At 38.6% G+C, this 72,089-nt stretch overlaps 1 protein-coding gene across 1 annotated transcript; it reads left to right on the forward strand.

Annotated features, from left to right (window-relative positions):
* The first annotated feature begins 3,523 nt into the window (after nt 1-3,523).
* Nucleotides 3,524-33,904, forward strand: LOC126144377 (protein enabled homolog). Its single transcript, XM_049915487.1, has 2 exons — nt 3,524-3,597; nt 33,120-33,904. The coding sequence occupies exons 1-2, from the start codon at nt 3,568-3,570 to the stop codon at nt 33,492-33,494; spliced, it is 405 nt and encodes a 134-aa protein (XP_049771444.1). The 5' UTR covers nt 3,524-3,567; the 3' UTR covers nt 33,495-33,904.
* The last annotated feature ends 38,185 nt before the right edge of the window (nt 33,905-72,089 follow it).

Raw genomic sequence — 72,089 nt, forward strand, 5'->3', positions numbered from 1 at the left:
AGAGACTGTGAAAGCAGGAGAACATATCCATATATTGACGGTGGGGAATGGTGTCATAGCATTACTGAAGTACATGCTCTTTCCATCAGTTTTCTTTTGGTTTTGACATTGGTGCTACTGAATATTTTGGCAAATGCTGCTTCTTTCTCTCTCTTCTTCAGGCAGGTTTTGGCACTGTCAGAGCTTAGCACATTTTGTCTCTTTGTATGACTACATCAACTTTTACCAGATTATATTGCCTTATTTTTGCAAAATATGGGCAACTTCAATGAATTTCATATATTATTCATGTCATTAGAAGCTGATCTCTTGGTGATATTAATCTCCTGCACCTAATTTTGTTTCAGGAATTTAAAAGAGTTGCTGCTCCATGCTGTGTGATAGTTTGACCAATTCATGCAGACTAATGTTGTGCATGCAATGTGGGCTACCTCACCACTATTGTCACATACAGAATGTCCGTATCAAGCAAGTGTCTTGATGCAATACCATTGCCACTTCAAACATCAAAAGAGTCTGATGTACATAGTCTTACTCTGAATCAAAGGAAGCTTGAGTCAATGCCCTCTGGCAAAGTAGGTGAATCAAATGTTACTATAAATTTGGCAGTTTACTTTATTGTAATTTCTTGTTTGGATTTCTCATTGATTTCCCATTGAATACAGACAGCAGAATTAAAGCTGTCCAAGATTCCCTCAGAGATATTATTTTTCACAACTAGAAAATGTAATATAAAAACCATTTCCAACATTGTGGTAATTTACTCATTTTTTTAAAATACTATTCCATCACCTTTTGCAAAAAGCTACAACAATATTAACAATATATAGATTGTGGCTGTGTATGCTACAAGTGGATGAAGTTAACTTAAAGTTTTGCAAAATTGTTGTCAATATTTAATGAAAGTACTTTATCATACAGTCACTGAAAATATTGTATTACACAAGACAGACTTTGAAACTATCCGTAAAGTTTTATCGTGAAAAATTGAGGAAAGTGAACGTTTAATATGGTGGCTCATTAACATTTAATTACTACATTGTCATGTGGTATTGTTCAAGAATTGTACTTGTATTTCTTTTTTGCAAATAATTTAAGGAGTAAAGATAACAACTTTCCAAACAGTTGATGCATATAGTTGTTAAAAGGCTAATAGACAAGACTAAGAACTTTGTTAGCTTTGCAGCTCAGGACTCACTGGGGTGATGGGCTGTGTCAGATGAAGTGGGCAAGGGAAAGAAGAAAACGATGTGTGAAAGTGAGGGCTGGAAAAAGGTGGCTGATGGCTGTGATAGAGAGACAGCAGGTGCATGAGATAAGATAGGAATGCTGCATGGGCACTGCGTTGAGTGACCTGGGAAAGCTCGTGCATTGCAAAATAATGTGGAGAAGTTGATTGGGAGGGGGAGACAGAACACAGGAAGGAGAGACTGCAGGGAAGAGGATATCGATGCAGCGTGAGTGAGTTTAGGTCAAGGGGCAGGGGTGGAATTGAGTGTGAGGAAGAGGGTTAGTAAAGATTGAGGCTGGAATATTCACATCAAAGGATGTGTTGCAGGACAGCTCCCATCTATGTATTTCAGAGAAGCTAAATTGGGGGAGAGAACCTAAACTGCACAGGTTATGAAAAAGTCACTGAAACTGAGCATGCTAGCATGCGCCTAGGAGTGTTTCCTACAACTGGGTGGTCAATTCTGCTCTCGGTTACCATTTGAGAGAGGTCACTTATTCAGATGGTGATTGGTGGTCATGATCATGTAAAATGCTGCACAGAAATTGCAACAGAGCTGGTATGAACATGGTTGCTTTCGGAGGTGGTCCTGTTGTGATGGGGTAGGAGAAACCTGTGACATTGACTGGAGTGGATATGCTGGGTGGCTGTATTGGACAGGTCTTGAAGCTGTGCTGTTCACAGGCATATGAACCATGTGCCAATAGGTTGGGAATGGGTTTGGTATAAGGATGGACTAGTGTATTGCAGACTGGGTAGATGGCAGAATACCACTTTGGGAGGGATGTGAAGGACTGTTGATACGATGTTTCTCATTTCCAGGCATGAAGATAAATAGCAGAAACCCTGGCAAAAGATATGGCTAAGTTGATTTAGTCCAGAATGATAATGGGTGATTCTTTGCAGCAGATTACTGTACTGAAGAAGGGGGGGGGGATGAAATGAAATATAATTTTTTTAACGTATGGTTATAGTGTAATGTAAGCTTTGGTGAAATGAATGAATGCTGAGAAGGGAGAGAAAAGTACTTGGAGAATTAAAATGGTAAGTCTGAGTTATGACTGTACACGGATACCTCAGTTGGAAAAATCATGTACATGAAAGTCAACCTTCTGGGATCAGATTCTGACCCAGTGCACGTTTCAGTGTGCCAGGAAGCTTGAATGAATGTAGCTTTTCTTGCATATTTGGGTATCAGTTGCACATTATTACAGACTGGATGCACTGTAACAGTCTACATTGATACTATTGAAAGTAAATAAATTGATTTTAAAGATATGTTAAGTGTGTAAAATTTATATTTTCATTAAGGTATCTATGAAGAAAAATCAGTTAAAAGAACTGATTTTCACAAATATAATTTTCAAACTTTGGGAAATGATATTTCTCTTACACTGCATCCCACCTTCCCCTACCTGAAGCAGGTATGTGAATTTCTACTGATTATAAATCTTTTACAGTTAGGAGTAGATTTTTTCAGCTGGAAAAGGAAGTGTTGACATCTAGAATAAATTTTTTTATGTGCCATTCTGAAGCCACCACCTCCTTTTGTGCGAAAAAAACTCCATAGAAGTTGCCAGTGAGAAGAAGCAGATCATTCAGTTCTGAGTCTGCAATTATTTAATCAGATTTTCAGGTACCTAGTATAACTGGCAAATGGTTCAGTACTTAAACCTACTTTAAAATACAAGACAGTTTGAGGGAGATAATAACAATCTGTTTCTATTAACATCACCATAATAAAGAAATGTGAATACTTCACAAGAAACTCAATTTGGTATCTACAAATATATTTAAGGAGAGTAATGATTTATACCAAATTCTATTCTGTTGTTAGCAGAAAAAAGTTCTGAATACATTTCTGATTTATTGTTATTATGTTGTGCTATGCCATTTCTTTTTTCAATACTGTTATAAAAAAATACTAAACATCTCTGCTCTCAAGATTTTTTGTCCTTATTCTCCATCCTCAACTTTGTAGTGGAATTTCTGAAATGATGTTTTCGTCAATCAGTGTTGTAATAGGGAATTACTTTCCTCAAAGACAATGGAAATCATTTTGAAATGTGAGCAGACTCAGTGGGAAGTTCCATATTTTTGCTCTACTGATGTCAACCAACCAGACTTGGTACTACTTGTCTGAAGAGTGCCAGTTATAAAATGAGTGTTAAGTGGCAGCACAAACAGACGTGTAAGTAGTGTGGCTGGCACTAAACGGTTAGTCAACCAATTTGTTAGAGCGCCAGAGCTTTAATAGCTTGCACTGGGTTTCCAAACTGTCAGTACTGTAAGAGAAGCCACTGCTGCAGCCACTTATTGTGTTTTTGTGTCATGTTATGGCTGGAGTAACTGCCAAACTTTTCATGGTATGTTGCTATTTGTTTAACTATTATTACAATAGATTACTGACACTTGAAATTATAATTATGAAGGAAGCAGCAGATGTTAAAATAATAATATGGGACAAAAAGAGATACAAGAAGTTAGACAATTTTTTTTAAACTATAAAAAATATATATTTTGCCTCTTTGTATCTAATTTTTATGCTGCAATTAAAAGATCTAGCATTAAATATGATTAAAGTAAGTTGTGGTTCCATATCAGTAACAGGCTAGAAGTGAAAAGTCTGCAAAGAAGAGATTTAATAAGGATATCAGCAGCTTACATAACAAACTCTCAAAAATAGTTATGCATGATTTTGATATTGCAGTGAACTTCTTTGATGGACAGTATTCTGTTGATTGTCACTACTATACTGCCATATTACTTTTTCTGTGGAGGCTCTAGAATTTATACAAATGTTTTAGAGAAGTACCTTTTGCTGTGTTAGGTTATTTAAACTTTTTTCCACATCTCATTGCAATTATAAAGTTTGATGAGTTCACATATGTTTTTCATTGGATAGTTCAAAGCAATCCTGTATTTGCTGCTAAATGAACTATCTCTAATTCCAAATAATATCAACCTTGAGGAAATTGAATTCAGCTCAGTTTTTTACAATTAACCTTCATAGCATATTGAAATTTATATTTATCAGATGTTTCAGCTATATATACAGTGATTCAGTATTTTTAACCACTTGAGACTGGCTATAATTTAACAAGTACTTCATCACACCAGCTGTTCAGTACAGCTTCAGCTAGTAAATAACTTATTGTAAGCATAATTCACCAGCTTCATGTTTTGTAACTGTGTTATGTCATTAACATATACAAGATACAAAAATGCCCAAAAATACTTCACTATGGGACGCCACAGCTGAGAGTCTTGTATGCTGATTTTACTGGTAGGTTTTTCCCTTCAATCTTATAACCTACTTTAGCTCAGTGTCTTCTGTCTTGGAGAAAATTTAGCACCATTCCTTTTACACCGTGAGCATCTAATCTGGATAAAAGGACTGACTGATTCACAGGATCAAAAGCCTTAGACATATCTATAAAAGTTCCAATAACTGTTGCTTTTATGCAGTCTGTGTAGCAGTTAGTGGAAAAAAAGTTGCTACTGCAGTTATTGTGGACTGTGCTTTTTGTAAAACCATGTTGCAAGTGGTTTAGTAGGTGGTATTTTTAGAAGAAAGATTCCATTTGCACTAGACTTTGTCTTTCAAGTAACTTGCCAAGTGCTCAAATCATTTAAATGGGCCTGTAATTAATTCTGTCAATGGTTGCTCCTTTTTATACACTGATTATATATCACCCAGCCATTAGATGTTGTTATTTTGAGTTTTGAGATTATTTTCATTATCTTACATACTGTTACACTTCTCATGAAAAATGAGTTACTCATGATAGTTAAGTTTATTACTAGTGCTGGTTCATAAGTTTCTTCTCTTTATGTTTTACTAAAATGCTCAGTGAACACCTCACTCACCAGCATTCCATTTTCTCTTAATGCTATATTATTGCAAGATGATACTCTTCTCACATTCATTGTTCACTATATTCCAGACTAGTTTACTGATATTACTGGATTCATTGTATGTCTAACATAACAATGTACTTTTAGGGTCTTCAGGGATCTCTGTATGTTTTACTGCTAGATTTGTGTTTTGTTAGCAAGTATTGCAGTTTGGTGTCGCTCAACAGTACATATAAGTATTTCATATTTTCCTATTATTTGTGAACTTCTGGATGAATTTTTAGATTATTTGTGTAGTCCAATTTCCTTAGTGTTTTACCACTTGATATGCCTGATCAAATTCTTTGGTTAAATATTTCACAGAAATGGCCCCAGTTTTCATTAACCTGCTACCAGACTATTCCATTGGTTTTCCTTCTAGAAATGAGTATGTCACTGTACAGAACTATTTTGTGGTTGGCATTAATCTCTGTGGCTAGAGCTCTATGGCTTTTAATATTCTCACCACTAATTCTTCTCTATTTAAATTCACAACAATATGGGCAATGCAAGTGTGTGAGTCAGGTGTTATTCTGATTGTTGACAAATTCATATGGATATGGTCATTATTATAGCTTAAAAAGTATGTGCTCACATCTCATATTCTATAAACTGTTTTTTGTTTGTTGAGAAGTTATTCAGGCGTTATTGTAAATGACAAAGGATTTCATATCCATGACTGTTTGGTGCTCCATACAGGCCAGCTATTATCAAGTTGTTTGTGTCTAGCTTTATTTGTACTACTGCTAATTAAAAGTCAATCTACACAGTGATTTCATCAACATAATTGATGTTTTTGCATTGAATGTTATTTCTAACATAAATGCCTGCAACACCACTCTTGTGTATCTTTCTACATACACCATACAGACTCACAGTTTTGTATTTATTTAACTTAAAACTATGAGTCTATTTCCTCTTGCATCCAAGTTTATCTGCAATATATAAACGTAGTTTACTACGTCTTAGAAATACATTGAATTGCTGTATTTTATCAGTGATGCAGTGGATAATTTTGGACATTATTTTACATTTTTTGTCTACTTTTGTTCCGTCGGCAGTTGTTTTACTTTGGTATATGTAAACTGAAGGCTGTTTTACAGCAAAAAAAGGAACATCACATTCACTCATGAACAAACTGTTTTCATCGATTAGGCAGTTCAGTTCGATTCTTTTTATAAACATGTATGAACATTCATGTTATCTGGAATTTACATCCTTGAGTCCAGACATTCTGATAAAGAAGGAGTGATTAATAGTTACTCTGATTTTGAGTATTGGTATCTATGTATTTCTAAATTCCTGACGGATGCCTACCAGCAACCATTTTAACATTTTTGATCCATAACGTATAACTCCACATTGAACCACAGACTGGAAAGCATAGTCTACAGGTAAATTATTTTTACACAAAGTACTATGGCAGCGAATTTCACCATTCATCCTACATTCACTCTTATCTATAATCATAAATAGGACTATGGTTTAAATATATTGGCATGTAAGTGTGTGAATCTCAAGGTCCCAGAAGAGGCTTATGAAACATGTTTAGTTATTTACTCAAATAATTTTCTTACTGAACTTTTCTATAGAATAATTTGTTTTGGCCTTAGCAATAATGACATAGGCGGTGAGAGAATGGGGTAGCTACCAGGTAGAAAGGGTCTGGGCAGCATTGAGTGATAAGGGGAATGCTTCTGTGTTTGATGAAAGTGGGAGCTGTGTCAGTCAAAGAGTAATAAGAGAATATTGCCCAGGAGTTTTGTTTGTGAATAAGGCCTGTGGACTAGTTGTGGGGGAGGAGGGCCAGGGAATGGTTGTCAGCATAGGTAAAGGTAAGGTAAAGTTCTGCATTCTGGCCCTAGTGGCGCCAATTGGGCCCAAACAATTGCCATGTCATCCTCTGCTAATGGCATCACAGGATGCAGCATGGTGAGGCATGTGGCCAACACTCCACTCTCCATGAAATGTATTCACTATTGCAAATAAGGACAACCATCAGCTGTAGAATGGAATGATGACAATGAAAATTTGTGCTGAACTGGGACTTGAAGGCGCATTTCCCACTTATCGCAAGCAGTCGCCTTACCATTTGACTATCCGTGCATGACTCACAGCCAGACCCAAACTTCCAAATGTCGTCAACCATGCGTCTACAATCTGTGCTCATACATCCATTATGTATATTCCTGAACAGGTCAGTTGTTGTGCTTGAAAGTCGCTTGTCCAGTATCGGCAGAGAATTACATTATTGCAGTGCCTGTGTTATTCTGATTACGATGCAAAGTTCCTTTGGACCACTTGCGATAAGCGGAAAATCTGGGTCCACGTCCCGGTCCGGCACAAATTTTCATTGTCGCCATTCCACTCTACAGCTGATGGTTGTCCTTATTCGCAATTGCAAATACATGTACGATGATGATTGAAGTAGATGAAATGAATTAAAATTTGTGCGGGACTCGAACCTGGGTCTTCTTGCTTGCCAGGGAGAAATGCTAACCATTACACTGCCACCGCACAATGATCAACATTACTGCATGAACTATCTAAGCTGAGTGCCCTCCCCAACACAAACTTCAATTCATTTTCCTTTATATATTGTCACTACTGGCAGGGCTCCCCGATATTGGCAAGCACCCCAGCATTAGACGCAATGGGTCATCTTTGTACCATTGGTGATCTTATAGTAATGGTTAGCATTTCTGCATATCAAGCAAGAAAACCCGGGTTCGAGTCCCGGCCGCAGCACAAATTTTAATTCACTTTGTCTGCTTCGATCATTAGATAATAAAAAGAGACTTAAAAGTCTCAGGGAAACATTTAATTATAACATGTAATGTATTTCGTAATGGATGTAGTCACCACAGTCCCTGTTTCTTTGGACATGTATGCATGTCCAAAGGAACTTTGCATCATAATCACAATAACACAGGCATTGCAACATCGTAATTCACCACTCCCCAAGTCATTATTGGGTTCCTTGACCTTGGAACCCCCACTAATTGGTTGAGTAGCTCCTCAGTTGGTCTCATGAGGCTGATTGCACCTTCCACCAAGGACCAGGAACTGAACCTGGTTCCCCCACACGGCAGTCAGCTGTGCTGACCACGCAGCTACAGAGGCGGTTGTCGTTGGTGCAGGTATTGAGAGAATTCATGGTAAGGCAGTTACATTGGTTGTGAATGCCTAGGCTGAAGGGAAAGGAACGTTTGATAGAAGAAGGGATGGCAGCTGTTAAAGTGTAGATATTGTAGTACTGAGGTTTGCGTGTAGGCTTCATTGAGGTCCACGTCAACATCAAGGAAGGTAGCTTTTGAGTCTCGAATAAGAGCAATAGCCCAATCTTAATTTAATATTATCTGCTTCTCTCTACTTCTAAAGGTGAATAACACAGCAACATCTATCTTTTAGGAAATACAGCTTGAGGCATTGACTGACTGCAAAGATTGTTCAGACCTGAATAAGGCGTCAATATTTAAACAAGTATATCTATATAACTACAATAAAAATATAAGCTTTAGCAGCATAAACACTTCTGTAATACAATTGTATTTATTCCTCTGGGGCTGACAGTCTCTGCTGATGCATCTATTGGAATAAATAATGTTTCGTTAGTCCAAGGTTCTGTTTCCTTTGGGGAAAATGTGTTCCAACTACGGACCAGTGATTACTCTCTATGTTCAAATCAAATGTGTGTGAAATCTTATGGGACTTAACTGCTAAGGTTATGAGTCCTTAAACTTATACACTACTTAACCTAAATTATCCTAAAGACAAACACACACATCCATGCCCGAGGGAGGACTCGAACCTCTGCCGGGACAAGCCGCACAGTCCATGACTGCACCGCCTTAGACCGCTCGGCTAATCCCGTGCGGCTACTCTCTATGCTAATAGATCCTATGACAAGTGTTTTTGTTACTATTCGAATCAGTCACTGCCAGGGCAGTATTTAGACAGGTGAAAAATGTGTAGCTGCACAGGGCGGCAAAATGTTGCCATGGAAATTTTTTTTAAGCATAGTTTTTTTAATGTTCATTGCATCAGCAGTCGGTCTTTCAATAATTTATTGGCAAAGTGTTGACAAAGTGCACCTGCCATTAAACTCTTTAGTCCACCTGTGTAACTTCTTCCTTGTATGAGAGCATTAAGGCTCTGCGAAACAGGGAGCGTGTAACCTGCAACTCTAGTGTTGCACCATACGGCATCATCCTGGTCAAAAAGGAGGCAGGCGCCTGCGCTAGATCGCCATTCAATGTGGTGTACAGCTGGCAAGATGGCCATTTTCAAGTCCGTGGCACGCAAGTGAGCGAAAGATGGTGGCAGAATCAGGAAGACTGATTGAGATGGTTCATGCAGATGTATTTTTGTACTATACACGGCACTGTGGTTATAAAAATGTGATGAAAAAGGCAGCAATAAGGAATAAAATTGATGCAATTGTACATTAAACAGGTGTTTTCTTTGTTTATGACGGCGACATCATTTGACTGATGTAGTACCAGATGAATATTGTAGTGTACACTACAGTTCAGCTGAAATAATGATGTGCTTGCACAAGCTAGTGGTGCCATTGTGGTACAGCTTAAGCTTCTAATATTGAGCTTTAACAACAGCACTGCAGTTCGGTATCGACTGTAGGTCTATAGGTCTTATTAAGCCTCGTCACTCTTGAGTGTGTATACCGAAGGCATTTTCCACCACACGACGGCCCCTGCATTTTTGTTTATTGAGAATTGCTTTTGAAGGCTCTTCAAGGGCCGCTGTTTTGGGGAAAAGGATCATCAGATACATTTGTCATTTAAACCCTTCATCACCTGTCAGCACATGAGGGACGGGCATGTTTGTGCCCGACAATGGTTTCTGAGGTAGAATACATTTTCCTCACGTGAATTCGCAGAAAAATGCAGAGTTTTAAAAACTTGTGCTGTCAAAGCGTCGATAATCCTGGGTTTGTAATCGCTATCTTTCATCTGAACCTATGGGCTTTTTCTAGTTTGTTTCAATTTTTTGAATTTTTTTCAGTTTAACGATCTTGTGTAACTTTGCAGTTGTTCGCGAGACATTTGAAAATAACTGAAGAAAAAGTTTTCGTAAGTCCACATTTTCTGGATAATCGAGAGTCCACTGCAGTTTGATTATATCAAATGGAACAGAACCAACTTCACTATGGCCAGTTAGTACGCAAGCTGATACCTAAATTTTGAGTCGAGAACCACGTGAACACTGTGTTGGGTGTGGTGGCAATGTAACTATGCAAGCAGTATAGCTGAAAACAAGGTTTTGTAACAAAAATAATTTGAGCCACTGTTTTCAGGACACTCCATTCTAACATACTTCACATCCATGCTGACAGTGCAGTTTGGAAATTGCCTCTGCTCTATCAGTCCCAACTAAATTTTCTTTCAGATTTCCTTTGCTGGTTGAGGTAAATACAGTGGTTGTAAAATGTTGTATAGTTCTCTACACACACATTTGTCTAAGATGGAGACAGCTTCCTCCCCCTGCGGAATTAAAAAGCAATGGTGTGGCGTGAATCACCAGTGGCCAAATATCTGGAACAAAATGTTCTATTTGTTAGTGATAAATGCGTCATATGAGGTAAAATAATTTGCATATGCCTTGATTGATAGGTGAGACTGTTTGAGCAAAGCGGAAGAGTCTATGAGATTCCCACAGCAAATTTTGTTTCAGCATAGAAGACTGACGATTGACGTTTAGCCCAAACTTGTTTGCACACTGTGTTGACAATATTTTTCAGCTTATATTTTATTTATATAGCTCCAAGTTTTATGATTATTATTAATTTTGAAAATATATAGTTACGGAAAATAGAATAATAGGTTTATACCATAAATAATGTTCTATCATAAATAATGTTGTACCATTCAGCGAACGAAGAATCAATTAACATCATAAATAATGCACTTGCCTCAAACAAATTGACTGGTCTTTCCTCTGAACCTAAGGACTTTCTGTAGTTCATTTCAATTTTTGAAATTTTCGGTTGAATGAGCTTGTGTGACGTTTCAAATTGTTCGCGGTACAGTCAAAAATAACTGAAAAATCCGTCTTCACAAGACCACAGTTCCTTGCAAAGATGGTGAAAATCCCCGTCATTTAGTGTTAATTTCATATTTCCACTTTCTTCGTTTCCTGAAAGCGAGTGCAAATAATGACAACAGTTGAGCGTCGGAGAATGGCAACTCGTGTTTAGCGGGCAGAAGCTGACTTGTCCACGACGAGCGCCATTCAACAAGTGGATCACTGCATCCCACAAACTCTGACCACAGCCAACTGCAGCCGTCAACAGAGCGATCCTAACACAATGGGCAGCCCGTTCACTGTTTTACACAGCCTTACTCTCCACGTAATAACGTAGCCTACGAGATATTACGTGCGGCATCGTGTTGAATTTCTTCACCCATTCAAGGTTATGTTTCCGTCATACACAACACAATGTTTCACTTAGTTCTCAGCTTTAAATTTCAGTATTAATTCCCAGTATTATAACTGGTCAAAGTGAAGCTGGTTCTATTGTGTTCGATATCATCGAAGTACGGTGGACTCTCGACTACCCGACTCGTGCCTATGGCCTCCACACTATTCGGCCTACTTAATTAATATCATAATAATACTTCACCATAATAATATAAGGATTTATTTACTGTACGTACTGTACTTTTACAAGGCTTCAGCAAGCAGCTGCCGGCTACAGTGCTGCGTGACCTTCCAGTATGTTTTATACATATTTTGTGATTGTAACACATCTGGAGTCATAATTATAATACTGAATAAATTACTGGGACTACTGTTCGAAACACAATACTTAGAAGCGCTCAAAACAACAATGAACACACATAGAGAGCAGCTGCCTTGGCAACCTGTGTTCTTTGCTGCAGTCACAGTGGCACTGACATCGTTTCACTTCATTCTTTCTGTATTAGTCTTTTGTTATATTCATATTTGTTGTTTATTAATACTGTTAATAATAGTAGTTACTTCCCTTGTAGAGTAAGTTTGTGATTATTGTAGTCAGGTTTTTAACATCTTCTTATTGTAGTAGCGGAACTTAGAAAAAGTAAATTTTACCATGAGTGAGAAGTGTGGGCTTTGCCGTAGGTTCGTGAGTAGTGGATTGCGGTGTGAGACTTGTTCGAAGTATTTTCACTGGGGGGAATGCAGTGGGGAAGCCAGTGGGCATTCTGGTGAGATCCTCTCCTGGAACTGCAGGTTATGTAGCAAGAGTAAATTGATAGAGGAGCAGGAGCATAAGATCTGTGCCCTTCAGGTGCAGTTGAAAAACGCACAAGAGGAGCTAGATAGGATGAGGAAGGAGAAGGGGGTTGGGGATTGGGAGCTGGCTGTTGGCAAGAGATCTGCTAGGAGAAGAAGATTTTCAGATAGTTTTACTATTGGTGTTTACAATAGATATGACCAACTGTCAGAGTCTAGTGGAGAGGAATCTCTAGTAGCTGTAGATGTAGGAAGTATGCAGCAGACCTCAGTAGTTACTGTGCCTAGAACAGTTGCAAAGTCGAAGAGGAAGAAGAAGGTTCTGCTGTTAGGTAGTTCTCATGGCAGAGGTGTAGGCCAGCAGTTGCAGGAAGTGCTGGGGAGTGAGTACCAGGTCACCCGCATTGTGAAGCCTAATGCAGGGTTGGCTCAGGTGACTGTTAACATAGGGGGGTTATGTAGGGATTTTACTAAAGAGGATCAGGTAGTGATTGTGGGTGGGGCTGGTAATAGTATTGATAGGGATGGGGAGTGTAACATAGATGGTGACCTGGAAAAGATATCCACTCAGACTGGCAACACGAATGTGCATTTCGTGGAACTGTTTCAGCGTCACGATCGGCCTCATCTTAATACAGCCGTCAGGTGTAATAACATGAGACTTGGGGGTGCGCTGATGACAGAAAGCATGGGTCACATTTTAGTGGTGTCGGTGGAGTCTATCAGCAGGACGGGTTTCACTAGACACGGCCTGCACCTCAACAGGTATGGGAAGGGGAGGTTGGCAAAGCTTATAGGTGACAGCATAGGTGGGGTTGGTGGGATCACTCATGGGAAAATTCCTGCAGTAGTGGGTGTTAGAGCTGCACCTGTTTTAGATTGAAGTCAGCTGATAGGTATTCCTGCTTAAGGGAAGTCTCTCTAACAAGGGAATCACTTTTGACAAAGCTTAGGTATCCGAGTAATGAGGGAATTAGTATATTTCATCAAAATATACAAGGTATTAGAGATAAAGTTAGTGAACTGCTTATAGATGTTGACTCTGAAATTATTGGTATATCTGAACACTTCTTAAGTAAGGAGATAATTCAGAGGCTTCCTTTACCAGGATACAGGTTGGCTGGCTGCTTTTCGAGGAGCTCTTTGCGGTGTCGGGGAGTAGCCATGTACGTGAAAAATGGCATCGCATTTGAGTCAATTGATGTTTCAAAGTACTGCACTGAAAAGGTGTTTGAATGTTGTGCAGGTGTGGTTAAATTTAACGGAGCTAAACTTGTAACTGTTGTTATTTATAGATCCCCAGACTCCGATTTCACAACATTTTTGCTAAAGCTAGAGGAGGTTCTTGGTTCACTTTATAGGAAATACAAAAAGTTAGTTATATGTGGTGACTTCAATATTAATTGTATAAGTGATTGTGCAAGGAAGAGGATGCTGGTAGTCCTCTTTAATTCATATAACCTTATGCAAACCGTATTCTTTCCAACGAGAGTGCAAGGGAACAGTAGAACAACCATAGACAACATTTTTGTTCATTCCTTATTACTAGAAGGGCGTTCTGTTAGCAAAAAGGTGAATGGCCTTTCAGATCATGATGCGCAAATTTTAACTTTAAAAGATTTTTATGCTGCAACACGTGTTAAATATAGTCATCAGCTGTTCAGGAAAGCTGATCCAGTTGCTGTAGAGACCTTTGTAAACCTTATAAAGGAACAAGAGTGGCAAGATGTTTATAGCGCTAATACAGTAGACGATAAATATAATGCTTTTCTCAAGACTTTTCTCATGCTCTTTGAAAGTTGCTTTCCATTAGAACGTTTAAAACAGGGTACTAGCACAAACAGGCAGCCTGGGTGGCTGACTAGAGGGATAAGAATATCTTGTAGAACAAAGTGGCAATTATATCAAAACGTTAGAAACAGTCAAAATCTAAATGCAGCAGCCCATTACAAACAGTATTGTAAGGTGCTTAAAAATGTTATTAGGAAGGCAAAAAGTATGTGGTATGCAGATAGAATAGCTAAGTCTCAGGATAAAATTAAAACCATATGGTCAGTCGTAAAGGAAGTTGCTGGTCTGCAGAGACAGGTCGAGGATATAGAATCAGTGCGTAGTGGGAATGTCCGTGTTACTGATAAGTCACATGTATGTACAGTATTTAATAATCACTCTCTGAATATAGCAGGTGAACTAAATAGAAACCTAGTCCCAACAGGGAATCATACAGCGCTCTTAGAAAAAAGTGTTCCGAGACTGTTACCTGAAATGCTCCTCCATGATACTGACAAGAGGGAGACTGAGTTAATAATTAAATCACTAAAGACCAAGAACTCTCATGGATATGACGGGGTATCTAGCAGAATACTGAAGTATTGTTCTATGTATGGTAGCCCAGTTTTCAGCCATATCTGTAACTTTTCCTTTAGGAGTGGTCGGTTTCCTGACCGATTAAAGTACTCGGTAGTGAAGCCACTTTATAAAAAGGGAGACATTGATAATGTTGACAATTTTAGACCTATTTCTATGCCATCGGTGTTTGCTAAAGTTATTGAGAAGGTTGTATATACAAGGTTACTGGAGCATTTAAATTCACATAATTTGCTGTCAAATGTTCAGTTTGGTTTTAGAAATGGTTTAACAACTGAAAATGCTATATTCTCTTTTCTCTGTGAGGTTTTGGACGGATTAAATAAACGGTTGCGAACGCTAGGTGTTTTCTTTGATTTAACGAAGGCTTTTGACTGTGTTGACCACAAAGTATTACTGCAGAAGTTGGACCATTATGGAGTAAGGGGAGTAGCTTACAATTGGTTCGCCTCTTACTTTAAGAACAGAAAGCAGAGGGTAATTCTCCGCAATATTGAGAGTGGTAGTGATGTTCAGTCCCAATGGGGCACTGTTAAGTGGGGCGTTCCCCAAGGGTCGGTGCTGGGGCCACTGCTGTTTCTTATTTATATAAATGATATGCCTTCTAGTATTACAGGTGATTCAAAAATATTTCTGTTTGCTGATGACACTAGCTTGATAGTGAAGGATCTTGTGTGTAATATTGAAACAGTAACAAATAATATAGTTCATGAAATAAGTTCGTGGCTTGTGGAAAATAATTTGATGCTAAATCACAGTAAGACTCAGTTTTTACAGTTTCCAACTCACAATTCAACAAGAACCGATATTTTGATCAGACAGAATGGGCATATTATAAGCGAGATGGAACAGTTCAAATTCCTCGGCGTTCGGATAGATAGTAAGCTGTTGTGGAAAGCCCATGTCCAGGATCTTGTTCAGAAGCTAAATGCTGCTTTATTTACCATTAGAACAGTATCTGAAATAAGTGACACTTCAACACGAAAAGTAGTCTACTTCGCATATTTTCATACACTTATGTTGTATGGTATTATTTTTTGGGGTAATTCTTCTGATTCAAAAAGGGTATTTTTGGCTCAAAAACGGGCTGTTCAAGCTATATGTGGTGTAAGTTCGAGAACCTCTTGTCGACCCCTATTCAAAAATCTGGGAATTCTGACATTGCCCTCACAGTATATATTTTCTTTAATGTCGTTTGTTGTTAGCAATATTAGCCTATTCCCAAGAGTTAGCAGCTTTCACTCAGTTAATACTAGGCAGAAATCAAATCTGCATGTAGAATGCACTTCCTTGACTCTTGTGCAGAAAGGAGTGCAGTATTCTGCTGCATCCATTTTCAATAAGCTACCACAAGAACTCAAAAATCTTAGCAGTAGCCCAAACTCTTTTAAGTCTAAACTGAAGAGTTTCCTCATGGCTCACTCCTTCTATTCTGTCGAGGAGCTCCTGGGAGAGCTAAAAAATTAAGCAAATTCCAGTGTTACATTGTTGATTGTCTTCATTTAAACTTATGACTTGTCACCTGAATATGTTTTTTTTATATTTCATTTTATCTGTTTCTAATATCGTGTTATAATTTCATGTATTGACTCGTTCCATGACCATGGAGACTTCTCCTCAATTTGGTCCCACGGAACAATAAATAAATAAATAAAAATAAATCGGTGGATTCTGCCAACCACCGACATCGTCCAAAGATGGCCGTTCTTTTCAAATCAGTGCGCCGCTACATGCGCGGTTGCAATGTAGCCGATCTCATTGCCCGAATGTGCAGATTTCGGACGACAATCGATGAAATTAAAATCAGTTGGTTTTCGGTCATAATGGCCAACATGACACAAAACATGGAATGTGGGAAACTGATAAGTTTAGTGAAAGGAATAGTTTGTGGTACCTGGAGGATGGAAAATATCATAAGCTTGTACTGAAATCGCAGGTTTATTGGAAAAACCAAGTAGGCAAAATCTTTACCGGAAATTTTAGGTGAAGATCATAACCTCTAAAATTAAATTGTTCAAGCGACAAGGATGGTTTATCTTATGATTAAAGTTACTGTTATGGATCTTTTTGGGTTGTGATAGGTGGACATTAGCCGTCCACAAATTATTGTTATTGCTCATTGGCATTTTTATCCTAGTAGGCTGTTTATTCTGTTCCATGAAGTGGTTTGCAAATGTGGTGCACGTATGTTTTTCCACTTTACACTGCTTTAGGTTTTAAAGTATCCCAGGCTTGTCTTTCACAAGTATGCTGAATGACAATCATTGATGGTTAACTGACATATATCTGCGCAACTTCAAATACATTCAGCGAAACAGATTTCTAGTCCTTCGCTAGAGGTGTGATTTGAGCTCTATTAAAAACTCTGATACTCAATACTGGTTCAAGTAAAGCTAGAATTTTGAAATTCGATATTTGACATCTTACCAATCATTAGGCCTATTCCACATTCTGAAAATGACAGTTTCAAAGTTTTTGTGGGATGTGTTGGATGCTATATACAATGCCGTTGCAGTAGCCACCAGAAATATCGCGGGAGGCGCACATCGGCACGTCACGTCACGGACGGTAGTTGCCGCAAGTAGAGTCCCGTCCACCAGAGGGCACGCGAGAATTCGGACGCGACCTCTGCCGGCGTAACAACAATAACAACTCCGGCAGCACGGGCCGTGCCCAGTCTGTCGACATCGGGCCTGCCTAGGACTCAGTCCCGGTCTATGCTAAGTGAAGTGCTACGTAAACGTGAACTGTGTTACTACAGCCGTAAATACTAATTTAAAAGCTAATATTTTCACTCTTGCGCCACAGATACTACGAAATTTTTAATTTATACTGTGTCGAATTTTGGAGCTATGCTCCGTGCAAGTGCCCTGAAAGACACTGTAATATAGTTGATACCGTAGTCTTTTATTGTAGCTACACTGAATCTGAAATAAAACTGCCTCCAGAAATCCTGTTACATCCTTTCTCAAATCCACTGCGCAAGTGTTCAAAGAGTGGTGAAGCTTTCAGTACTAGAATCTGATTATGTGAATATACTTACTGCCAGTATTGCGTTAATATATGAGGGTTGTTCAATAAGTAATACTTCACTTTTTTTCTCAGAATATATTTATTGCTAAGAGTCAGAATTTGGTGACAATATACATCAACATGACTTGTCCATGTCCTATTTTTCTACGTAGACTCCATCATGTTCTATGGCAGTATGTAACGTTGTGGAAGAGCAGGTATTACCTGCTGATAAAAACTCTTGTCCTGTAGGTGTACCTATGTTTTCACTGCATGACACTCTTGTCATCTTCAAAGTGTGTTCCCTGTAGGGAATCTTTAAGCGGATCAAAGAGATGGAAGTCCGAGGGTGCCAGGTCTGGACTGTAGGGTGTATGAGGCAATGATTTCCAATGGCTGTGACAGTACATCCCGAGCATGGCTGATCATGGAGCTCTGTTTCTGCATTTCCTGGGGCTGTAACTTTCTTTACCCATCGTGTAACTGCACTCCTGTCAACTGCAGCATCGCCATACACTGCACACAATGTTCATGGATTTCACCATGGTTTCTTTTTCTGCACCCTAGAATTCAATAACAGCATGCTGGTTATAACATGAGTCGAATGTAGGTGCCATTTTGACTCTGTACTATGGCTCTGCCATCTGCCAGAACGGTTCGAAACTTCAGAGGTTCACAGAACAAACATCAAATGTGAAGCACGAACAAGGACATTTGCCTATGTATATTAATGGAGTTTTAAAAAAAAATGTGGGGCATTACTTATTGAACCACTTTCGTACACTGTTTTTAGAAGAAAGTACATGGCTGTGACACCACAAATCTACTTTTCAGTAATTAAACAATACTTGCTTACACACAAATTTTATCCATTCATCATATAATAGAAACATCTACTTTCACCATGTAAATTAACCATTACGTGCTCATAACCTCATTGAGAAAACCTTTATACACTAAAGTCACCAATGTAGAATAATAAACCATACCCTGAACAACATGTTTGGGAGAGATCCTTAGTGTGATGTATCAATGAAACTATATATTTTCGTAATACATGGGTATTCAGTAAAACTCATCTGGTGATTCCAATAATTGATGACAGAGTGTACAGTACTTGAAACGTTCTTTTCGAGACAGATATAGCTCATCGGCATCTCATTAATAGCAAACGCCGCATTGCAGCACTTGTCTCCAAGCACAGAGGCGTCCCGGTATCCATCCCACCCAAGGAAGTTAAAATCTAACATACTTCATAAAAAGACTAGACTCTAACCTAAGCTAACCCAACCTGCTCCACTCAGCCAAAAGCTGACGAATGAAATCGGAAGCGCTGTGACCAAGCTGTCGTCCGATGTTATCGAGAGATCTCTGGCAACAGCATCTGACGACCGTTGTCGGTGCCATTATGAACGCAGCCTTTCTTGAGTTGCACATCAGAGGGCCAAAGTGTGTGCATTGTTAAGCTGTTATTTACAGCGGTCCTTTCTGTATTAATTTCAGTCCAAAATGGGTGATAAACGAAATAAAGTTGTAGTGATTATCGAAGTCAGAAAATGTTAATAAAATTAGGTTTTGTTGTAAAAAGGGTGTTTCTAATGGTACTGTTGTGGTCGAAAGAGGGAATTTATAAAATTCCGGCCTATCCGGCCTGTTTGTTGTCCAGCTTGATCATCCACCACACGACGGCAGATAGTCAGAATTCTACTGTATGTTCAGTTTCCAACACCCTACATCGCAGACACTTTTTTTTTCAGTTCATGCAAGCGGTATGGATGGACGATCTAGGTTCAGTGGTGCTGCATAGCGAAAGAAAGCCGAAAATACAGAGGAATAGTAAACTTTTACAGAAAATACTGCGACTAGACTCATATTTCAGTTGTAAAAGTGAAAGCGAACTGTGTGGCTCTAAGCGTTCAGGTGATGTTGTGGTTCAAAACAGTAACAGTGAACAGTGTATGTCTGAAAGTGTAAGTGAAATGAGAGTTTTAACTGGTAAACAGAATGTGGAAGTTACAACTTCCACAACTCCTAAAGGGTGTCAAGAATCTACACATTCTAAAGCAGCGGATTTTCCTGTTCCCAATAATGACCCATTTTATTGGTAAAACAATGATCAGCACTGGATTATTTGGTTAAAAATGCTATTAATCAAAACAAAAATACTGATTTTTCAATTTGCTCACAGCGACATGTCGACGGATCTCAGCGATTTTGCAACAAAAAATTGTTTCAGGCGGTTTTGATGAATGGGGTAATTATCAACTGTGAATATCTTGTACATTTTCCTGCGCAGTAATCATTGTTCTGTTTACGTTGTAAATTATCTGTTGATGCATCCCAGTTCGCAGTATCCGGTTTCAGTGATTGGAGTGATTGGAGACACGCTGGAATAGGTATAGCTGGACATTGTCGCACAGATGACAAAATGGTAGATATCAAAATAGATGACAGAGGGATAGAAAAACAATTAAAATCGCTCAAAAGAGGAAAGACCGCTGGACCTGATAAGGTACCAGTTCTATTTTGCACAGAGTACGTGAAGGAACTTGCCCCTGCCCCTTCTTGCAGCGGTGTACCGTAGGTCTGTAGAAGAGCGTAGCATTCCAAAAGATTGGAAAAGAGCACAGGTCATCCCCATTTTCAAGAAAGGACGTCAAACAGTTGTGCAGAACTATAGACCTATATCTCTAACATCGATCAGTTGTAGAATTTTGGAACATGTATTATGTTCGAGTATAATGACTTTAATCAGCATGGGTTTCGAGAAAGACGATCGTGTGAAACCCAGCTCGCGCTCTTCATCCACGAGACTCAGAGGGCCATAGACACGGGTTCCCAGATAGATGCCGTGTTTCTTGACTTCTGCAAGGCGTTTGATACAGTTCCCGACAGTCATTTAATGAACAAAGTAAGAGCATATGGACTATCAGACCAATTGTGTGATTGGATTGAAGAGTTCCTTGATAACAGAACACACCATGTCATTCTCAATGGAGAGAAGTCTTCCAAAGTAAGAGTGATTTCAGGTGTGCCACAGGGGAGTGATGTAGGACTGTTGCTATTCACAATATATATAAATGACCTTGTGGATAACATCAGAAGTTCACTGAGGCTTTTTGCGGATGATGCTGTAGTATATCAAGAGGTTGTAACAATGGAAAATTGTACTGAAATGCAGGAGGATGTGCAACGAATTGGCGCGTGGTGCAGGGAATGGAAATTGAATCTCAATGTAGACAAGTGTAATGTGCTGTGAATACATAGAAAGAAATATCCTTTATCATTTAGCTACAATATAGCAGGTCAGCAACTGGAAGCAGTTAATTCCATAAATTATCTGGGAGTAGGCATTAGGAGTGATTTCAAATGGAATGACCATACAAAATTAATTGTCGGTAAAGCAGATGCCAGATTGAGATTCATTGGAAGAATCCTAAGGAAATGCAATCCGAAAACAACGGAAGTAGGTTACAGTACATTTGTTCTCCCACTGCTTGAATACTGCTCACCGGTGTGGGATCTGTACCATGTAGGTTTGATAGAAGAGATAGAGAAGATACTACGGAGAGCAGCGCTCTTCGTTACAGGATCATTTAGTAATTTCGAAAGCGTTACGGAGATGACAGATAAACTCCAGTGGAAGACTCTGCAAGGAGATGCTCAGTAGCTCGGTACGGGCTTTTGTTGAAGTTTCAAGAACATACCTTCACCGAGGAGTCAAGCAGTATATTGCTCCCTCCTACACATATCTCCCAAAGAGACCATGAGGATAAAATCAGAGAGATTAGAGCCCACACAGAGGCATACCAACAATCTTTCTTTCCATGAACAATACGAGACTGGGATAGAAGGGAGAACCGAAAGAGGTACTCAAAGTACCCTCCGCCACACACTGTCAGGTGGCTTGTGGTGTATGGATGTAGATGTAGATGTAGACATGAACATTCTACCTCTACTGAGATTGCTTGTTAAAACTGAAAAACAGAGAAAATGAGCTGAATAGAATTGACAAATGGTTGCTCACCCAGCATGAACATAAAGTTATGTATTGTAGAACTGTGCTAAAAAGAGCCGTTTTTGTAGTTAATAAGCTAGCTTTTAGGGTCTAATATTTTGTGGAGACCAAGAGGCATTTGGTTCTGCAAAAAAAGAAAAATTTCATGATGTGTCTGGAATTAAGTGCGGAGTATGATTCTTTTCTGGCTGACTATACAGCAAGGTCTGGTAACGCTGGAAAAGGATTTACTTCATACTTGTCATCAACACCAAGATTTAATATGTCCTGTGGTGAGATTACCAACCCCAGAAATATGTAATGAATTTATTTCTCCTACATATTTTTTATTCATAGTACGTTCTACACCAGACAATCTCACAATGAACAATTAAGTACACTATGTGATCAAAAGTATCCAGACACCCCCAGAAACATATGTTTTTCATATTAGGTGCATTGTGCTGCCACCTACTGCCAGGTACTCCATATCAGCGACCTCAGTAGTCATTAGACATCACGATAGAGCAGAATGGGCTCCTATGTGGAACTCACGGACTTCGAAAATAGTCAGGTGGTTGGGTGTCACTTGTGTCATATGTCTGTATGCGAGATTTCCACACTCCTAAACATCCACTGTTTTGGACGTGATAGTGAAGTGAAAACGTGAAGGGACACATAAAACACAAAAGCGTACAGGCTGACCTCGTCTGTTGACTGACAGAGACCACCGACAGTTGAAGAGGATTGTAATGTGTAATAGGCAGAGATCTATCTAGACCATCACACAGGAATTCCAAACTGCATCAGGATCCACTGCAAGTACTAAGAGAGTTAGGCAGGAGGTGAGAAAATTTGCATCACACCAGTAAATACCAAACGATGCCTCGCTTGGTGTAAGGAGTATAAACATTGGACGACTGAACAATGGAAAAACATTGTGTGAAGTGACTAATCACGGTAGACAATGTGGCAATCAGATGGCAGGTTGTGGGTATGACAAATGCCCACTGAGCGTCATCTGCCAGTGTGTGTAATGCCAACAGTAAAATTCGGAGGTGGTGGTGTTATGGTGTGGTCATGCTTTTCATGGAGGAGGCTTGCACTCCTTGTTGTTTTGCATGGCACTTTCACAACACAGGCCTACATTGATGTTTTACGCACTTTCTTGCTTCCCACTGATGAAGAGCAATTCGGGGATGGCGATTGCATCTTTCAACATGATTGAGCACATGTTCATAATGCACGGCCAGAGGCGGACTGGTTACATGACAATAACATCACTGTAATGTACTGGCCTGCACACAGTTCTGGCCTAAATCCTGTAGAACACCTTTGGGATTTTTGGAACGCTGACTTTGTGCCAGGCCTCACCGATCAACATCGATACCCCTCCTCAGTGCAGCACTCTGTGAAGAACGGGCTGCAATTCCTCAAGAAACCTTCCAGCACCTGATTGAACATATGCCTGCGAGAGTGGAAGCTGTCATCAAGGCTAAGGGTGGACCAACATGATACTGGATTCCAACATTACTGATGGAGGGCACCATGAACTTGTAAGTCATCTTCAGCCAGGTGTCCGGATGCTTTTGATCACATAGTGTATAATAATTAGTTACGGTACATAAATGAAGATGGGTTCTCAGTTGAAAGATCCTGTGTTTTATAAAAATTAAGAGCTCATTGGAGAGAAGCCTCCTGGACCAGTTTTGAATTCTTTAGAACTACATGGACTGAAATTTGACAACTGTAAGTGTCAGTCATACAGTAATGAAGCCAATATGTCTGGTGCCTATTCAGGCCTGAAAGCATGACTTAGTGCTGAAAACCTCTAATTTTCTTCATTACGTATCCAGCTCACTCACTGAATCTACGTAGTTGGCCCACAAGCTGCAATCGGTTTTTTGAGTTAATTCAAGATTTATATAGCTTCTTTACAGATTTTAAAGGTAGATGGAATGCCTTGGAAACATTTTTTGATTCTGCAAGTGTGACACTGGAGTCACTATCTACAACTCGATGGTATGCAAGTGAGGATGCTTGTAAAAGTTTGAATGCAGATTGGAAAGCTCTGTTGTTTACATTGAGAACACTTTCTGAAAGTGGGAGTGGCAGGGTTAAATGTGAAGCTGAAGGACTCCTTAGAAAGTTACGTAGTATGGAGGTAGCTTTCATGAGATCAGTGTGTGACTGTATTCAGCAACAGTTTGGCAAAGCAATGATAAAATTGCAAGCTGAGAATGCAGACATTTCTGCTTCTGCTGAAGTATATGACACTCTTGCCACGTTTTTAGGTGAGCTGAAGTATATGACACTCTTGCCACGTTTTTAGGTGAGCTTCAGACATCTTTTTCAGTTCACAAGGATTTATCTGAAAATAAGCTTTTGGAGATCAGGAATTCACAATCAGCTCCACCTCCCTCAGCTGCTGAGGACCAAAAAAAGAAATGTCAAATTAAACACAAGAGATTCTCTGATGAATCGCCTCACTCAGAAGATAAACACAAATATCCTGAAGAAGAAACAGGATCAGATTGTGTTGAATTCTGTAGAAAAATGAAATCGTCATACGAAACAATGGAAAATCCAGAATGGAATGTAACAATATAATGAAAAGGATAGCTGCTACTCACTGTATACCAGATATGCTGAGGTGCAGAAAGGCACAACAAAAAGACTGTTTTGAAGTTAGCTTTCAGCCAACAAGGCCTTTGTCAAAAATGGTCAACATACACACATGCACACACACAACTCACACACACATCACCACAGTCTCTAGCAGCTGGAGCCATAAAATCAAGAATGACTGGTCAGTCATGGTCCTAGCCATAGAACCAGGCATAAGAGCCAGACTGGGTTTTCGTGAAGTGATAAATGAATTCGCAGATACAAAAGTGAGAAGGGAATTATTTGTCTAAGTTTGCTATATTTTCGAAAAGGTTGGTTAGACGGTATTGAATCATGCATTTGAGACTGACCAAATTTCGCATTTAAGTGAAGTAATTTTGGTATAGGGTATTAAACTGTAATGATTTTCTTTGTATTTTTACTGTGTATTGTGACCAAGGTTAATGTTTCCATGGTAATTTTTCAGTAAAGGCAGCCATTGAACTGTAGTTGTTATTTTATTGTTTTCGAATATTTAACTTTGTGTTATGTGTTATTTAAACACTTCAGTGAAGTTTAGAACTGAAGTTAATGATCACACAGCTTTATTCTTGGTAGTCCATAAATCAACAGCAATGCTAAAGTTTAGCAGCAGATAGTGTAAAATAAATTACTGCACAAGGGCATCACACAGGCTAAATACAGCCCTGGTCACTCTAGAAATTTCACCATTCTATTTATTCTTTGTTAATAATGATCTGTTAGGCTTCACTGTATTTTCCAAGGTTTTAATGTTTTTTTGAAACTATGTTGAGTGTTTCATAGCTCTGTTTGCAACAAAGCATTAATAGTTTGTGTAATAACTGGCGGCTAATTAGAGAAACATCTCAGTTTTAGGTACAAAGTATTCTGATGCAGTAAACTGACCATCCTTTTCCACACATCTGCTTAGATCCAGGAATAAATTAGATTTTGCTTTATAGTGTCTGCTTGTTAAACATCTTACCAGTGACGATGTTAAAAATTACAGTTTTTGTATTTATGTTTACATTAAACAGGCTTTATTAATTTTAATTGGTTGATTAATGTATGGAACAAGTCTTAAACTTGGATCTTCTTTCAAGATATTACAAATGAGGCAGACAGCTCCATGCAGGAGGGCATAGGGCTGCAGAAGGAAGGAATAAAAGAAAAAAAGGAAGAAAGGATGGAAGATTATAATTTAAAACTCACTGATGACCAGGTCATTAGAGATGGAGCATAACCTTAGATTGGGGGTGGGTGGGGAAGGAATTTGGTCATGTCCTTTTAAAGAAATTGTCCCAGCATTTGCCTTAAATTATTTAGGGAGACCACAGAAAAGTTAAATGTGGATGGCTGGATGGAAATTTGGATCACCATCCTCCTGAACGCAAGTCATTTGCTAACTATTATGTCATGTTACCTGGTGGGGTGGACAAGAATGTGGTGAAGATTTGGTGAGTGGTGGAATACAGCTCTCTGAGGAGTGGTAAGGATAATAGTGACATGGGAGATCTGCTTCTGGGAAACATGGAAAAGTGCCTTATCTCCACATGCCCGCAACGCTGTGTAATGTTTTACATCATGCTAGACACCGTAACCATGTGCTCTCTTCACAGACACATGTTGCAGATTGAAATAATGCGCCGGCCGCGGTGGTCTAGCGGTTCTGGCGCTGCAGTCCGGAACCGCGGGACTGCTACGGTCGCAGGTTCGAATCCTGCCTCGGGCATGGGTGTGTGTGATGTCCTTAGGTTAGTTAGGTTTAAGTAGTTCTAAGTTCTAGGGGACTTATGACCTAAGCTGTTGAGTCCTATAGTGCTCAGAGCCATTTGAACCATTTTTTGAAATAATGCAAACAGGGGCTCTAACATCAAGGATAATTAATTCATATGGGATTAGTTTATGCTTAAGAGATTCAATCAATTTTATTCTATTGGGACCAGCCAGGTAACTACAATCCAACTGAAACACACTGCAGAGTGGATACAATCCTGAAAGAGAAAAATCCAGGGAAGTGATATGTGAGTATTGAGTATCAGGCAATAGAACAATGTTGGCAAATATACACTACTGGCCATTAAAATTGCTACACCACCAAGATGACATCCTACAGATGTGAAATTTAACCGACAGGAAGAAGATGCTGTGATATGCAAATGATTAGCTTTTCAGAGCATTCACACAAGGTTGGCGCCGGTGGCGACACCTACAATGTGCTGACACGGGGAAAGTTTCCAACCGATTTCTCATACACAAACAGTAGTTGACTGGGGTTGCCTGGTGAAACGTTGTTGTGATGCCTCTTGTAAGGAGGAGAAATGCGTACCATCACATTTCCAACTTTGATAAAGGTCGGATTGTAGCCTATCGTGATTGCGGTTTATCGTATCGCGACATTGCTCCTCGTGTTGGTCGAGATCCAATGACTGTTAGCAGAATATGGAATCAGTGGGTTCAGGAGGGTAATATGGAATGCTGTGCTCGATCCCAATGGCCTCGTATCACTAGCAGTCGACATGACAGGCATCTTATCCACATGGCTGTAATGGATCGTGCAGCCACATCTCGATCCCTGAGTCAACAGATGGGGACGTTTGCAAGACAACAACTATCTGCACAAAAAGTTCGACGATGTCATGGACTATCAGCTTGGAGACCATGGCTGCGGTTACCCTTGACACTGCATCACAGACAGGAGCGCCTGTGATGGTGTACACAACGATGAACCTGGGTGCACAAATCGCAAAACGTCGTTTTTTCGGATGAATCCAGGTTCTGTTTACAGCATCATGATGGGCGCATCCGTGTTTGGTGACATCATGGTGAACGCACATTGGAAGCGTGTATTCGTCATCGCCATACTGGCGTATCACCTGGCGTGATGGTATGAGGTGCCACTGGTTACACGTCTCGGTCACCTCTTGTTCGCATTGACGGCACTTTGAACTTTGGACGTTACATTTCAGATGTGTTACGACCCGTGGCTCTACCCTTCATTTGATCCCTGTGAAACCCTACATTTTAGCAGGATAATGCACGACCGCATGTTGCAGGTCCTGTACGGGCCTTTCTGGATACAGAAAATGTTCAACTGCTGCCCTGGCCAGCACGTTCTCCAGATCTCTCACCAATTGAAAATGTCTGGTCAATGGTGGCCGAACAACTGGCTTGTCACAATACGCCTGTCACTATCCTTGGTAAACTGCCGTATCATGTTGAAGCTGCATGGGCAGCTGTAGCTGTACACACCATCCAAGCTCTGTTTGTCTCAATGCCCAGGTGTATCAAAGCCGTTATTACGGCCAGAGGTGGTTGTTCTGGGTACTGGTATCTCAGGATCTATGCACCCAAATTGTGTGAAAATGTAATCACATGTCAGTTCTAGTATAATATATTTGTCCAATGAATACCCGTTTATCATCTGCATTTCTTCTTGGTGTAGCAATTTTAATGGCCAGTAGTGTATGTATTGAAGAATTTGAAATGAGTGGAAAAACTGTGAAAAAACTTTACAGTGAGTAATGAACTGAGAGGGTGAAATAGAAAGAGGGAGAGGAGAAAAAAAATTATTGTCTGACTGCTCAAAGAGAGCAAAATTTGTATGGGGTGTTTTGTATGAGCAACACTTGAGTTACAAGTTAAGTGACATTACAAGTTCTGATCTACAGTAAGACAAGGCATTTGAAAACTATAGGATTATCACATTCGAGGCTAGTTTGCTGTGCAGATGCTGGTAGCAGTGATTCTCTGGTGGCTGGTAAAGCTCAGCAATCACAACTCAGGCAGTGCACTTACCTTGTATCCTCGGTTGGGTGAAGTGAACCTGGGTCCACCATGATGGAAGACTTGTGATGCTGTCAGCAGCAAACTGAATGTGGACAAGGTGACAGTAGCAAACACTGCGAAAGCTACCATCTCAAAGCAGCAGTCGCTGATTCCTCCAAGGCTCCAACAGAACAGCTCTCCTGTTCCAAGACTAGATTTGGATGGAACTCATCTTCTAAATTGTTTCAACGGCTTTGGTCTCCTTTGTCCCATGGTTTACTTGCATTGGTTTATCCACATGCATCCTCCAGCTGATGGAGTTTGGTCTTACAAACTTGTGGATTGCTTTACTTTATTCACCTAACAAACAAATGGCTGCCAGGAGAAAGTTCCTTCTAGGACAGCCAGGTTCCCCTGACTTACTATTTTCTAGCAGCACCTTTGGTGCACTTATTCCACTCTGCCAGACTTACTCTTCAGAGAACAACGTTTCTGGTGTGCAGCTGGGCAATCAAGGATTTAGAGATGTGTACCAGACCAACTGGTGATGGGCTTGCATCTAGGAAGAGCTTTTCTTGTAGTAGTGATATACCTTCCTGTCACACATACTGCTGTTGTAGAACTGAATTATATGAGGGGCCTATTCTAGTATATGGAATCACATCACATACAAACAAAATAACCTGTATGTTAAATCACTTCACTCCTACATTAACCGCCATTTACATATTTCTGTCATGGGAGCACAAAATTGATAAAAGTGCTTGCACACTTGCTGAAGGGCCACAAAAGTGTGTCCTCTTATTACTCCAGTATTTTTTTTTTCAGAGTAGCAGCTTTCATTCTGAGTTACTCAATGAAATTTGGCTATTATAAGTTGAATAGTATTCACCAGTACAGTGATAGTTTCCTTTTAATACAGTACACGGATTAACTTTCTATGATTTCCTTCTCTTTCATTAATGTATACGTTTACACATTCCATGTCCCTGAAGGTTCTACTTCTTGATGGGGTCTGTGGAACATAATGAATGAATGAAGGAATAACATCTATAACTGGAACAGCTTAATTGCATTCTACATCAGGGCTTCAACTACCTCTTGCTGTGTCATAAAATGAGGAATATTCCCTCAACTATCCGTCTTATCCCTTCCAAATTAGTATTACACCACCCAGTCATCCTATGCAGTATATTTGTCTGTTCATATATCTGTCCTGCTTCCAACTAGCTGCTTGATGCACCATACTCGTATATCTGTGGAAATTCTGAGTGTAAGGACAAAGCAGGCATGAGTGACTGCTGCTAAGTGTTATCAACTTTGATAAGAGCAACAGTTGTATTTGTTGCTGTAAATTACATATTGGGAACACTTTAATATTTAAGGTTAAGAAATATCAACTGTATAGTAAGATAAGTGGCTGGTTTTAGGAATAAAATTTTTTAATCTTCACCTATGTGCTGCACGTCCATAACATTCAATCATGGGTTAGGCCACAATATTATGCACTGAAATAGACAGCTTTTGTTTTTCAAACTAGACCATATGCTGCCATCTGTTAGGTTTTTGTTGTATTAAATGCTACCAGTCAATGCCAACTGCTGTAAACTGATTATGTTATTAGTCCAAGAAGTATGGAAAACCATACATCACAAAAGCTGTGGATAAAATCACTGCTCCTTTCATAGCCTCATTTCATCTTACTCTTTTATCCAAATATATACCCATAATTTTGTATGCACTGCTTCATTAATTTTCTGCTCTTTAATATTTACTTAAGAACATTGCAAGCAGGAAATTAATGTGATCTGTGTTTGAAGGTGTTATTGTTAGGTATTATTGTTACATTATTTGTTGTACATGTCCTGTAGTTTGTAACAAAGACTTTGCACAGGCCATATTATAAAGTTAGTATCATTGATATGTTTTTGTCATCAGTTAATATATAAGTATTTGTTTGAGCAAATGCTGACAACTGAAGATAAAAAACTTACCATATTTTATGGGCTACAAGACACACTTTTTTTGTTGAAAAATTGTCTCCAAAATTCAGGTGTGTCTTTTACTCGACATTCATATAAAAATGTCTAGTGTGTGATTTAAAATTCCTGCCCATCTTAAAAATGGCCATATATTTGATGCTGCAGGAAACTTACTTCTATCTGGCAACAATGAATTCAACTGACAGCAGCAGTGCACCGATGCAACGAACATGAGTTGAAGGGATTCACAAGCTTGACAGCACTGACTCCCTCCTGCTTCACCATCACAAAACCAGAATACCATCTAGCATATGATGCAACATCGCAATCTGTGGGATACGTGAACTTGAATTGAAAGTGATTTATGTTATCGGTAACAGTACAATATTTTTGTTAGTGGCTAGTTCCATAATGGAAAAAATAAAAGATATTCATATGATGTGAGATATAAATTGAAAGTAATAACATATGCAGAAGAACATGGAAACAGAGCAAGTGAGTGGCATTTCAGCCCTCCACACTAGAAAAAACTATTTGTGATTGTCAGGCTAGTAAAGAAGAACCGAAAAAAATGAGCAAGACTAAATGTGCAAATAGAGGACTAATGCAAACTGGCCAAAACTAGAAGATGACATATTGAAATTGATTCAAGGGCCCATCAAAATGACATTGGAATTAATACAAAAATGATTCAAATACATGCTCTCAAGCTAGTGCTACAGCGGAACTTAACAGACTTTAAGGGTGGAGTTGGTTAGTGCTACAGGTTTACAAAGTGTTTGTGGACTTAGCATGCAAACCAAAACCAAAATATCTCAGAAAATGCACAAGAGTATGAAGAGAAAATATTATCTTTCCATCACTTTATGATTCAACATCAAAAGAAAACCCGTGTGGACCTAAGCCAAACAGTGAATATGGATGAAAGTCCTCTGACATTTAATGTGATGAGTAACAGAACTGTTGCCATGTGTGTAAGTGCATGTGTGTGAATTCCTAAGGGACCAAACTGCTGGGGTGATCAGTCACTGTTGCCATGAAAGGTGCTAAAACTGTAAATATAAAAACAAGTGGACATGAAAAAATGCACTACACTGTTGTCCTTTCATGTTGTGCTGATGGTACTAAACTTAATCCAATGATCATTTTCAAGTGCAAAAATATGCCAAAACCTTCTGAAACACTGCCAGGTGTTGTTGTTCATGTACATGTCAAGGATTGGATGGACAACGCTGATATGAAATTATGGATTAACAGAGTGTGGGAGAGAAGAGAAGGTGCTTTATTGTTCTCTTCTTGTGCTAGATCAGTTTAGTAGTCATTCAAAAAATTCTGTGAAAGAGAAATTGAGACACGGAAATACAGAGTTTGCTGTTATTCCAGGAGGACCTACTTCACAATTGCAAGCTCTTGATGTCTTGATAACTAAACCCCTTAAAGTGCATACGAAGGAGGAATGGACCTAAGCCAAACAGTGAATATGGATGAAAGTCCTCTGACATTTAATGTGATGAGTAACAGAACTGTTTCCATGTGTGTAAGTGCATGTGTGTGAATTTTAAGGGACCAAACTGCTGGGGCCATCAGTCACTGTTGCCATGAAAGGTGCTAAAACTGTAAATATAAAAACAAGTGGACATGAAAAAATGCACTACACTGTTGTCCTTTCATGTTGTGCTGATGGTACTAAACTTAATCCAATGATCATTTTCAAGTGCAAAAATATGCCAAAACCTTCTGAAACACTGCCAGGTGTTGTTGTTCATGTACATGTCAAGGATTGGATGGACAATGCTGATATGAAATTTGGATTAACAGAGTGTGGGAGAGAAGAGAAGGTGCTTTATTGTTCTCTTCTTGTGCTAGATCAGTTTAGTAGTCATTCAAAAAATTCTGTGAAAGAGAAATTGAGACAGGGAAATACAGAGTTTACTGTTATTCCAGGAGGACCTACTTCACAATTGCAAGCTCTTGATGTCTTGATAACCAAACCCCTTAAAGTGCATATGAGGGAGGAATGGAACAAATGGATGATGGATGAAACCCAGCATGAATTCACATGGGAGGGAAATTTAAAACAACCTACAATCAAAGAAGTGTGTCAATGGATAAAATAGTCGTGGTCTAGAGTGAGAGAAGAGATTATTATTAAATCTTTCAAGAAGTGCGGCATAAGTAACACTGTTGATGACAGTGAAGACCATCTTATATATGAAGAGGACAATGATGATGACGAAGAGGAAGATTAAGAAAAAAAAGATAAAAAGAAGAAGAAGAAGAAAGTTCAAATGATGATTTTCAGGGATTTTAAAGGTCAGTTCAGTTTTATAAACTAAGAATTTTTTTTAGTCTGGATTTGCAATCTAAAAATAAAAATGATAAAAATGTAATTAAAAAAAGGTTAAAAATTAAGGTACATCTTATAGTCCATAGCATCTTATAGTCCATAAAATATGGTAAATCAAGAAAAGATATATCCCTCTGATAGGGTCTAAGAGCTCTACAGATAATGTAGCTGTTATTGTCCTCAGAGAAGGTACATACAACTTACACTAAGCTTATGCTAGCGTAGTTGTCGCTTTGGTCCAAGCTGTGCATCCTCTGTTGCAATGCAAGTTGGAGATGTAATGGCCACTGCACATGACAGTTAACAGGATACACTACCATACTACAGCATATAAAGTGAACTGTCTGGCACTGAGCTGCTGCTCACCAGAGAATGCTGTGTGGCATCAAATCCAGGACTACTTATTCCATTTTAAAAAAGAAATTGGCTTGTCAGTCTTCAGCGCACTATCTCACTGAAATATTTTACTGAAATCACAAGAATGCATCCTAATGCATTATCCAAAAGATACAGAATTTTATAGTTTATTGGGCACTCTCTTTCTCTCTGTTCATTTTATCTTTGTTGTTCAATTATTAAATTAACTGGTTGTTACTTTTGTTAAAAGGCGTTATTATTAATTCATACTTCATTATGTACCTAATTTGTTTTCAGCTCTGCTTTACCATTGTGGTACTCATCTTGCCGAGGGCTTACTCTGAAGATGTTGAGAGCAGTACGACACCCTCATTTTATGGATCAACTAGTGCTGAAAATTTCACTCCAACCGAGACAGTGACAGGAATGGATGGAGAGCTGGAGACAGAGAGGACAGTTCAAGACAATGGTTCAGATGCCAAAGAAACTATGCAGACTGCAAATTTTGTGTATCCTGTAGGGGTGGTTGTTGTTGGAGTTCATCGTCCTTTCTATCCTCCTTATTTTTACCGACCTTTCTATCCTCCGCCTCCTCCCCCTCCCCCTCCGCCTCCTCCTCCTCCTCCGCCTCCTCCACATTTCTTTCACCCATGGAGGAGATGGTGGGGGTAATGTTTAACATATGTACATTAAAATTACATCTTTATGCAGAATACTGTAAGCCTGAGATGTTCAACCGACAGAAAGAAAATGTTGTTACAACAGAAAGATAAGCTTAAAATATATGGTTTTAGTCCACAGTACATAGTCAATCATTAGTTGTCAACATATCCTGATTCATCTTGAAACCTTATTTTCATCTCAAGGTATATTGTTTCATTTGAATATTTATTTTAATTTATTTTATTTTGTATACTGGATTGTCACACTGATTTTAAATAGAAGCAACCATAGCTCAACAGTGATTATATGTAAATTTAGTCATAGAATATGCACTACATTTGAAAAGCCACAGACTGAATGTCTCTTCCATCAATCTTATTGAACCTAATGATCTCCCTCTTTTTTCTTCTAAAAACATTAATGGGTAATATGCACCTGCAAAAGTAAGTCAATAATTATCTTGTAGACAGCCTTTTTTCAATAAATCTGTAACAGTCCTACTGTTTTTGTACTTAATTCAAATAAATCTGTTTCATAAATGCATGGAAGATATTTTATATGCTAAGTGGGCAAAATTACAGTTAAAATGAAGTGATTATATTCATCTTAAATATTCGTTCTAATATCTTGAAATTTTTGTATTTAGACGAATCTGGAAAGTAATGAAATTACATTCAGTTTCTAAATTCAATCTATCACTATAAACATATAAAATTCTTCAAATTTTTCAATCTTTGACGTTTTTCTCAGTGACTTTTTCATACACCACAAGTGTCCTGGAAATTGCTGATAGGAACTGTGTTTAGGGCATTTGTTATCGTGGTTTAGATCACTTAAGTGTGCCAAAACCAGACTCCTATTAGGCTAATATTGTTCCTTGAGAACAGGAAAATCTGCTGGAGCCTGGTCTGGACTGTAGGTAGCTGGGGCAGTGTTGCCAAGTTGTGATTTGCTTGGAACTTCTAGACATGAAAATAGACATGGCTGGGAGTGTTAGTGTGGTACTACGAGGTGCATTCAAGTTCTAAGGCCTCCGATTTTTTTTCTCCGGACTGGAAAGAGATAGAAACACGCGCATTGTTTTAAAATGAGGCCGCGTTCATTGTCAATACGTCCCAGAGATGGCAGCACCGTATGGCAGATGGAATTTTACCGCCAGCGGCGAGAATGAGAACTGTTTTGAATACTTAAAATGGCAACGTTTTCCTTACTTGAACAGCGTGCAATCATTCGTTTTCTGAATTTGTGTGGTTTGAAACCAATTGAAATTCATCGACAGTTGAAGGAGACATGTGGTGATGGAGTTATGGATGTGTCGAAAGTGAGTTCATGGGTGCGACAGTTTAATGAAGGCAGAACATCGTGTGACAACAAACCGAAACAACCTCGGGCTCGCACAAGCCGGTCTGACGACATGATCGAGAAAATGGAGAGAATTGTTTTTGGGGATCGCTGAATGACTGTTGAACAGATCACCTCCAGAGGTGGCATTTCTGTGGGTTCTGTGCACACAATCCTGCATGACGACCTGAAAATGCGAAAAATGTCATCCAGGTGGGTGCCACGAATGCTGACGGACGACCACTTGGCTGCCCGTGTGGCATGTTGCCAAGCAATGTTGACACGCAACGACAGCATGAATGGGACTTTCTTTCCATCGGTTGTGACAATGGATGAGACGTGGATGCCATTTTTCAATCCAGAAACAAAGTGCCAATCAGCTCAATCGAAGCCCACAGATTCACCGCCACCAAAAAAATTTCGGGTAACCGCCAGTGCTGAAAAAATTATGGTGTCCATGTTCTGGGACAGCGAGGGCATAATCCTTTCCCATTGCATTCCAAAGGGCACTACGGTAACAGGTGCATCCTACAAAAATGTTTTGAAGAACAAATTCCTTCCTGCACTGCAACAAAAACGTCCGGGAAGGGCTGCGCATGTGCTGTTTCACCAAGACAACGCACCCGCACATCGAGCTAACGTTACGCAACAGTTTCTTCATGATAACTATTTTGAAGTGTTTCCTCATGCTCCCTACTCACCTGACATGGCTCCTAGTGACTTTTGGCTTTTTCCAACAATGAAAGACACTCTCTGTGGCCGCACATTCACCAGCCGTGCTGCTATTGCCTCAGCGATTTTCCAGTGGTCAAAACAGACTCCTAAAGAAGCCTTCGCTGCTGCCATGGAATCATGGTATCAGTGTTGTGAAAAATGTGTATGTCTGCAGGGTGATTACGTCGAGAAGTAACGCCAGTTTCATCGATTTCGGGTGAGTAGTTAATTAGAAAAAAAATCGGAGGCCTTAGAACTTGAATGCACCTCATATTATTAGGTATTGGTGATTTGCTTCCATGTTTTGATGAGCTTTTTTTTTAATTTCTTAACCATGTCCACATGCACTATCTGTCCTTGGGGTATGAATTCTTGGTGAACCATGTCTTTGGTGTTGAAAGGAGAGTTAGCATCGTTTTCATTTTTGGGCATGCTCACTCTTGCCTTCTTGAGAGAGGGGTCTCCAAGAGGTGCATTTCTATGGTTTGGAACTTCATATCAGAGATGTACTACTGTGGTAATGACTGTATTTAAGAAAGAGGTTTAATTTACACATGTTTCAGAAGTTGAGTTGTGATCAGCACTCATTTGTTCTCCTCATCATCAGTCAACAGTCTGGCAACCAACTTGGCATGCACCCTTTATGCATGTTGTCACTAACAGAGTCTTTTCTATCATCTGCACACTAATTCAACAGTCAAGAATTCAAAAGATAATGAACACAACACTCATTTTCATAACCTTTGTTGGTTGATGCTCATTTCAGATGGAATTCATCACCTGAGTCTTCTGCCCTCTATAAGTCACATCAATTACTTGAAACATGAAAATACAACAAAGTAGAATCCCTATTGGTTTACTAAATCATTTGGTATGTGTTGATAAGACTTTTGTTGAGTTTAACATAATATTTGATTGCATACCATTCTCCAGGTGTTTACTCTGTAACATACTGTGACACTTCTGCTAATCGTAGTTACTGGAAATAATAATCCTGATCCTCCTGGAGCTTGGTGCAGACTGAATTAGCAATGATGGATTCCCACAACTCTACCTCCCCCCCCCCCCCCCCATCCCCTTCCCTCCTTTGTATACTGTTATAACACTTACTGTTCAATCCTTCACACAGTTTCAAATGTCCAGGTTCCCGTAACACTGGATGTCTGACTCTCTTCCAACTGGCATGTGCACATATATGTGTAAGAAAACTCTCTCTCTCTGTCTCCCTCTCTCTCTCTCTCTCTCTCTCTCAAAAAACACACACACACACACACACACACACACACACACACACACACACACACAGAGAGAGAGAGAGAAAGAGAGAGAGAGAGAGAGAGAGAGAGAGAGAGAGAGAGAGAGAGAGGGAGGGAGAGAGTGGAGCAGTCATTACTTATATCTACAGCTACATCCATACTCTTCAAACCACTGTGAAGTGCATGGCAGAGGATACCTCTCATTATGGCAATTATCTGGGCTTCTTAGCATACCATTCACACACTGAGTAGAGAAAGAATGATTGTTTAAATAACGCTCTGCACACTTTATTTGTTTATTCGTTCATATAAATCTCTTTTCCAGTACATATATCGTACACAGGATATTGGACAGAAAACCTTTTTATCTATTGGTTTTTCAAATGTCAAACATACATTATTTAAATTTTTATAACAAATTGGATCTATACAGTTAATAATTTCATTTTTTAAAAAATACTGTATATTTATAACTTATTTCTACAATTAAAGATACAAATTACATTTTTTCTTGCATATGATACTGTGAGATTGAATAGTAGCAGTTTTTCAGAAGGTATGCTGTCAGACTTATTATAGCTCTGTCATTCAGGAAGAGATTTTATATATCTTGGTAATCTGTTGTATTGTTTTGTTCCTGCATGATATACACCTTTTTGGCATAATATGGTGTTACAATGATTAACATGTATGTCACTGTCTGACCTGGTACTGTAATCACGGACACTTTTGTTTTGAGGAAAAAGGTTTTCTTTTATCAGTATACTTTTTTTGACATGCATGTCTACTTCCAGTATATAAATGCAGGGAAAGGGTACAATCTTTAAATCTTTAAAGAAAGGTTTGCATGGTTTTCTGCTGTTCACTTGTTTCATGATTCTTATAGATGCCTTTTGTTTCCTGAAAACTGTTATTGCCTGGTGTACATTTCCCTAGGAAATGACACCATACTTCAGTAGTGAATGTACCCGAGCAAAGTATACAGCCCTGACTGTTCCTGCACAAGTAATGTTGCAAAGAATTCTTAATACACTGGTCATTTTTGCTAGTTTTGAATTTAGGGATGTGATATGAGCGCTCCATTTAAGATTTTCCTGGATATGAACCTCAAGAAATTTAGTTTCATTGACAGCACTAATGTTTTGGTTATCTATACATATTACGGGTTTTGCTGCATTTTTATTTTGATTGGTGTGGAAATTCATGAGTACCATTTTTTGGAGATTAACTCTTATCCTGTTTCTGGTAAACTATTCAGACACTCCTTTTGTAATATCCTTTGCAGATACAGTAAGTTTTTCTTCCTTATTCCTTTCAGTCAATAGACTGATGTCATCTGCAAACTGTACTGGTTGAGAATCCCTAACATGTGATGTGAAATCATTAATGAACAACAAAAAAAGAAACGGACCTAAAATGGAGCCCTGTGGAACACCATGACTTAGTCCACATCGTTCTCAATGGTGAACATGGAGTTCATTTCCTTCCATGTATTTAATTTAAGTTACCTGAGAGTGATATTCCAAATATGATTTAAACCATTGATTTGGCACACCTCTTACACCGTACCGTTCAAGCTTCCTCAAGAGCATAGAATGATCAATCATATCAAAAGCTTTTGTTAGGTCCAAGAATAAACCTGAGATATTTCTGTGGTTGTCTACTGCATTTAAGACATGGTTTATCAGATTGATCACTGTGGTCTGAAGCCATGTTGACAACCACAAATAATATTCTTCTTGTCAGAGAATGTAGTTAGTTTTGAAAGGAAGACTTTTTCAATAATTTTCGAAAACCCTTACAGTAGAGACACAGGACTATAGTTACCCATACATTGATGATCACCTTTTTAATACAGTGGCATTACTTTTGCCATTTTCAGTTTCTGTCGGAAGACACCACATGATAAGGATGAATTGCACATGTCCAATAAAGGCAAAAGTATTTGTCTTGCTGTTATTTTTATAATATAATCTGGAATATCATCAATACCAGTTGAATAATTACTCTTCAGTGAATTAATGGTATTTAGGAGCTCTGTTGGGCCTATTGGACTGAGGAACATGGATATATTATTTATTTCAATAGATGAAAGTTCTTTCCATGTTGTATCAGGTGGATTATCAAAATTTTTCTTCACTAATTTTCCAGCAACAGTTGCATAATAAGAATTGAAACTGTTTGCAACTGCCCTAGGGTCAGTGACATTCTTGCCATCAAGTGATATCACAATATTTTTGTGAGTTGTCTTCTTCCCCGTAGATCCTGCACAGCTTTCCACATGGACTCAGTTTTATTGGATGACTTCATAATATATTTGACATTTTCCTTAATTTTTGCCTCTTTTATGACACGTTTCCAAACTAACTTGTATTTTTTGAAATAACTATGAAATTCTGGACCGCTGTCAGTTTCTGACTGCAGAAAAAGTTCTTGCTTCATTTTATAAGATACTCTTCTGTCTGATGTAACCCAGTTTTTGAATCTATCTGTGGTTTTGGACATCACATTGCTTTGTGAAAAAGCTATGTCAAAAGTTATCCTTGAAAATTTTCAAAAATTTTCCATCTTTTCGTTGGTAACAGAGGTATCATATACTTCTCTCCAAGATTGTTCACTGTTTAGATACTGGAAGTATTCAATATTTTTCCTACTATAAATCCTTTCATGGATAATATTGTGTACACTGATCAAACTGTGATTTGCAGGTACGGTTAGTAATTGCAAAAGGTGGTCACAATAACTGATATCAAAGTTTTCTGATGTACACTTGTCCATGTTTACACATACCTGATCAGGGAGAGTGATACTAGCTTTTGTTACATGTGTTGGAGAGCTAACAGTCAGATAAAGATTGAAGGCTTTTATAATAGTTAATAAATTTTCCCTGTGAGGACTACGGCTCAGAAAGTCAATAATAAAATCTCCACATAGTACCACTGTTTTCACAGTTGTCTTCAGTTTGTCTGAAGCAAGGTCCAGTTTTTTGAAAAAAAAATCACTAATGTTGCTAACATACACACATAAAATAATAGTTTTTTCAGACATTAACTCAACAGCTGTGATTTCAAAGTTTCTTTCACAACCAAGTTTGCAAATAGAGGCTATACTCTTATAATCTACATTTTCTTTTACATACATACAAGTTCCCCCATGTTTTGATTCCATTCTACAAAAGCAGTTTGCAAGTTTAAAATGCAATATTTTTAAGTATTGAAGATACTCATTTTGTAACCAATGCTCACAAAAACATAAAACTGAAACATCATTCCATTCACCTGCCCTCATAGTACCTGCAGGAGCAATATGTAAGGGGTTGTAGTATATTTCTAGATTCATCATTTAAAGCTAGGCTTTCTCAGGAATGTTTGTTTCCAACTTCAAATGACTGATAATTCAGTTTTTCAGATGCTCTTTCAGGGGCCAAACAAATATGCGACCATTTGTGCTGCCCTTATGCTCATTATCTCCTTTTTGTCCTGTCTAGTATGAGTCCCATACTAAAAAAAGCACTCCGTCTTCAGGCTGCAAGCGGCCCATCGGGACCATCCAACCGCCGTATCATCCGCAGATGAGGATGTGGATAGGAGAGGCGTGTGGTCAGCACACTGTTCTCCCAGTCGTTATGATGGTTTTCTTTGACCGGAGCCACTACTAGTCAGTCGAGTAGCTCCTCAAGTGGCATCACGAGGCTGAGTGCACCCCGAAAAATGGCAACAGCGCATGGCGGCTGGATGGTCACTCATCCAAGTGTCGACCATGCCTGACAGTGCTTAACTTCGGTGATCTCACAGGAACTGGTGTATCTACTGTGGCAAGGCCGTTGCCATGAGTCCCATACACTTGAGCGAAATTCTAGTATGGAACATATGTGTGTTTTGTACATAATCTCCTGTGCAGACTGATTGCATTTCACTAACATTCTACCGATGAACTGAAGTCTGCTGGAATACAAAGATATTTTGATGAGATAAATAGTAAAGGGATAAGATTCTCCATGAATATTGGTATTTGCACATTCACAAAACAACACTGTAACCAACGAAAAATTCAATTTAGGAAAGACAGTTTGCTAATCAAAATAAGGAAGATGCAGGTGATAAATACAGGGTGAATCATGGGGGTAGATAAATGATTTGGAGGTGATAGTATTTGTGATTCTGAACAAAAACTTCATATGGACATGTGCCCTATTCAGAATGGTTTCTGTGATAGCATACATTATTGAGCATTGTTATTTATTTTCTGTATTGTTCACAGTGTACAATAGTAGTGTAGAGGACGAAGATGAACAATATCATAAAGGACATTTGTGGTCTATCAAGTAGAAAAACTACCTCAAATTGGGCTACAAAAACTATCTAAATATACAGCACATGCAAATTATGTGAAATTTTCAGTATTCTCATGCTCCCTTCATACAAACTATTAGTTCTAGAGAAAAATGAATAGCATCATTTTTGTGGGAAATTTAAAGTAGTTTAATTTTGTACTGCAATGTATTTTAGCTTGAGGGTGAAGTTTTTGAGTTATTTTAAAAAAAGCTTGGAAAATTGATTTTAAATTTGTTCTGTCTTGGAGACCATTCAGAATAAGGCATATGTCCATATCAAATTTGTTGTCCAGAATCACCCCTCAAAGCATGTATATTTCCTCCAGACTCACGCTGTATAATTCACTGAACAATATTGGTGGGTTTTTATTCTTTTGTCTCTTACACCACGAAAATTTGTTGAGCATATAATTATGACTTTTATGAGTAATTTTGTGAAGGAAGAGCTAATTTTGGTTTCTGCCATCGTATGAACTCACATTAAGAGATGATTGGTGAGTTAATATTATGGGCTTTCTCTCTTCCTTTTCTCATGATATCCCACATTGCTTTATTTTTGTTTTGGGAATTTTCTATTATATAAGTTTTAGACTTTATAGTAATTGTTTAGGATTGGTTTGTACTTTCAAAATTAGCCTCAAAATATATCTCTGTTCTTGTAATAATTCACTACTCTTTTTATTTATTTTCATAATTTTCTCATTAATGAGATGGAAAAATAACACAGAATAACAGTGGAATATATTTATGAATATGTTGAACTTTTTGTTGGGGGAGGGGGACACCAGTTTCTCAGAACTCCGCAGGTGGGAACTAGTGCTACAACATGTCCTTGGTTCTCGCCACCCACCTGGCCTTAATTTATGTTACCTTCTTCCATCTCAGGCTTTCTTCACAGCAACTACTCTTTCCTTTGCTGTCTGTTTTTCACCTCCCGCTCTCACCTCAGTTATGCACAATGCACTTCGATTTTCAATCTTAATAACTCATGCATGATGTTTTAGGAGTAATCTCTGAATTGCTTATTACCTTGGCTTCCACGTTTAAGCTCCAAAGTTTTCAAATCTCATCCGATGTAGTCCTCAACAATCAGTCTTTCCATATCATTGTGTGCGATAAGTCTCCCCTGACCAGTGGTTCTTGGTGAGTTTATCGAAATCTACCCGCCAGACTTCTCCACTCCTTTTCCTTCACCCCTCTTCCTTCCCCTTTAACCCTTCTGCCTGAAGAAGGAGCCACTGGCTCCAAAAGCTTGCCTAATTATAACCTTCTTTTATATGTATGTTCTGTTGCCGCTTTTGGTGAGTAGATTTTTTTATTTATCTATTCAATTAAATTATTTTGTTAAAAATTCATTTTTTTCGTTGTTGTGGCCATTATTACTTCATCTTATGTAACCCTCGTATCAGTGTTTGTTGTCATTCGTCTTGGTCAAATTGTCGTCTGTTTCCTATCTTATACGCTAATCCATTTGTTTATTTATCTACCTCACCAAGATTAACCAACATTGTCTGTACATCTTTTCTAGAACTGATTTTTGTGCACGTAGATGTGTCCAATTCCATTGTTATTTACGAATTTGCATATAGCAATTTACTGTTCATTACACTGCATGTTCTTCTCCTGATCGTCTTTTGCTGATTTATTCGCAAATTTGACAGCTATTTCCTCACTAGCCCTCCACCTATTTCGTTTATATGTATTCCAGACACTCTGATCGCTTACGTTACTTTAATTGCCAAGCTAATTAGTTCACATTTTCTCGTATGACTTTCACATTCTGTCTACTCAGTACCCAGTTTTTAAAATTTCGTGTTTTCTCGACTTTCCCAATCGATTTTTTTCCTTTTTTCTTTTCCAATAATTTTTTTGGATCATATCCACACATCAAAAAAAGTTTTGCATCAACCCGCTTCCCAGAACATCTGAAGATAGATGTTGATTGTGGATATTGTATCACAGACACAGTCCCTTTGACTGTTCAGAGATGTCACTAAACCCGCCAAAGATGTAAACAGCCATGCATGAGCAGGAGGGGTTCCGACAGCCAATCATTCCAGTCATTCCACCAGGAAGGGGGTACATGGCTCATGTTGTCTGTCGTTCAACCATTCCTAGATGGTGAATACTGCATTCGATTGTGTTCGCATTGTTACTTTCTGCCAGGGAGGCCTCTCAAGAAGGGAAGTATCTGGCATCTCAGAGTGAACCAAAGCGATATTGTTCGGACATGGAGGAGATACAAGGAGACAGGAACTGTCGATGAGATGCCTCCCTCAGGGCATTCAAGGGCTACTACTGCAGTGGATGACCGCTACCTACAGATTATGGCTCGAAGGAACCCTGACAGCAAAGCCACCGTGTTGAATAATGTTTTAATGCAGCCACAGGAGTCATGTTATCACTCAAACTGTGCGCAATAGGCTGCATATGCGTAACTTCACTCCCAATGTCCATGGCAAGGTCCATCTTTGCAACCACAATACCATGCAGCACAGTACAGATGGACCCAATAACATGCCGAATGGACGCTCAGGATGGGCATCATGTTCTGTTCACCAACGAGTGTTGCATATGCCTTCAGCCAGACAATCATCAGAAATGTGTTTGGAGGCAACCCAGTCAGGCTGAACGCCTTAGACACACTGTCCAGTGAGGGCAGCAAGTGGAAGTTCCCTTCTGTTTTGGGGTGGCATTATGTAGGGCCTATGTCCACCACTGGTGGTCATGGAAGGCGCCGTAATGGCTGTACAATACATGAATGCCACCCTCCAACCGATAGTTCAATCATATCGGCAGCATATTGACAAAGCATTAGCCTTCATGGATGACAGTTTGCACCCTCATCGTGCACACCTTGTGAATGACTTCCTGCAGAATAACAATATCACTCAACTAGAGTGGCCAGCATGTTCACCAGACATGAACCCTATTCAACATGCTTGAAATAGATTGAAATGGTTGTTTATGGGAGATGTGATCCACCAACCACTCTGAGGGATCTACGCCGAATCACCATTGAGGAGTGGGACAATCTGGACCAACAATACCTTGATGAACTTGTGGATAGTATGCCATGACAAATACAGGCATGCATAAATGCAAGAGGACGTGTTACTGGGTATTAGAGGTACTGGTGTGTACAGCAATCTGGACCAACACCTCTGAAGGTCTCACTGTGTGGCAGTAAAACATGCAATGTGTGGTTTTCATGAGGAATAAAAAGGGCAGAAATGATGTTCATGTTGATGTCTATTCCAATTTTCTGTACATGTTCCAGAACTCTTGGAACTGAGGTGATGCATAACTTTTTTTGATATGTATAGATCGCCCACCCATTACCTCTTATTAACTATTGTCTGTCTTTATGATATTCATATGAATTTTTCTGGTTTTTCCAAATTTTTTCCTTGCTTTCCTTCCTTTCTTCCATCTTTTATCCACCCTCAGCTTTTTTTCCCCATGTTTTGTAACTACAAACTGCCCTCTCTTGTCATAATGAATCCAATATCACGTTGCATCCATTCTTTTCCAAAACATGGTTTGCACTATCTAAACTAAGGCCACACATTCTGTTTTTTGAAACATGCTTGTCCCCTGGAGTTACTCCAGAAGGCCTAACATTGACAATTCCTGTTGCTGGATGAAATCCTACTCTACACCAGGCTCTTTTACAGTTTCAAAAACAGCAATCTCTTACTCTTACCCAGCTAATCTGTGACCTATATGCCACATCAACCAATTTCTGCTTCACAAGACTTCTCTCCTTCTACAAAATCCTGTAGTCTGCCCCTTGGATGGTATCATCCACCAAGCCAACTTCAAACAGCAATATACCAGATATCACCTCAAAAAGCTATCCCACCTTCTCCTAAACTACCTGAACAGTGATGTTGTCCTTCCTGTCCCTCAGCAGCTCCCTAAGCAGCCACACCATCAACCACCACTCCCACAGTCTTCAACACTGCCTCCCAGACCAAGAATAACCCATAATCACAAGAGCCCATCACAACAGTGCTGTGTCCTTAACCTCTCGTATAAAGCACTCTCCCCTCCTAAATTACCTGTATTATCCAAGGGTCTCACTGTTAGCCCTAAACCTGCATTTGATCGTGCTGCTTTGGTGAAGAACCTATTTTCCTTCACATGTAATATCAATTGGAAATATCACTTTGCAACCCACTCCCAAAACCTTTCCAATAGCAAACCTGACATTGAACCCTGCCTTGAACAGCTCAGACCACTATCTCAAAATCATCCCTTACAAGCCTTCCTAGAATTCCTCACATCGACCATTGGTTCACAACCCTACCTCAGGTCCCTACAGCATGGCCCTAACCTGTCCTCTGCAGAACTCCAGGCTCTATGTTCCCTAAAAGCTGATAACTCCATCATTATCCTCCAAGCAGACAAAGGATTTACCACTGTGGTACTTGACTGAAAGAAGTATGTTAGTGAAGGTCTACACCAGCTGTCTGACATCTTTACATACAGCATCTGCCATCAAGACACTGTGATTCAAACTGACTTGCAGTCCCTCTTTAAAACCTCAAGCTCCCTCACAAGGTCTAACATCTCACCCCATCCAAACCATGCACCCCCACCTTTTACCCTCTTCCTGAGATCCATGAGCCCAATCATTCCTGGCTCTTCTATAGTTACTGGTTTCATAGCACCCACCGAATGTATATCTGCCTTCATTGTTCAGCACCTGCATTAAACAGTACAAAGACTCCCCTCCTATATCAAAGTTAGCAACCATTCCCTAGATCATCTGAAATCCATGCCCGTCCTAATCCCACCACACACCTTGCTTGTCACCATTGATACCACCTCTGTCTATACCAAAAACCTCAAAGTATGTGGTCTGCCTAGTGCTGAACATTTTCTCAGTCAGCACCCACCTGATTCCAAACCAATGGTAATCACCTTAATCAACTTTATACCTGGACTTACCAACAACTACTACACCTTCGAGGGGTGGACATACAAACAGATCAGGGGTATGGCCATGGGAACCAGGATGGCTCCTTCCTATGCCAACCTTTTCATGGGTCACTTGAAGGAGGCTTTCCTGGGATCCATAAGTCTTCAGCCCCTGGTTTGGACTAGATACATTGATGACATCTTCACCATATGGATTCATGGTGAGGCTGACCTGTTAAAATTCCTGGGATCTCTGAATACCTTCTCCCAATTAAATTTCATATTGTCCTAGTCCGAATTCCATACCACTTTCCTTGATATTGATTTTGTTCTCAACAAAGGCCAGCTACACACTTTTCCAAATTAAACCTACCAACAAATAACAGTACTTACATTTTGACAGTTCCCTCCCATACAACCTTAGCATTTGAGGCAAATGTATTTGTTTGGATGTAGACGTTTTACAGCAGTACACCACTGTTCTCACCTCAGCCTTCACTGCATGTAATTACCCCACCAGCCTATATCAAAAGTAGATTTCCTGGACCACCATATCCAATCCTGGTACTGTAGATTCCTCCAAAAAACAACTTCGGAGCACACCACTGGTGTCTCAGTATTATTGTGGTCTGGAATGTGTTAATCAGCTTCTCCGGCAGGGCCATGACTTCCTAAAATCATGCCCTGAAATGAGATACATTCTGTCTGAGATTCTGCCCACCACACCTAGAATAGCTTGTTATCACCCTCCCAATCTCTGCAATATTCTTGTCAGACCCTATGCTCCTTCTGCACCCATCTCCCTACCCTATGGCTCGTGCCCCTGTGACCATTCCTGCTCCAAGACTTGCCCTTTCCACCCTCCTACCAACAACTATATCAGTCCTATAACTGTCAAAACATATACTACCAAAGGAAGAGCCACCTTTGAAATGACACATCATATACCAGCTGTTACGTAAACACTGTTCGGCCTCTTTCAATGGCACGACTACCACGAAAGTATCAATTAGGATGAATGGGTGTAGGCAGAGGGTATATACTGGAAACACACAATATCCTGTTTGCAGAGACTGCTCTGCAACATAACAGTCATGAACTCCGTACTTGTTTCACTACACGCACCATCTGGATTCTTCCCCCAGACACCAGTTTCTCAGAACTCCGCAGGTGGGAAGTAGCACTACAACATGTTCTTGGTTCTCGCCACCCACCTGGCCTTAATTTACATTAATTTCTTCTGTCTCAACATTTCTTCACAGTAACTACTCTTTTCTTCTCTCTGTTTTAGTTTACTACATCTTTCATTGTCTTACCCATCTGTTTTTCACCGCCCCCTCCCACCTCTGTTACATACAATGCACCCAATATGGTTATAAACTTCATTCCTCATTATTTAAATACCAAAATAACTATAACTTTGGTGACTTTGTCTAAACCATATGAACAATATGTGTACCTTGTGGTAGTAATGGTTTTTATCTTTCCAACTTACTCTGAACAAGCAACAAAGCCTCTGCATTTACAATAAGTGTCTTGTTCATTTTTTTTCAAGTAATTGTTTAGGACTTCTCAGTTATTTGAATCTTTATTGTGTGCTGCTCAGTTTAAATTTTGGCGCCATGGCAATTAGATCATTGACTGATGGCGAGTTGGAAGAATTTGCAAATCCCTCAACAGGTGGACAAACACTTTCGGAGTTTGAAGATCATATCAGTAATGCATCTGAAAGCGTATGTTGTGATGGCAGGGATGCCAATGCACTTCCTGTGCGAAATAGCATAGTCATTTCTTTCTAAAAGTGGGAATACAGAATCACAGTTACATCCACTAGCTGCACACAGCTGCCTATCACCTTGTAAAAAGCTCATTTGAAGTAGTATTTTCTACAGTACTTCGAAATCAGATAATAGAGTTGTCAAACATTGAGGGGCCATGAGTTTATGGTCAAAAATGGATAAACCCTGATGATTCAGTTTTACACACTTCTTTAGGAGACGTATTCCTTGTGGGTGTACATTGATTACATGGAAAATCTACAGAACGTTTGTGGGATATGGATACAGGATAGGGAATATTTTGAGTGACCATCTCAAATGAAATTTCATAAGAAATTCACTAGAGAGGAAAGGTGACATAATGATAAATTTGCTGCAATTCATAGTATTTTGAAGAAGTGGATTGAAGTCAATCCTAAGCTTTATAATGCATGAGAAAAAGTTACTGTTGATAAGCATTTAGAGGTAACTGCCCATTCAAACACTATATCCATCTAAACTGGCAAATTATGGGATCAAAATATGGTCTCTGTGTGACATCAAATCTTCATACATACTGAAAGCTCATATTTATACAGGTAAGTATAGCAGAGTGGCAGCTGCCGAGAAAAATAAGCCATAGTTTCCACAATATATGACCAACAAGTTCATAGCTCTTCACATGATATCATTATATTCCTAAGAGAAACAAGAATGTTGCACTAATAAGCACATTCCATCATGATGAAGAAATCAATGATAGTCCGATAAGAAACCAAAAATGTGTTTTGGATTATAATTCAACATAAGGGGCTTTATATGCACTTGATCTTCTAACATACATATGCAAATGATGATAGTTTTCCACACTATTCTTATTGTTTCTGCTTATACTACATATGTCTAAGAGACTTCGATTAACCCTAATTGGAATGCAAGAAAATTAACTAGAAAAAGAATATTCTTGGAGGAACTTTGAAAATCACTGGTAGCAGAACACACTGCACCACGGACACTTTTTCCAAGACCAGAGGATTCTCTGAGATGGGTCAGGAGCATACAAAATGCTGAAAGTGTTGCAAGTGTGTCAGAACAACAAGAAAACCAACAAGTTCTGTCCCGTAAGTAGTGACAATAAAAGAAGCATATTGCATATAAAGCATAGTAACAAGTTGGCAAAACACATTTTGTCTACTCGTGTCCAAACTGCAGCCACTAAAATATTTTTAAAAAGTAAGAAAAATAATGTAATGCTTTCTAGGAAGAATGCCTTGTATTATTCACTTTTTAAGATTTTAAAAAAAGTAAAGTTCTGAGTATTATTATTATTATTATTATTATTATTATTACAGTAGACTTGTGACTGTCCGGGCTAATGGGCAGAAGATCAAGTCGGATAACAATAAATCTGGATAGGCTGGAGTTGAATTAATTCTCTCTTCTGACCTCATCCGTACCATTCAAAATACCCTCTTTTTATACCAAACCCAATTTTATTGACATTTTCTGACTTGTTATGAAATACTTGCCAGTTATAAATGTTTGTTATGTACATACTGCAACCTTCAAATATTATTACAGGAAACATAAAATAATATGTTTTGTAAATTATGAATGTGTGATTACACACATGCGAATAGCCATGCCTAACAAAAAAGATGAAGCTTATGGGTTTGAGGTTTTAAAAAAGTCTTTGATAGATGACTACTTCCCTCCTTTAGCCCTCTTCCATGTTGCAATACCCCTCCACTTACACAAATAGATATCAGCTGACATTGACTCCTCCTACTAACTAATGTACTGCAACATTGCCCAAGTCATCTTGAACCCTTGCAAATGTGGGATGAAATTTCTTCTGTCATGTAAGTTTACCTTCTCTTCTTGTATTACTTCCCTCTACGTCACCATTTCCACAGCACTGTAGTCAATTAGTTCAACTTCATAATTTGTCATCCATTCTGTGACATCCTCTGCACTGACATTCTAACAACCTGGTACATTTTTTAGCAATTAAATGATATAATCTTCTCCATCTTTGACATTTCTTTAACACAGGGAATCAAAGTTAATATGTCCATCTTCATAGTCTAAAAGAATTTTTCATGACCTTAGAAATGATATGTTTGAAATCTCTTCCCACACTTCAGCCAATGACCTTACAACACCTAGCAAATCAGTCCTCTGCAGAATGGTTACACAGTCTTCATTATTATTAACTGTTGGTATCAGCAAACTGAGAAGACAATGGCGATGCTTCTTCTGTGGCACTTCAGGGATGCCCTGGTCCATTGGCTGACAAAGAGCAGTCTTATTTGGTAAACATACTGATTTGATACCTGTATCTGTGACTTCATCACTGGGAAGATGCAAAGGCACATTATCAAGAAGCAGAAGAGCTTTTGAATCTTAAAGGATGCATTATGTACATTAGGTGATCAAAAAGCAATCATGATAGGCATACCACACAAACACAACCTTATAGAATCTTCTTGTGTTAATAAAGAGCTTCAAAAAGTGAACAAGAGTTAAAGAAAGATCTGCAAGACCACTCCAAATGCTTTCTTTCTCCCTGTTGATGATTTAAAAAGAAAGCACTTTGCAGTACATGGAATGCATCTAAATAAATGCAGAAAATGATTGTTCAGCCAGAAAATCAAAGTGTCAGTGAAAAGTGTTTTTTCTAAAAATCAGAAATGTGACAAAATGTCACTTTCAACTGTAAAGCAGATGTGCAAAGTATCTTCCCTACCAACAAATCCTGCTACAGCTGTACTAGAACAAAAAAAACTAATTATAGTAGAAAGGGTTAGAGAGAAGCACTTATAAGAACAGTGGCAGCAGATGAAACAACACAGTCAGGATCAGAGAAAAAAGAAACATAATAGTGACAACATATACAGCTACAGAAACAACTACATCATCAGATGCAATGGTTCAAATATCCACAATGGGAACACACAACCTGGTGCAGCAAGACATCCACCATCAAGAAGTAGGGATTTTTACTGGCCACAGATGAAGACAGCAACTCCACAGTTCATCCCAGAAGTGCTCTTCAGTTGAAAGCGAAAAGAAGGCAGACACAAACAAAGGTATGTGGTGAATCAAATATGCTGAATGGAAACCCCAAGTTTATAGTTGTCCATTAAAATGTGCAGTCATTGTAAAACACAATTAATGAGTTAGAAGTATTATTATCAGACCAATTAAAAGAAATATCTGTAATGTGTTTTAGTGGACATTAGGTAACTGATGAGATGTAAGCAATCATGAGTATACAGGGTTATGTTATGACATCTCATTTCTGTAGAAAAATATCTACATGTGGAGGAACATGTATGTTTGTGAAAGACAGTATCACCTATTGCCACTTACAATCTCTGGGAAAGTTAGGAAAAGAAGATGTTTTGAAATTTCGGCTGCAGGACTAACCTAAATAAAAACAATCATCATCTGCCTCTACAGAAGTCCAAACTCAAACATAAAAAGATTCTTTAACCAACTTTGAGGTAGTCTTGATAGTATCAGGGACCTGAAAAAAGCAGTTATAAAATATGGAGACTTTAACATTGACTTCAATAAGGTTTCAAAAGACAGAAATGATGCTATGCCTATTTTTGCAACATGCAACATTCCCAGAGTTACAAATGTATCCAGCAAGACTACTGATATGTTACTAATAAACAAGGAAAGCCATGAATACACAGCTGTAACTTCAACACAGGTTTCAGCGACCACTATGCACAGCTTCTTGAAATATCTTCAACACTGAACTTAATCCACAAACATAAACAGTGAAAATAGAAATGACCTTCAGCCATCCAAACATTGAATACTTCAGGCATTTACTGGGGAAGGAAACATAGACTGAAGTGTACAGATACAAAATGCAGATGTCAAGTTTAACATATTTATGGATATCTTTGCACATTATTTTAACATGTCATTTGCAATAGAAATCAGAAAATCAAGTGTAGTAGGCTTAACAGAAAAACTACTGGCTGGCAACAGGCGTAAAAAAAGTTGTGCTGGAAAGCGAAGTTTACATAAGATCTCCAAGTCTTTCATAGTATCTAGTGAATTCCTTGCATGTTTAAAAAAATATAAAATGATACTTTAACAAGTCATCAAAGAAGCTAAAGTAATGGCAAATGACTGCTATATAAATAACTTCAATAACAAAGTGAAAGCTGTATGGAATATAGTGAACAGCAAGCTGATAATGTTCGCCAGTTTCATCATTGGCACAAACAGTAGATTTGCCTTGCTACCTCAGTCAGCTAAGGAAGAGGCTCAAGTAGATGTAAGTGTAGTCAGCACTCAACAGATTTTCACTAGGAAACCAACTGCTGCAAAAAAGTAGAAAGTAGCAGGAAAGTTCTGTTGTTAGGTAGTAGCCATGGAAGAGGTGTGGGCCAGATTTTGCAGGAAAAATTGGGTGACAGGTACCAGGTCACAAGTATTTTCAACCCCAGTGCATGTCTTAGCCAAGTGTAAGAGGATGTAGGATCATTGTGCAAAGGTTTTACAAAGCAGGATCATGTTATGGTAGTGCATGGAGCGAGAAACAGTATTGATAGGGATCAGGGCTACAGTATTGAGTGTGACCTGGTAAAAATAGCATCTGAAATGAATTGTAAAAATGTTGGCTTGGTTCCTGCTTTCATGTGGTATAACTGGCCCCAATTGAACAGCTCTGTCAGGAGGGTCAATATGGAGCTAGAACAGCTGCTTTGGGTGGCTACTTTGACAAGCATAGGTTTGGTTCCTGTTGATGGTATTGGTAGGTGGTACTTCACAAGACATGGCCTGCATCTCAATAGGAAAGGGAAGGGTAAACTGGCTGGGATGATACCAAAATCTTTAAGGAGGGGGGGGGGGGGGGGCACTGAAATTCATGGGAGTACTTTTTTAGGCAAAGATCAGTATCCAATCATCCTACATTGATTGAAATTAAGTTTAATGAAAAGTTCAGACAGGCAGGTACTAGTGATGTGAAAATATCACAAGATTCTCATAACAGTACAATGAAAAATAATGTTAGTATATCACAAGATTCACATAAAAGCACAGTAAAAGTTAATGTTAATATATTGCATCAGAATATCAAGGGATTAAAAAACAAAGTAGACGAGCTCCTTGTTTGTATAGAAGATTTAGGAACTCAAGGTGGAATAGATGTACTATGTCTGCCTGAACATCATATAGTCACAGGTATGGAAATGGTAAATGTAGGTGGATATAAGCTTTCAGCACATGTAAGTAGAGACACTATGGAGAGAGGAAGAGTTGCCATATATGTTAAAATCAGTCATAGTATGAAAAATTTGGAAACTAAAAAATTTTGCGTAGAGCAACACATAGAAGCATGTGCATGTGAGCTTAAACTAAATAAAGGAACTTTTATAATTGTAGCCTTGTATAGGTCCCCATTAGGAAATTTTCAACTATTTTTGAAAAAATTTTGCTAATTTAAAATTTAACCTATTTTATGATATCTTTGTGAGTATATTTGAAAACAGTTTCCCTAAGAAAACAGTGAAATGTAATTGTAAGAAACCATGTAAAAAGTCATGGCTTACTAAAGGGATAAAAATATCTTGTAAACAGAAAAGGGAAATGTATCTTATAGCTAGGAGGAGTAATGATCCCGAAACAATGAAACATTACAAAAACTACTGCACTGTATTAAGAAAAGTTATTAAAAAGTCCAGAAGTATGTGCATTATGTCTGAGATTAGTACATCTGATAATAAAATTAAAACAATTTGGAATATTGTGAAAAGGGAAACAGGTCAATGAGAGTACAGGAAGACTGTATTTCTATCAAACACAATGAAAAGTTTGTTAAGAAGAAGTCAGAAGTAGAAAACATTTTTAATAATCATTTTTTAAGTGTTGTAGAGAAAATAGGTTCCAGCTATTCATTAGAAAATGCAAGGCAGTATATGGAAGAGGCAGTACCTACGCAATTTGATAAAACTGAAATTCAACCCACCTCTCCTACTGAAATTAGGAAAATAATAAATTCACTCAAAAATAAAAGCTCACATGGAACTGATGGCATTTCCAACAGAGTACTAAAAGCTTGTTCCCAACAAATAAGTAGGATTCTCAGCCACATATTTAGTAGCTCACTGAAACTGGGAATTTTTCCAGATAGACTGAAATATGCTACTGTTAAACCACTGCATAAAAAGGGGGATAGCTCTGATGCTAACAACTACTGCCCAATCTCATTTCTGACAGCTTTATCCAAAATTCCTGAAAAAGTAATGTATTCAAGAGTAACATCACAAATTTGTAAAAATGAAGTACTAACAAAATGTCAGTTTGGTTTTCAGAAAGGCTTTTCAACAGAACGTGCTATATATGCTGTCACTGATCAAATATTAAATGCAATGAATAACCGAACATCACCCATTGGGATATTTTGTGATCTCTCAAAGGCTTTTGATCATGTGAATCATGAAATTTTTCCAGATAAGCTTATGTATTGTGGTATGAGTGGGACAGTGGACAAATGGTTTAATTCATACTTAACTGGCAGTATGCAGAAGGTTGAAATTAACAGTACAGATAGTCTACAAAAACCAGCAGAGTCCTCTAATGGGGGAAGTATCAGGAATGGTGACCACAGGGTTCAGTCTTGGGTCCTTAATTGTTGTTAATATATATTAATGACATGCAACTCTATATTCATGAAGATGCAAAGTTAGTTCTTTTTGCTGATGATACAAGTATAGTAATTACATCCAAGAAGCAAGAATCAGCTGATGAAATTGCAAATAATGTCTTTCAGAAAATTATTAAGTGGTTCTCTGCAAATGGACTCTCACTGAATTTTAAGAAAACACAGTTTATACAATTCTGTACAGTAAATGGCATAACACCATTGATAAATATAGATTATGAACAGAAGTCTGTTGCTAAGATAGAATACTCAAAATTTCTGAGTGTGTGCACTGATGAGAAATTGAATTGGAAGAAACACATTGATGATCTGCTGAAACGATTAGGTTCAGCTACTTATGCTATTAGGGTTATTGCAAAATTTTGGTGATAAACATATCAGTAAATTAGTACTATGACTATTGTCATTCACTGCTTTCATATTTCATCATATTTTGGGGCAATTCGTCATTAAGACAGAAAATATTCATACCACAAAAGCGTGTAATCAGAATAATAACTGGAGCCCACCCAAGATCACCTTGCAGATATTTATTTAAGGAACTCAGGATATTCACAGAACCTTCACAGTACATATATCCACTTATGAAATTTGTCATTAATAACCCATCCCAATTCAAAAATAACAGCAAAGTGCATAGCTACAACACTAGAAGAAAGAATGATATTCACTATACTGGACTGAATCTCACTTTGGCACAGAAAGGGATGAAGTATGTTGCCACAAAAATCTTTGGTCATTTGCCAAATAGTATTAAAACTCTGACAGATAGCCAACCAACAATAAAAGCAAATTAAAAGAATTTCTGAATGACAACTCCTTTTACTCAATAGATGAATTCTTAGATATGAAGTAGTAACTGAAAGAAAGGAAAAAATTTAATTATTTTGTGTAAAGAAAACTCATGTTAAAGTGACACATTCCACATCATTACAAAATGTCATATTCATGATCTATGGAACAAGAATTAATATATGTATGTATGTATGTCTCCTCAAAGTTCCAGTATTAAATTGAATTGTAATGGCAAAGAAATTACTGATCCTAAATAAATAGCAAATGTGTTCAGTACCTGTTTTAGCAGTATAAGTAAGTCACTGAAATCAAACCTTACAATGCAAACTATCCAGTAGCATCTGTAAATACTGACATAAATCCTACTCCACTCTTTCGCTCTCCAACAACCAAGAAAGAAGTTCTGTCAATTATCAGAGCTTTAAAAATGAACCAATCCACTGGAATAGATGGCATCCCAGACTGTCTTGTTGAACCATTAGCTCACCTTTTTAATAGTTCCTTTCAACCCGGAATTTTCCCATCATACCTAAAAACAGTAAAGCTCAAGCTACTATTGAAAAAAAGGTAAAAAGGATGACCCCCCCCCCCCCCCCCCGTTCACGGGGGGGGGGGGGGGGGGAGGCTAGTGTGCCTCAGCAATACAGATAGCCGTACCATAGGTGCCAGCACAATGGAGCAGTATCTGCTGAGAGGCCAGACAAATGTGTGGTTCCTGAAGGGGGGCAACAGCCTTTTCAGCAGTTTCAGGGGCAACGGTCTGGATGATTGACTGATCTGGCCTTGTAACATCAACAAAATGGCCTTGCTATGCTGGTACTGCAAACGGCTGAAAGCAAGAGGAAACTATAGCTATAATTTTTCCCGAGGACATGCAGCTTTACTACATGGGTAGATCATGTGACTAATGGGAAGGAACTGAATAGAATTGGGGAGAAGAGGAATTTGTAGCAAAACTTGACCAGAAAAAGGGATCACTTAGTAGGACACATTCTGACTCATCATGGGATCACCAATTTAGTATTGGAGAGAAGGGTGGAGGGTAAAAATCGTAGAGGGAGACCAAGAGATGAATACACTAACCAGATTCAGAAGGATGTAGGTTGCAGTAGTTATTCATTATTCAGAGATGAAGAGGCTTGCACAGGATAGAGTAGCATGGAAAGCTGCATCAAACCATTCTCTGGACTGAAGATCACAAGAACAACAATGGCTACCTCCAGGCCCATTGCTCTGCTATCCGTATTTGTAAAAATCATAGAAAACTGTTTTCAAAGAAGAGTATTACATTTATTGGAAGAGCACAAAATACTATCCACAGCATAACATGGTTTCAGGGAAGGCCAATCAACTGATGCTGCAATTTTTGAACTATTAAGTGAAGAAACTAGATAATGATGAAAATTTCACTGAACTATGTCTAGATCTCTCTAAGGCTTTTCATAACACAGTTTACACAAAGATTGACAACACGTGGATTAGAGGAACGTCTAACAACTCGATAAAATCATACCTAAGTGGCCGAAGACAAGTGACTGAGTGCAACATCAAAGTTTCAGCAAATTGACTGAACACTATTCAGACTATGAAGCCATTAAATTTGGAATGCCACTTCTGGGACCTCTTCTATTTCTGTTATATGTAAATGATATTGTTAGTTTACATTTGCTGTTGGTCAGTCTCCATACAGAAAAAACCAACAGTTACCATCAAACACTATTTATTCATTCACAATAACAAGAGAAGAATGCACATTGACTGAAAACAAACATAATCCAAAACAAGATCCAAAGCTCACTGAATGTACAAATAGAGCACTCCTCATTCTAGAGCCTTTGACATCGATGGTCGCCATAGATCCTCCCTTGCACCCCCAGTGGGTGTGGAGCACTTGGGAGAGGAAGAGGGTGTTGTCAGATATGAGGAGTTGTGTGTCGCTAGATGGGTATTGATTGATTGTTCAGGGTAGCATGACAACCCATGCCATGGTCGGTACAAATGAAAGGCATGGGTGGACCATTTCTCACAGAGTCGGGTGGTCCATACTGGGTGGACTAAAGAAGGTATAGTCTCCCATCCAATAAGGAGGACGGACCGATCACCCTGCATGTATGAACTGGACCAGCATGGAAGGTGACGTTGTCGGAGGTGTGGCAAAGAGGGATTCACATATCTTCAGCATCCTGTTGGTGCTGAGTATCAGTGTTATTCCAGCTGTATCCGTGCAAGAGATGGTTACATGTGAAGTGCATGTGGCCTTGATGAAGTTTCCCTTGCACAAAGGACAAAGAATGATCCATCTTGGAGCTGTAAGGAAAGCTCATTGTCTGGTCACCCAGAAGCATTGATGGAAAAGCAAATCTCGTCAATCGTTGTTGTAGGGAATGTTGTAGGAGAAGGGAGCGGGAGATACTGTAGCTCGGGAGAGGCACTATAACACACTGTGGGAACAGTAGGTTACAGCACTCGCGATGATGTAATGTCACACACAATGTGTTTTTGAACCTGAGGCAGCAGATCATCACATGCAGAGCCTGAGTGATGCAAGGAATGGGATCAGGACACACAACCACTGAGTGGCTGATGGACATAGGCTCAACACATGGAAAATCTGGTTGACGTACAGGCAGAGGGGTAGTATGTACTGGTTCAGGGTCATTGCACGATTGTGGGGAACTCAACTCAATAGGTTGTGGTGGAATGGATTCCTCGATAGCCCAAGCTGGTTTAACTCACTGAAATAAAACTGTCTGGTGCCAGCCATTGATGAGGATGTTCATAGTATTAGACATGTGTGCCAATATCCAACGCAGACCAGAATAAGGTGGCTGTAGTGCCGGTTTGACAGTGTCATTCCATAATGTAATAAACTCCCATAAGTCCATGGCCAAGTGCTAGAAAAATGGTGGAGGGGGGGGTGGGCAAGTATGCGGTCATGGGAGAGGCATATGGATTGCAGCTATGTGCAACCGGACATGCTCGACAAAAGCGGGGAGGTCAGATGGGTTAACGGTTGCAGCATCATTAATGAACTCAGCTGGGAGGACTAATGTCTTACCATACAGGACCTTGGCAAGTGACGTCTGGAGGTCTGTGCAGGTTCCTAACATGGCCCAGGGGAGGGCATCGAACTACTCACTGCCATGGCACATGAGAGCCACTTTCAGAGTCTCGTGCCAATCCTCAATGAGCTCATTAGTCTGAGGGTGGTACGCTGTAGTGTGAAATTTATCTACGCCACTGTGTGTTGAGGATCAATTGACAGTGACTCTAGAAAGAGGAATGCTCTATCTTTGGATTCAATGAGCTTTGGATCTTGTTTTGGACTATGTTTGTTTTTGCTCGATATGCATTCTTTTCTTGTTATTATGCGTGAATTAAGAGTGTTTTATCGTATATGTTGGCTGTTACTATCCGGAGACTCATCAATGTTGATAGTTAACCACGTTGATGTGTGCTGCACCTCATGTGGCATGACAAAGGAGGTTAGAGTCATCTGTTCCAGTGGAGTAAACACTGGAGAAATGAGCATTCTAATCATTTTGTTGATAGTGCCTGCAGGAAAATGTTGCACTGCATAATTGAAAGTCTGTTCCACAGTAGTGACGTCCAGCACTATCAGGCAAGTCAGAGGTTGAGTCATTTTTTTAGCTGGTGTGAAATCAGTAATAAGTGATACACAAATTAAAATGTATTCACGTGGCTCAGTTTCACCAGTATCAGTATACTATCGACGTTGACAAGTCTCTGGACAGAAATAACCAACAGTTATGGTCAAACACTTTATTTGTGCAGAATAACAAGAAGAGATTGCACTTCAAGTGAAAACAAACATAGTACAAAACATGATTCTGAAGATAGAGCACTCCTCATTCTAGAGTCATTGGCAATCACAGCAAGTTGGTAATAAATCCAAGTAAGACAGTGGCACTAAAGTTCTATAATGTGAAAAAAGATGAACAAACTGTTCAAATTAAGATTTCTGATAAGAGCCTTCAGGGTGTAGACAACATTAAGTTCCTGGGTGTATGGCCCCAAGATAATCTTAAAAGGGGGATGCATATTGAAAAAAATCTGTAAGAAATTAAGCACTGCATGCTACTTGATGAGAATATTAGAAGGATGCTGTGACAAAGATTTTCTGTAAACTGTGTATTACGCCTATATATACTCACAACTGAAATATGGAATTATATGGGCTAACCCTGCTCTTAGCCAAAAGCTCTTTAAGCTCCAAAAATGAATTATAAGAATAATGGAAGGTGTAAAAAGGAACAAAACCTGAAGACCATTCTTTGAAAAGCTAGAGATCCTCCCACTTCCATGTATATATTCTTATGAGATAACTGTTTTTTTGAGAAAGTATGCAGAGGAAAATCTCACTCTCTTCCTAAAAGAATGAAAATGTCCCTTCCTATAACACTCGACAAAAAGGAAACTTTCATTTAGAGCCCACCAACAGCATCCTAAATAAAAGAGGAATCCTGTAGTGTGGGAAAGTTATTTGTAATAAACTTCCCCCAGAAATTAAATTAATAAATGACCTGGCAAATTTCAACTCAGCTGCTAAGGCATATTGACTCATCACTGCTTCTATAGCCTCCACAAGCTCCTTCAAGAAGTTCACTAAAGATTTCTGTCTTTATCTTAGTGATGTATCATATAAATGTTGATGATGAAGTCCTATACTCCTTGACAGAGCATAGGGGACGATGCGGGAGACCCGCACCGCTGTACTAGGCAAGGTCCTAGAGGAGGTGGTTTGCCATTGCCTTCCTCTGACCGTAATGGGGATGAATGATGATGATGAAGATGACACAACAGTACCCAGTCATCTCAAGGCAGGTGAAAATCCCTGATCCCGCCGGGCATCGAACCTGGGACCCGATGCTCGAGAAACGAGAACACTACTGCGAGACCACGAGCTGCGGACCATATAAATGCTACTAGAACCTTAATGACCTATGTATATGTTACTGTAATACAAATATTAATCTGCCAGTATAGTACATGCTCTGTCTGTTTTATATCATCTTCTCTTTATTTTTCTACAGTATTTGCTCTGTATGTTGTAATGATGAAGAGATTGAAGAAATGTATGGTGTGGTAAAAGCAATTATTCAGATAGTTAAGGGAGATGAAAGTTTAATAGTCATGGAGGACTAGAATTCAGTAGTAGGGGAAGGAAGAGAAGGAAAAGTAGTAGGTGAATATGGATTGACATACAGAATGAAAGAGGAAGCTGCCTGGTAGAATTCTGCACAGAGCATAACTTAGTCATCCCTAACACTTGGCTTAAGAATAATGCAAGAAGGCTGTATACATGGAAGAGACCTGGAGACACTGGAAGGTTTCAGACTGATTAATGCTGGTAAGACAGAGATTTAGGAACTAGGTTTTAAATTGTAAGACATTTGTAAGGGCAGAAGGGCAGATGTGGATTCTGACCACAATTAATTGGTTATGAACTGTAGACTAAAACTGAAGAAACTGCAAAAAGGTAGGAATTTAAGGAGATGGGACCTGAATAAACTGAAAGAACCAGAGGTTGTAGAGAGTTTCAGAGAGAGCAGTAGGGAATGATTGACAAGAACAGGGGAAAGAAATACAGTTGGAGAAGTATGGATAGCTTTCAGAGATGAAATAGTGAAGGCAGCAGAGGATCAAGTAAGTAAAAAGACAAGGGCTAATAGAAATCCTTGGGTAACAGAAGAGATACTGAATTTAACTGATGAAAGGAGAAAATACAAAAATGCAGTAAATGAAGCAGGCAAAAAGGAATACATATGTCTAAAAATGAGATCGACAGGAAGTGCAAAATGGCTAAGCAGGGATGGCTAGAGAACAAATGTAAGGATGTAGAGGCATATATCACTGGGGGGTAAGATACATACTGTCTACAGGAAAATTAAAGAGATTTGGAGAAAAGAGAACCACCTGTATGAATATCAAGAGCTCAGATGGAAAACCAGTCCTAAGCAAAGAAGGGAAAGCTGAAATGTGGAAGAAGTATATAGAGGGTCTATACAAGGTTGATGTGCGTGAGGGCAATAGCATGAATATGGAAGAGGGCGTAGATGAAGATGAAATGGAAGATATGATACTGCGTGAAGATCATTCCAATCCCAAGGAAAAAAGGTGTTGACAGATGTGAAAATTACTGGACTATCAGTTTAATAAGTCACAGCTGCAGAATACTAACACGAATTCTTTACAGATGAATGGGAAAACTGGCAGAAGCTGAACTTCAGGAAGATCAGTTTGAATTCCATAGAAATGTTGGAACATGTGAGGAAATACTGACCCTACGGCAGATTAAGGAAAGGAAAATCTGCTTTTCTAACATTTGTAGACTTAGAGAAAGCTTTTGACAATGTTGACTGGGGTACTCTTGTTCAAATTCTGAAGGTGGCAGGAGTAAAATAAAGGGAGCAGAAGGCTATTTACAATTTGTAGAGAAACCAGATGGCAGTTATAAGAGGCTAGGGGCATGAAAGGGATGTAGTGGTTGAGAAGGGAGTGACACACAGTTGTGCCTGTCACCGATATTATTCAATCGGTATATTGAACAAGCAGTAAAGGAAACAAAAGAAAAATTTGGAATAGGAATTAAAATCCATTGAGAAGAAATAAAAACTTTGAGGTTTGCCAACGACATTGTAATTCTGTCAGAGACAGAAAAGGAACTGGAAGAGCAGTTGAATGGAATAGACAGCATCTTGCAAGGAGGATATAAGATGAAGATCAACATAAGCAAAACAAGGATAAACGGAGTGTAGTCAAACTAAATCAGGTGATGCTGAAGGAATTAGATTAGGAAATGAGACACTTAATGTAGTAGATGAGTTTTGCTGTTTGGGGAGCAAAATAACTGATGATGGTCAAAGTAGAGAGAATATAAAATGTATATTGGCAATGGCAAGGAAAGCATTTGTGAAGAAGAGATATTTGTTAACTTCGAATATAGATTTAAGTGTCAGGAAGTCTCTTCTGAAAGTATTCGTATGGAGTGTAGCCATTTATGGAAGTGAAATATGGACGATAAATAGTTTAGACAAGAAGAGAATAGAAGCTTTTGAAATGTGGTGCTATAGAAGAATGCTGAAGGTTAGATGGGTAGATCACGTAACTAATGAGAAGGTACTGAACAGAATTGGGGAGAAAAGGAATTTGTGGCATAACTTGACTAGAAGATGAGACCGGTTGGTAGGAAACACTATGAGGCATCAAGGAATCACCAATTTAGTACTGGAAGGAAGCATGGAGGGTTAAATTCATAGAGGGAGACCAAGAGATGAATACACTAACCAGATTCAGAAGGATGTATGTTGCAGTAGTAACTCGGAGATGAAGAAGCTTGCACAGGATAGAGCAGCACGGAGAGTTGCATCAAACCAGTCTCTGGAACGAGGACCACAACAACAACATATTGTAACTCAATTATCGTTTAACATAAAAATAGTGAAATTAATGTAAATTTAAATTATTTAATATCATATTTTGTTATACATTGACTTGTCCTACATCAGAATGTACTATTTGTGTACTATATGATTACCAGGACCAACAATACTGTATTCTAGTCTACTTTGCTTTCCTTGGTAAATTGTTGTCTTTCAAATTTTTCTCTACAGCTGGCATGAATTCATTTTGGAACCTGGTTTTAAAGATTTCTGAATTCATCCATGCTTTCTTTTGATGAGTGTGATGAAGGGACAGTGATTCTTTTTAGGTTCTTGAAAGCTTTAGGTTAACATGATTTCCTTGTTAATGTAAGCCTAAGCTTGTGGTTGTCAGCAGCATTACTGCAAGCTAATATGCTAACTCCTTCCTCACTGTTCTTGTACCTGGGTGCTGTAGCTTCCTTTTTTCAAGCAAGTATTTTCAAAGAAAAGCACCTAGTAATTTAAACCACTCATCACAAATGTACAACTGTCCACCAGAAGTTCCCTCCACATCAATTAACTTTAAAAACTAGTCTTTAAACACTGGCACAGCCTCATTGTCAGCAGATAAAGCTCTCCATTAATGGTAATCCAGTGACTACTGAATTGTTTTCTCATTGATTCCACCATCCATCACTGGCAGTACATTCTGAATCTTCTCCTTGTACTTACTACTGAAATTACAATGCTTTTTCTCATATTATTAGCCCAGTAATGTGCAAACCTCTACCTCTTAAACACAAAACTAAAGCTTCCTCATCTGCCTTATTTTTATCTTTTAACAATATCTTCCTTACTTTCATTCTACTTCTACTATCTTGGGAAGCACACCACTTTTTCTACCCCTAACTCCATAGCAGTAGTCATGGCTGCTATACCAGAATTCAATTGCATTATAGCATGTAATTTCTGATCCATTCACTACATGTTTTTTTCTTTTATCACTCATTTCAGACTCTTTAATTAAAACACAAAAAAACCCACAAAACAACAATTTAACAATAATATGCAACTGAAGAAATAAAGAACACAGGGTGGCCAACAGTGTTTCTAAGTCTATTTGTTATTGTTTGTTAGTGCTGCAAGCAGGCTTCTAAGTATTGTTTGTTGAAGAGTATTCTGGTAATTTATTCAATATTAACAATTCAGTATGTACCTTATAACTGTGACTCCATGTGTGCTAGAAGCACAAACAATGCATTAAACATTTTGAAAGGCCACCTCTGCTTGCTAAAGCTTTAGAAAAGTGCACTATGTGCAATAAATTAATCCTCATTTTATCAGGTAGAAGTACTTATATGAAATTAATTAAGTGGGCTGGATAGTATGGAGGGCAGATGTATCATTATTTTCAATAAGGTACTGGAATATGACATCATAAAAAACTGTACAAAAAATGTATGTTAGAGTTTTTTTTCAGTATTTTAATGTCTGTTTACATTTGTATGGTAAAGGTGAAAATAACAGCAAGGTTGAATTGGACATAAGACGCTGCCCTTTGGCACACCTGTGTTTATATGCTTGTTGACTGACATGTGTTTTACCAATAATTTATCATCAGCAGACAAGTGAAATACATCATTTTTCATGTGTGTTTCAAGGCTGCTTAGTACCGTTTTATGGTCAACAGCATCAAAAACCTTGGACAATTCTATCAATATGCCTACCACAGATTCATCCTTATCCACTTTTGTGAGTTTTGCAGTGGCTGATATTGTACTTCCCTTACTTTCAAAATCAATCTGTGCTTCATTAAAAAGGTTGTATTTATTAGTGTAACTCATTAGTCTACCTTTCCTGACTGATCCATTTATTTTTGAAAACTTTCACAGTAGTATAACTGGCCTCTAGTTTTCTATACTCTTCACATTTTTACCACTCTGTAGTAAGGGCACAACTCATGCATGCTTTAGGTGCTCTGGAAAAATACCTGAACTAAGGGACTGTTCATTTATGATGTTTATATGCTGCCTATGCATGCCTTCAGGATAGAGACTGGAACACCAGTAAACTGAAGTCGACTATTTGCCCTTCAACAGTAATGATCAGAGTACCCAAGATATTTTGTAAATACTCTAAAATTTTCCCTGTCAAAATCTGAGAGTATGTGGTCTAAGACTGTTACTGACCTCTTTGATAGTTTAGTAGCACTGTTTACTATTTGTATCATGTTAAAAGTGTTCCTAGTGTCGAGGAAGTTATAACTAATTTCACCCTCAATACATGTTCATATTAATGTATCCCCCATGTTATTTAGTTTTGGGGACTGAAACTTTTTTTCAGGGCTTCAGTAATTTTGTTGAAGAAAGTGTCCACATTACCACTAGGTACACAGTGGATGGACAGAGTGATTACCCCTTTTCTGATTGTCTAGCTTTGTTAATTCAACAGCTGCCAATTCCAAACTTTTTCTTTGCTAATTGTGATCAGATCTTATGTAGCTTTAAAATGTGAACCACATCTGATATAAATACATGATCCCCATCCTTTAAAGTAGTTCTACAGTAGCAACTTGCACATTCATCTGCATTATATGCTCTATTTCAGTGTCTCCTCACCAGTGCTCTGTAGTGCATATCACTATGCTGTTCGAAGACTGTAATTCATCTTCAAGCTGGTGTATTTTACATTTAATAAGCTGTGGATGATCTTTTAATCCCAGAGCAGTTTTCTATAAACTTGTACTAACTCTTTCATTATTATAAATGAGGAATAGGTCTATAAATATTTACTACCACACCTGATTGAAGTTCACCTAATTGTAACTCTTGCTTGCAAGTTGGATTTAAAATTAAATACTAAAAGGAGTTTTTGACTTTTATGTCTCTGGGAAATTTATGCACAGAAATACAAAGATATTTTATGAGGTATTACATTTGTTGTTGGTTTGTATAAATAAATAATAGGTACATATACACTTCCTAATATGATCCCTGAAATCACTTTCTCTAGTTCAATAATTGCAAATTTTGTCACCATTTCATTATATTAATACTTCCATGAGTGGGTATATTTCTACATAAATATGTTCATTCAGACACATATCATGTTCCACATGATAGATAACCTTCAGGGATATCTCAGAGGCCAAAATTCAGGCCCTGCTTGACCTCTATGCCATGGACCATATTGGTGTCTTAGATGTAGTCTTTACATCAGCAGATAACTGTGGTGCTGCCCCATCATGCATAAACCACATGAAATTTGATCCTATTAATATGGGGCCATTATCAAAAAAATTTACATCGCAGGCACCTATGTACTAACTGGGAGAATATTTCATATAGAAGTCGGTGGGAGCTCATAACCAAACATTTAACCGCCTTTTTATTATTATTTCAATATAATGAAAATGATAGTTACTACACACCATATAGTGGAGATGCTGAGTCACAGATGGGCACAAGAAGAAGACTGTCACAAAATAAGCTGTTGAGTCCAGGAGGGTTATGGGAACCCTCTGGGCCTCAACCTTCATTAGTCTTATCCCACTCACCTAACCCCTTCCCTGTTCCCATTCCAGCACTACACAGCCCTCTATTCCAAACACACACAGTCTTTTTACTTCTCTCCTTTTCCACTACCCCCTGCCACATCTCTCCCTCGCCCTCCGTCTAACATCCTGACTGCACCTAGCTGCCCCCTATTTTTGTCAAAAGCCTTGTTGGCCAAAAGCTTATCTTGTGACAATCTTTTTGTTGTGCCTATCTGTGTAACTCAGCATCTTCGGTATATGGTGAGTAGCAACTACTCTTTTCATAATATTGTTACATTGCGTCCTCGATTTTCCATTTCTTTTTATTATTATTATTATTATTATTATTATTATTATTATTATTATTATTATTAATTTTAATATAGTAAATTTAGTAACTAAATTATTTTTATTTCTTTTTATCCTCATCCATCTTCTCTCTGATTTTCCTTATCTTGTTTTCAGTGTTTAATTGCACTATTCATTTAATATTTCTCTTCTTCTGTCCACCTTTATTTCTCACTCTGTTCTTATACTACCTCTGGACTGTATTTGACTTACTTATTTATTTGCCCATATAAAACTCTTTTTCAGTACCCTTATCATACACAATGTATTGAACAGGAAATATTTTTACCCATTGTTCTTACAACTTGCAAATGTGTCATTTAAATTTTTATATTATAAGGTGTGTGAGAAAAATAATGTGACAGATTTTTTTATCGATCAGTGTTTTTATTTTTCTCATACAACAATACTGTCCCATTCAAAGCAGTTCCCTTCAGGAGTTACACACTAGTGGAGGCGTCATTTCTGGTCCTGATGGCAGTGCTGAAAGGCTTCAGCTGGTACGGCTTTTAACATGTTGGTCATCTTCTTCTAAATGTTCTTCAGAGTCTCAAGATGATGTCTATGTAAGATATTTTTCAATTTTTGGAAAAAAAGGTCACAAGGACTCATATCAGGTGAATAGAAGGGGCTGTGGAACAACAAGAATGTCTTTTGAGATTAAAAAACTCCCTGATGGAAGTGGCTGCTTGACACAGGGCATTCTGATGATGCGGTATCCACTCGTCTGTACTGTCTGGTCTTACCTGATTTATCCCTTTCCTGAGCCTTTCAAGGACATCTTTGTGAAACACTTGGTTGACAGTTCATGCTGGAGGATCAAATTCTTTATGCACAATATCCCTACTTGCTCATTCAAGCCTCTTTTGGAGTGTCTTAGTGTGTCACTTCTTACTTTTCTGCATTGTCTCTGGACCTTACTCAAAAACCCAGGATTCATCACCTCTGATCACACTGCTGAACCATTTGTGGTCATTAGCAATCCTCACAAAAATATCAACACACACATTTATTCGATTGTCCTCCTGCTCAATTGTGAGGTTTTTCGGTACAGTTTGGCACAAACCTTTTGCATGTTCAAAACTTCGATCAAAATTTGACGTACAACAAAAGAGTTTCAGCTTAACAGGTCATCCATCAACCTTATTGTTAAATGCCAGTCTGATCTCACAAGAGTATGCACACATTCGACATTTTCGTCGTTTTTTTAAGTGAAGGTCTCCTTGAGTGAAATTCGCCTTCAACATGTTCTCGGCGTTCCAAAAATGATTTGTGCCAGTGAGAATTTTGTGATCTTGATAAGAAATGTTCATCTTTTCAAGGTCACAATCACGGATTCCCCAAGTTTAACACAAAACTTGATGGTATAACGTTGCTCCAAATTCTGCTGTTCTATTTTTGTAACTCACAATAAAAACACAACTAAAAAAACATGTGATGGCTGTACAGAGCTGAAACTTGGACTTTGTATCTAGAGCAAGTAGAACAACACAGCATTGCGAAATCGCTAGCAGTGTTGTCAGTCTCATTACTTTTCTCAAGTACATCATAAATTATATCCATTTCTTAAATAGATAGAAAATTGGGTATATATTGTACATTTACAAATTATTTACATAGTTACATGCTGATGTACTGAGATATTGAGTAACAGCAGTTTTGTAGTAGGTTGGATGTCAGAGTTTTGTTAAAGGTATGTTCAGGACGGTTATAATTAAACTTTTGCTACTTGAGCCAGCGTAGATGGAAAACTATTTACTGTATGCGTACCTAACTTTATAGGAATCACCTTTAGACTCTGTGCTTCAGGATTTGCGGTCTTAGTTGTGATAAATGTCATGACTTACCATTAGGCACTGATACTGGTATGCAATGGAGTTGAAACAGTTTGATCCCTGTGCATACAACTGCAAGCAGTCAACATGGGTGTGGACAATGTGAACAGAGAGTTATTCGTAAAGCTGTTTTATCAAAAGAGTAGCAGTATTGCTGCTGCTCTTTGTCAGTATCGTGTTAAAGAAATACAGAGAGGTCCTCTTTCCATGAAGGCTGAAGGACATGATTCAGAAGTTTGAATTAACTGCTGATTTGTTGAAAATGTCACTGTTGCCATGGCTGAGAAAGCTGAACGCATTGTGTGAACTTCAAGCAGTGCATGAGCTTTATCACGACAGCAGAACATTCCATTGACCATTGTTGTTTCGGACATCAGTACAACAATCTAGTGTGGTTCCAGGGTGTCGAAGAGCCAGATGGTCATCATATTGATGAACGTTTGTAATCTGGAATGTAAACATGGTACAGAATCAACAGATGCTACCCCTATCATGTGGAAACTAAAATGTGTTTCTTTGAATGGTTTATTCGTTATTTCTCTTCTGCATGTCCTTGCATAAGTTACTACAAAGTTTCATTCACCTACGATCACTTGTTTGTCATGGGGGCCCTCTCAAGTAGCAAAAGTTTAATTATAGCCACCCTGTAGTTCAGAAAGAGGTTCAATGTGTCTGGGTAATCTGTTGTACACTTTTGTTTCTGCATGATATACATCTTTTTGGCACAATGTGGTGTTGCAATGACAAATGTGAATGTCACAATTTGAACTGGTATGGTAATCACGGACAATTTGTTACAAGTAAAAAAAAGTTTTCTTTTCTCAGTAAAATTTTTTTACAAGGGTAACCACTTGCAGTATATAAATGCGGGAAATGAGTAAAATTTCGAGTTCTTTAAATACATATCTGCGTGCTTTTGTGCAGCTTATTCATCTGTCTCATTATTCTTATAACTTGTTTTCTGTTTCTTGAAAGTTTTTTTGGTCTGGTGTACATTTTCCCAAACAAAACCATACCTCAGTAACGAATGTACACAATTAGACTAAACAGCACTAATCATTTCAGCACAAGTGTTGCTGCAAAAAATTCTTACTACATAGCTGTTTTGGGATTTAGAAATGTGATATGAGAACTCCATTTAAAATTCTCTTGAATATGAGTCCCAAGAAATTTAGTTTCAGTAATAGAACTAATGTTTTGTTCATCCATACTTACTACTGGTTGTGATGCATTTTTACTTTGATCTTTATGGAAATCCATTAACACTGTTTTGTGGGGATTTAAAATTACTGTTCCTGGTAAACATTTTGTAACATTGTTTTCCGACACAGTAAGAGTTTCTTTGTTATTACCTCTGACTGGTAGCCTGGTGTCATCTGCAAATAGTTCTGGCTCTGAATTCCTAACATTTAATAGAAAATGATTTATTTATAAGAGAAATAGACCTATGAACCCTAAAAACCCAACAAGGTTGCATCCCGCATAGTTTCTGCATCTACGAGATAGAAAGCACACAACAAAAGTGAAGAAGGACTTAAAAACATTAAAAAGGACCCATGCAATGGACTCAGAATATTCAACAGATATTTGTATAGAGGAGGTTACCAATGCCCTGAAGAAGGTTAAACCAGGCAAAGCTCCAGGTTTTGATGTTATCCATCTTGAGTTCCTCACACATGTCGGAGCCTACACAAAACAATGGCTGGCTAAGATCTTTACGGACATTCTCCAAGTGGGTAACATTCCTCCCTCACTTAAATGAGCAAAGATCATCGCAGCCCTGAAACCTGGTAAACCAGGCGATAGACCAAAGAGTTACCGCCCCATTGCCCTTCTCAGTATGGTCTATAAATTACTAGAAAGACTGCTTCTCAACAGAATAGGCCAAACTATACTCAAAAAAATCCCTATCGAACAAGCAGGATTCTGTCCCTATGGCTACTGTACTGATCAAGTCCTTTCACTGACGACATATATAGAGGCAAGGTTGCAGAAGAAACATAAAGTAGCTGCAGCATTCATAGACCTAACAGCAGCCTATGATACAGTTTGGAAACAGGGACTCATGTACAAATTAATCTGTGCCATCCCCTGCAAGAAGATAACCAACCTCATTGACGATATGTTGTCAAATAGAATCTTCCAAGTAATAATGGGGAATGAGAGAAGCAAACAAATGAAACTCAATAATGGACTCCCACAAGGCTCTGTCCTTGCACCCCTTCTTCTCAGCCTTTACATAGCTGACATGCCTGCAACCAGATCGCGCAAATTTGGTTATGCTGACGACTGGGCTCTGGCAACAGCCCACAGAAATATAGAAACTGCCGAAGATATCCTTACGAGTGACCTAGGGATTCTCAGTGAGAACTTTAGAAAATGGAGGCTACAACCTAGTGCTACAAAGACGGAAGTATCTGCCTTCCATTTGAACAACAAAATGGCCAACAGAGAACTACATGTATATCTAGACGGGAAAATACTAAAGCACAACAAACACCCAAAGTACCTTGGGGTTACCCTAGATAGGACACTAACATTCAAAGAACAGCTGATGAAAACTGCAGCGAAACTCAAAACACGCAACAACATATTGCACAAGCTCTGTGGCACCACTTGGGGCTCCACAACATCTACCTTAAGAACATCCGCACTTGGCTTGGTGTATCCAGTGGCAGAATACTGTGCCCCAGTGTGGCTCAACAGCAAACACACACACATGGTAGATAGCCAACTTAATGCAACAATGCGTATTATATCAGGCACAATCAGGCCAACTCCTACAGTTTGGATGACCGTTCTCAGGAACATAGCCCTTCCTAACCTGCGCCGAGAACACGCTCTGGTTAAAGAATTTCAAAAAATCATGACCAACCCTCAATTACAAATCCATGAAGATACTCAATCCGGTCTAGGCATCCTCCACTAAAGACCGCACAGGCGCTGCACCAGACCAACTTTAAAATAAATGACCGATGGAAAGAGGAATGGGAGAGCAGAACAGCAGTAAACTGCCACAGTATGCCATGCATCTTTAGTAAACCAAAAGGATTTGATTGCCCTCGCAAAGTTTGGTCAACTCTTAATTGCATCAGAACCAACTGTGAGAGATGCGCCAACTCCTTACACAGATGGGGTAAACTTCCTTTGGCCGCTTGTGACTGTCGCGCTCGGAGACAGATCGTCAAGCACATTGTGCAGGAATGCCCACTAAGGGCATATGAGGGTGACCCACAGGATTTCCTAATGGCGACTCAAGAGGCAATCGACTATATATTATCTAAGCTGGACATTTGTTTGTGATTGCCCTTCTGTGAGTGTAAATTTACAATTGGTGGTGTCCTTATATACAAACTGTTATTTATTGTTCTGTTTATACGTATGTAATTTTTTTTTAATCATGTTGTTTCTGTAATTTTTACTGTGATGTTATGAGCCATATGCTAAATAAAAATAAAATCATGACTTAGTGCACATGGTTCTGAAAGCTGAATCTGAAGTTCATTTCCTTCCATGTACTTTATTTCTGTTACCTGAGAATAACATTCCAAATGTGATTTAATCTAGTCATCTGGCATGCCTCTTACACCCTATCATTCAACCTTTCTCAAGAGCACAGAATGATCAATCACATCAAATGATTTTGTTAGGTCTAAGAATAACCCTGAGATTTCTGTGTAATTAT

The sequence above is a fragment of the Schistocerca cancellata genome, chromosome 2 (genome assembly GCF_023864275.1).
Source record: "Schistocerca cancellata isolate TAMUIC-IGC-003103 chromosome 2, iqSchCanc2.1, whole genome shotgun sequence".
Taxonomy (NCBI): domain Eukaryota; kingdom Metazoa; phylum Arthropoda; class Insecta; order Orthoptera; family Acrididae; genus Schistocerca; species Schistocerca cancellata.

Excerpts from the sequence above, each read along its gene's own strand:
- LOC126144377 (XM_049915487.1), top strand. The coding sequence starts at position 3,568 with ATGGCTGGAGTAACTGCCAAACTTTTCATG. Across the intron at positions 3,598-33,119 it reads TAACTGCCAAACTTTTCATG|CTCTGCTTTACCATTGTGGT; the intron begins GTATGTTGCTAT and ends ATTTGTTTTCAG.